The sequence below is a fragment of the Mustelus asterias genome, unplaced genomic scaffold (genome assembly GCF_964213995.1).
Source record: "Mustelus asterias unplaced genomic scaffold, sMusAst1.hap1.1 HAP1_SCAFFOLD_1935, whole genome shotgun sequence".
NCBI classification, from domain to species: Eukaryota; Metazoa; Chordata; class Chondrichthyes; order Carcharhiniformes; family Triakidae; genus Mustelus; species Mustelus asterias.
In genome coordinates this window covers 1-70,696 of record NW_027591880.1, presented here as the reverse complement: position 1 = coordinate 70,696, position 70,696 = coordinate 1, and the positions used below count along the sequence as shown (strand labels likewise).

The following is a 70,696-nucleotide window of genomic DNA, read 5'->3' as shown; positions in this document are numbered from 1 at the left end:
CGACATATCTTTGTATCATCTGCAAACTTAGCAACACTGCCTTCAGTTTACTGCCTCCAAATCATTAATGTATATTGTGGAAAAGTTGTGGTCCCAGCACTGACCCCTGAGGACACACTACTAGTCACCAGCTGCCATTCTGAAAAAGACCCCTTGATCTCCTGGATTATCTCTGGACCTGGATTGATTTATAGATTTAACTTCCAATTTCCACCCCTCTCTCACCTTCAGTGATCCATCTCTGACACTTCACTTCCCTTCCTTGACCCCTCTCTCCATTTCTGGTGATAGGCTGATCGCCAATATTCATTATAGACCCACGATTCCCGCAGCCACCTCGATGACAGCTCCTGACACCTCACTCCCTGTAAGTGTCCATCCTGTTCTCCTGTTTTTCCACCTCTGCCTCATCTGTTCTGATGATGCCACCTTCGACGGTTGTGCTTTTGACGTGCCTGTTCGTTTGGGTGAAGTGAGATGGGGAGAAGTTGGTGGGAGACGAGAGGCGGGTAGTCGGTGGAGGATAAAGTTTTGAAAGTGACGCACACTATTTTTCAAATCTGACACAGACGATAGGAGGCCATTTTGCCCTTCGATGCTGCTTCGTCATTCCTTCCAGTCATGGCTGATCATCCAACTCGATAGCCTGATCCTGCTTTTTCCCCATAACCTTTAATCCCATTCCCCCCCAAGTGCTTTATCCAGCCGCCTCTTGAATACATTCAATGTTTTAGCATCAACTACTTCCTGTGGTCATGAATTCCACAGGCTCACCACTGTTTGGGTGGAGAAATGTCTCCTCACCTCCGTCCTAAATTGTCTATCCTGAATCCTCAGACTGTGACCCCTGGTTCTGGAGTCCCCCACCATCGGGAGTGTCCTCCCTGCATCTACCCTGCTGAGTCCTGTTGGAATTTTATACGTCTCTATGAGATCGCCCCTCATTCGTCTGAACTCCAGTGAAAACAATCCGAACCTAGTCAATCTCTCCTCATACATCAATCCTGCCATCCCTGCAATCAGCCTGGTCAACCTTCGCCGCACTCCCTCGAGAGCAAGAACATCCTTCCTCAGAAAACGAGACCAAAACTGCACACAATACTCTAGGTGTGGCCTCATCAAGGTCCTGTATAACTGCGACAACACATCCCTGCACCTGTACTTGAAACCTCTCGCAATAAAGGCCAACATGCCATTTGCCTTCTTTACCGCCTGCTGCACCTGCATGCTTACCTTCAGCGACTGGTGCACAAGGACACCCAGGTCCCACTGCACACTCCCCTCTCTCAATTTACAGCCATTCAGGTAGTAAATTGCCCCCTTGTTTTTGCTTCCAAAATTAATAACTTCACATTTATCCAAATTATATTGCAGCTGCCATCGAATTGCCCACTCACCCAACCTGTCCAAATCATTCTGAAGGATCTCTGCATCCTCGTCACAGTTCACCCTCCCACCCAACTTGGTATCATCTGCAAACTTTGAGATGTTACATTTTGTTTCCTCATCCAAATCATTAATGTATATTAATATATATATTGTGAATCGCTGGGGTCCCAGCACTGATCCCTGTGGCACCCCACTAGTTACTGCCTCCCAATTTACAAAGCACCCATTAATTCCTATTCTTTGTTTCCTCTCTTCCAACCAGTTTTCTATTCATCTCAATACACTTCCCCAATCCCATGCGCTTTAATCTTGCACGATAATCTCTTGTGCGGGACTTTGTCAAACGCTTTCTGATCACACACATTGAAATCCCCTGAAATGGGTGGAGGGTCTTTTGGATGTGGGGAGTTCAAGGTCATTATGAGGAGCCAAATAAAAGGATACATAATGATGAGGTAACTGGATGTTAACTGGGCTCAGTTGTGTTCTCCTCTCTCTGGTGAAGCCCACGCAGCAGGAGGTTTATTCCCAGCTCATTGGTCTCATAACATTGAGAACCCAGCAAGGTGTGAAGCTGCAGTTCATTCTGTGCCATTTGCCATCAGTTGCAGTCAGGGGCAGGGAGGGAGGTGGATGTCTCCAAGGGGCACTGCTGGTGGATGGCAGCCAGCTTGCGACAAACCCCCCGTCTTCCTGGGCGAATGGTCATTCCTGACGAGGCTCATGTGTTCAGTGTGTCTAAAATGACAAGGCAATGGTCTCCCTGTATAGTCTCAGGCAGTGGAATCAAACAGGATAGTGTCAGAGGGAGGCTTCTCACACGAGGCTTCCATCACCCTGGTCAAAGAGCAATGTCTCCATGTACATTCATGTATGAACAGGAGGAACACCCATCTCTGATTCTCCAGGATGGTCATTCCCCTTAAAGGAGTGAGGTGGGGATGTTATGTCTGAACGGAACCCAGGCAAAGAGCTTCACACTGGCCTGCATGTTTTGAATTGGAGGGAAATTTGTAAAGGCCTCACTAAATTTATTATTTCAATCAATTCACAGATGTGCTGAGATCAAAATTGATGATTTAAGCTGCAGACAACCCTGCCATGGTCCTGGCCCCAATCGGATGAAGAGAAGGAAGGTTTGTCACAGATTGACAGTGTCAGGAGGATCAATGGCCTGAACAGTAAGAGGCAGCAGAGCCTCAAAGATCAAGATTCTGACGGACAGGGTCCACAGCAATGCTGATCACTGGTCTAAACACAGGAGCGTCTAGTTTCAGACAATCTTGGCAACTCCCAGGTGTCACCGGGTTTTAACGGACCACGGAGATTATAGGGCTGGTTCCCAGGGACAGTGTAGAAAACATGGCTGATGACACCAGTTCACTGTCCGCAGAATGCTGCTGAGGGCAACCAGCATAATGCACATCCCTCCAGCAGGTTCCAGATTGAGCAGTAACAGGGCTGCTTAAGATGAGGTTCAGATGTTTGAGCTGCTCAGGCAGGCCTTCCAATACTCACCACAGAGAATGTTCCAGATCATCATTGTCTGCTGCACCCTGCGCAACCTCGTGCCACAGAGCGGAAATGTTTTTCCTGAGGGAGACATGAGGGAGCGAGATGTCTCCAATGATGACTATGATAAAGGGGATGGATCTCCCAGGGGCCAGGATGTCACTGAGCCACACGCAGGGTCGATATCAGGGGAATGATGTGGCAGACAGACCCATGTCAATCTGATAGCTCCCAGATTCCAGGCAGAGTAAGCTGCTGATATATTTGTCTTTTTTTTCCATCCTTTCTTGGCTGGAAGGCCTTGAATTTTTTTATGGGTGTTGTTTTCCTCTCATAACTTGATTTATGAAAGCAGAATTAAATTTCACTCGTTACTGTCTTCCCTGCTGTGTGTTTGATCCTTTGCCTGTGCCAAACTATGTTACAATGCAGAGTCCTGATGCTAAATGCACACATTAGGACCTGCACAGCTCTGTTCCCCCATAAACTCATACACCTTCCAGTAGAATTGTGATTTCAACCATGCACTCACAAAGTCTGTGTGTACAGCAGCTTGGAAACAATATCAAATCTAAACTCACCAGGGATACACATGTCACCGTGACACCTGCTCCCAATGGGAACTGGCAGAGAGCTCTTTCAGGCAGAACCGGACAGATGGGCCCACAGGGAGGAACAACATTTGACCCATTGAAATTGCTGCTCCATGCAGATTGATGGATGGTCATGTTCCTGCTCCTGGTTGGACAGGAGCAGGAACATCATTCGTACATCATAAACCCATATTCATGCCAATGTATTTGGAAATAACATCGTAGTCCACTCACTGAGTGTCCCTCACCTGCACTGTGTGTTCCTGAAGGGCAACCACTCCAGACCCTCCAACCTCAGAGACCACTATAAGTCTCAGTCCGAGATGGCCTTAGCTTAAGTCAGAGCCTGGATCTGCCATTTTGTCCTGCGGTGGGTAAGGAAACTATAACTGGCTGCAATACTCCAGGTGTGGTCTCATCACGGCCCTGTACAGCTGCAGTAAGACATCATTGCTCCTGTACTCGAGCCCCCTGACAATGAAGGCAAACAACCGTTTGCCTGAACACCAGAAAATGATGGATAATCTCAGCAGGTTTGACAGCATCTGTGGAGAGAGAATGGAGGCAAATGTTGAGTCTGAATAACACTTCGTCAGAGCCCTGGTTTGATTCCCGGCTTGGTCATTGTCTGTATGGAGTTATCATTTTCTCCCCGTGCCTGCGTGAATTTCCTTCAGGTGCTCTGGTTTCTTCCCACAGACCGAAAGACATGCTGGTTAGATGCAATGGCCATGCTAAATTCTGGTCCCTTGGTGGCGACCAAGGGATTTTCACAGTAACTTCATTGCAATGCTAATGTAAGCCGACTTGTGACACTAATAAATAAACTTAAACTTAGAATTGGATCCATTATTTTATCTTGTCTCTCTGTGTTCTTCTTAACTAAATGAATCACTTCACATTTCTCCGTTTGAACTCTGCCTGTAGTCTGATCCAATTGAAAGGCGGAAGGGATTCCAGTGGCTGAATTGTCTGCTCCTGTTGCTTTCTTTCTACACCAGCTCAGTCAATCTGGTGAGATGTTCAACCAACACCACCTCTGCCTCAAGTGGGTGTTCAGATCCCCTGGTAAAGAGGAGCAGGGGAGTTCCTCTATCAAACAGCAGTAACCAAATAAAGATAAAATGTTCATCCCAATAATCTCTCTCTTTGGGATTTTGCTGTGTGCAAAATATTTGCTTCATTTTCCTACATAATATCAGCTCCTGTAATTGTGAGTAATTCAGGGCAGGTGCAGGTTAGCCCTACTGACTCACAGCGCCAGGGACCTGGATTCGATTGCCGGTTTGGGTCACTATCTGTGCAGAGTCTGCACGTTCTCCCCTTGTCTGTGTGAATTCCCTCCAGGTTGTCCGGTTTCCTCTCAGTCCGAAAGACGTGCTGGTCATTAGCAATGGTCATGCTAAATTTTCCCTCAGTGTACCCATATTGGAGTGTGGTCACTAGGAGATTTCAACAATGGCTTCATTGCAGTGTTAATGTAAACCTACTTGTGACAGTAATAAATAAACTTTAAAGTTTCTGCGATGGGTTCAGACTCTGTGTGAAGTCAAGTCTTTCATTGTTACAAAGCGCACCGCTGCCACCTGCTGACAGAATCTCGGTGCTGCAGGAAAAAAAACCCTATTAAAAACGGCCCAAGAAGTGAGGACTGTCCCTGAAGGGTCACAGGCAGGATGAGGGCGAATGGTCTCCTGTGTTCGATCATCCATTGATTCTTGTGTAACCATACACTCAGATTTAATCAAATCTACATTCTGACAATTGAGATGGTTCAATCTCATTGTTTGATACATTTCGTGGCCACCATTGAGAAAGAATAGCAACAGAATCCACAATTAGGTGCGAAATATACACACGTTCGGATTTTTCATTGATGGTTAAGGTATAATATGCGTTGCAATATTTATCTGCCTATCAATTGAGCTAAAAAAAACAACTTGATTAAAAATAAGTCATTGTTGTCTCAACAAAAGTCTTTGAGGACAGTAACGGGGGAGAGTAAATGATTGGTGAACTCAGGAAGTGAACAGGATCGCTGTCAGCCTTGGTATCAAAACCCAGACTTGGACAAATCCGCTCCAATCTGCTGCACTCGGATTGTCGGTTCTTCTGCGGAATATCGCGATGTGATTCACACTGGGGAACAAATCTCTCACCGCACCTCCTCAGACTCGGCAGAGGGTCACAGGGAAACGGAGGCTGAGAAAATCCACTGTGAAAGCATTGAATCCATCTCCAATGTGTCCTATATTATAACATTCCCCTGTCTCTCTGGATTACTTGTTCAGTGACAATAACACTGCGCCACGGCCTCCCCAGCTGGTAGCGAACCGCCTTTTGTAACCGGAGCTGTTCATCTGGTCAGAATACTGGGATTCGCCCCCTAACGGCATTGTGGGTCAACCCACAGCACATGGACTGCAGCGATTCAAGGAGGCAGCTCACCACCACCTTCTGAAAGGCAACTAGGAATGGGCAATAAATACTGGCCAGCCAGCGACAAATAAAAAAAATGTTGGGAGGGAATCGGACTCAGTGAAAGTGAAGGGACGGTAATCTCTCTGTGAATCAGGGTGGTGTGTGGCTTGGAGGGAACTTGCAGCTCATGGTGTCCCCCCTGTGTCTGATGTTCTATTTCTTCTCAGTGGTAAAGCTCACGTGTTTGGAACTTGTCGATGGAGGTTTGGTGAGTCGGTGAAACGCACCTTATATTCGTGTTGTTATTCTTCTGTTCAGATCCTTTCTGTCCAAAACACATCGGGAAAGAACCTTCACTTCATCCCCAAGTTGAGGTGCCAGGGGAGATTCAGCGGCCTCGCAATTTCTTAGTGAAATAGGGAGATTTTACCCAGTGTCGGAAAAGGATGACGGGGGGACAGGAAGATCCTCCCAGAGATTCAGGCCGGGGTAGTGGAAGGCAGAGTCAAAGCCCATCCCATTTAAACTCTGGGGAATAGAGGCCGAGTCTGTTCATTCTCTTTTCATTGGACAATTTTCAGTTGAAATAACTTTGTAAATATGGATTTGGCCCGATCCAAATACAAGATTACATAACAATCATAATATGATCTCGCAATGGAAAGTGACCCTTTGGCCCATTGTGTCTGTGATCATTCAGAGCTCGTCCCCACTTCTTAAAAAACATAGAAAACTACAGCACAAAACAGGCCCTTCGGCCCCATAAGTTGTGCCGAACATATCCCTACCTTTCAGGCCTACCTATAACCCTCCATCCTATTCAGTCCCATGTACTCATCCAGGAGTCTCTTAAAAGACCCTATTGAGTTTGCCTCCACCACCACTGACGGCAGCCGATTCCACTCGCCCACCACCCTCTGTGTGAAAAACTACCCCCTAACATTTCCCCTGTACCTACCCCCCCCCCCCCCCCCCCCCCACCCCCAGCACCTTAAACCTGTGTCCTCTCGTAGCAGCAATTTCCACCCTGGGAAAAAGCCTCTGAGAGTCCACCCGATCTATGCTTCTCAACATCTTATATACCTCTATTAGGTCTCCTCTCATCCTAAGTCTCTCCAAGGAGAAAAGACCGAGCTCTCTCAGCCTATCCTCATAAGGCATGCCACTCAATCCAGGCAACATCCTTGTAAATCTCCTCTGCACCCTTTCAATCTTTTCCACATCCTTCCTGTAATGAGGCGACCAGAACTGAGCACAGGGTCTTATATAGCTGCATCATTATCCCCGGACTCCTAAACTCAATCCCTCGATTGATAAAGGCCAGCACACCATACGCCTTCTTAACCACTTCCTCCACCTGCGGGGCCGATTTTAGAGTCCTATGGACCCGGACCCCAAGGTCCCTCTGATCCTCTACAGTACTAAGAGTCTTTCCCTTTATATTAAACTCCTTCATCCCATTCGACCTGCCAAAATGGACCACTATGCATTTATCTGGGTTGAAGTCCATCTGCCACTTGTCCGCCCAGTCTTGCATCCTATCTATGTCCTTCTGTAACTTCTGACATCCCTCCAGACTATCCACAACCCCCCCAACCTTCGTGTCATCGGCAAACTTACCAACCCATCCCTCCACTTCCTCATCCAGGCCATTTATGAAAATGACAAACAGCAAGGGTCCAGAACAGATCCCTGGGGCACACCACTTGTGACCGACCTCCAATTAGAAAAAGACCCATCGATACACACTCTCTGCCTCCTTTGGGCAAGCCAGTTCTGGATCCACAGGGCAGCAACCCCTTGGATCCCATGCCCTCTCACATTTTCGAGAAGCCTTGCATGCGGGACCTTATCAAATGCCTTGCTAAAATCCATATAAACCACATCTACCGCTTTCGCTTCGTCAATGTGTTTAGTCACATTTTCGAAGAACTCCACCAGGCTCGTAAGGCAGGATCTGTCTTTGACAAAGCCACGCTGAGTATTCTTGAGCATACTAAACCTCTCTAAATGCTCATAAATCTTGTCCCTCAGGGTCTTCTCCATCAGCTTACCAACCACTGAGGTTAGACTCACCAGTCGGTAATTTCCTGGGCTATCCCTATTCCCCTTCTTGAAAATAGGAACCACATCTGCAATCCTCCAATCCTCCAGCACCTTTCCCATCTCCATCGACGACGCAAAGATCATCGCCAGAGGCTCTGCAATCTCTTCCCTCGCCTCCCACAGTAACCTGGGGTACATCCCATCTGGACCCGGCAATTTATCTATCTTGATGCCATTCAAAGATTCCAGCACAACCTCTTTGTTAAAGTCCACATACTCAATCTTTTCAGTCCACCGCAAGCCCACAGTACATCCACCCATGTCCTTCTCCTCTGTGAAAACCGAGGCAAAATACTCATTAAGCACCTCTGCCATTTTTACTGGTTCCGCACAGATTTTCCCGCCTTCACCTTTTAGAGGCCCTATTCCTTCACGTCTCATCCTTTTACTCTTCACATATTTATAGAACGCCTTCGGGTTTTCCTTAATTCTACTTGCCAAGGCCTTCTCGTGACCCCTTCTGGCTCTCCTAATTTCCTTCTTTAGTCCCTTCCTACAAGCCGTATACTCATGTAGATCCCTATCTTCGCCAAGCTCTCTGAACCTTTTGTATGCTTTCCTTTCCTTCTCGACTAGGTCCTGCACAGCTTTCGCGCACCACGGTTCCTTTAACCTACAACTCCTCCCTGTCTGCTCGGAACATTGTCCTGTAGAACCTTAGACAGATATTCCTTGAAAAACTGCCACCTCTCTTCAGTAGATTTCCCCGAGAACACCTCCTTCCAATTTACTCCTCTAATTTGCTGCCTTATGTCTTCCTATTTCCCCTTACTCCATATAAACGCTTTCCTAGCTTGCCTGATCCTCTCTTTTTTCAATGCAAGCATAAAGGAGATAGAGTTATGATCACTATCCCCAAGATGCTCTCCCACTGAGAGATCTGACACCTGTGCAGGCTCATTGGTCAGTATCAGATCAAGTACAGCCTCTCCTCTTGTAGGCTTGTCCACATGCTGTGTCAGGAAACCCTCCTGAACACACCTAACGAACTCCTCCCCATCCAATCCCCTTACCCTAGGAATATTCCAATCTATTGGAATTGTGGATAGCGAAGAGCATTGTCGGGCAATACAGCAGGATATAGATAGGCTGGAAAATTGGGCGGAGAGGTGGCAGATGGAGTTTAATCCGGATAAATGGGAAGTGATGCATTTTGGAAGAAATAATGTAGGGAGGAGTTATACAATAAATGGCAGAGTCATCAGGAGTATAGAAACACAGAGGGACCTCGGTGTGCAAGTCCACAAATCCTTGAAGGTGGCAACACAGGTGGAGAAGGTGGTGAAGAAGGCATATGGTATGCTTGCCTTTATAGGACGGGGTATAGAGTATAAAAGCTGGAGTCTGATGATGCAGCTGTATAGAACGCTAGTTAGGCCACATTTGGAGTACTGCGTCCAGTTCTGGTCGCCGCACAACCAGAAGGACGTGGAGGCATTGGAGAGAGTGCAGAGAAGGTTTACCAGGATGTTGCTTGGTATAGAGGGTCTTAGCTATGAGGAGAGATTGGGTAGACTGGGGTTGTTCTCCTTGGAAAGACGGAGAATGAGGGGAGATCTAATAGAGGTATACAAGATTATGAAGGGTATAGATAGGGTGAACAGTGGGAAGCTTTTTCCCAGGTCGGAGGTGACGATCACGAGGGGTCACGGGCTCAAGCTGAGAGGGGCGAAGTATAACTCAGACATCAGAGGGACGTTTTTTACACAGAGGGTGGTGGGGGCCTGGAATGCGCTGCCAAGTAGGGTGGTGGAGGCAGGCACGCTGACATCGTTCAAGACTTCCCTGGATAGTCACATGAGCAGCCTGGGAATGGAGGGATACAAACGATTGGTCTAGTTGGACCAAGGAGCGGCACAGGCTTGGGGGGCCGAAGGGCCTGTTTCCTGTGCTGTACTGTTCTTTGTTCTATGTTTGGGAAATTAAAGTCTCCCATCACAACAACTCTGCTATTATTGCAACTCTCCAGGATCTGTTTCCCTATCTGCTCCTCCACCTCCCTCTCACTATTGGGCGGCCTATAGAAAACTCCCAGCAAAGTGATCGACCCCTTCCCACTCCGAACTTACACCCACAGAGACTCTGTAGACAATCCCGCCACAGCATACACCTTCTCTACAGCTGTGACACTATCCCTGATCAGCACTGCCACTCCACCCCCTCTCTTGCCTCCCTCCCTGTCCTTCCTGAAACATCTGAATCCCGGCACCTGTAGTCGCCAGTCCTGTCCCTGAGACATCCAAGTCTACGTAATGGCCACCACATCACACTTCCAGGCATCGATCCACGCTCTGAGCTCATCCCCTTTATTCACTATGCTCCGGGCATTAAAGTAAACACATCTCAATCCTTTAGTCTGAGCTCTCCCCTTCTCTATCCCCCGTCCATCCTCCCTCTTGCACCGTCTATAACCCTTCTCTGTTTGCGAGATAAGTTCCTCGCTCCCAGTCACCTCGTCTCGATCCCCTCCCCCCCGTTTGGGCCGTTTTAAATGGGGAATTCTTTCCTGCAGCACTGAGATTCTGTCAGCAGGTGGCAGCGGTGCGCTTTGTAACAATGAAAGACTTGAGTTCACACAGAGTCTGAATCCATCCCAGAAACTTACTGAACCCGCAATGAATCACTCAGAGCAGCAGCAGCACCCGTCACAGTTAAATCCCATAGAATGTTCTCTGATAACGGCACTCATCTATTATCTTCATTAATCCCACCAATAAAATGACACTATAAATTCACAATGAACAATGCAGATATTCTCTCCGGTAAATCCTGCAGCCGACGAAGTGGGTTACGTTGTCCTGCAAGGTGCCGAGTTTCGTGTGTGCTGTTGGAGCTGCACTTTACCAGGCAAATTGAGAATATCACTTCATAATCCTGACTTGTGCCTTTTAAAGGGTGGGCAGAATTTGGCAGATGTGTTGCCTACTGCAGAATTCCCAGCCTCTGATCTTGTCCAGCAGTTTTTATATGATCCGCCCAGCTAAGTTTCTGGTCAACGCCACCACACATCGTTGATGGTGAGGGACTCAGCGCCGGCGATGCTGCTGAATAACAAGAGGCGCTGGTTAGATTCTCTCTTGTTGAAGATGGAATTTGAGTGACGCGAATGTTACTGACCACTTATCATCCCAAGACAGAATGTGTTCCAGCTACAGACTGTTTCAGTATCTGAGGAGCTGTGAATGGTACTGAGCACTGTACAATCATCAGTGAAAATCCCCACTTCAAATCTAATATCGGAGAGAAGCTCAGTGAAACTCATTGCCTGGTGTCTGGAAGCCATGGGAAGTTTCCGCGCTTTCTCATTCAAATTGCTGAGGTCACATTTCTGTGGGTGAATCCCGTCCCGGCTCTCTTCAGCTCCCTGCTGTGTTACGGTATTTACACCGCAGTGAGTGGAAGTTATATATCAGACATTAACAGATTCAATCCGTAAAAAAAATATAAAATACAGAAAGCACTCAACAGGTCAGGTAGCATCAATAGAGAGAGCAACAGAATTCGGTTGACATTCTGGAAAATCCACATATGAATGAAAAAAAAAGAAAATGATGTGACACTATTGTGAATACTGATTTGACAGTCTGTCTGTATTGATCATGATGTGTGACCTGATTGGATTTGTATGACATTAACACATAATGTTTAACCAGTGGAAAAACAATTCAGTTGCTGCACTGGAATGTTAGTGGAGTCACAATTATCATTTATCTCTGGTTTGTCTGGTCTGTCTCACCACTGAACGCATCAGTGAATTGGCCCTGAAATCTGTAATGATTTATTAAGTATATTATCGAAACACTCTATCCATGAAAACCTTTGATATTGTGGCTATTATTAAGCATTATAATTTACATTGTGAGTCCAGATACATTTCTAAAGAATCAAAGGTGACAGGAGGGAAGAGTCTTTTTATAAAGGGGCAATGTTTCTGACTTGAAATGAACGGACTGAGAGAGAGGTGGAGGCAGAGACAGTCAGGGCCTTCAAAAGAGAATTGGATCTTTATCTGAAGAAGAATTTTCAGGACAATGGGGTAAAACAGGCGAGTGATATTGATCTTGCAGAGAGCTAGCACAGACTAATAGGGCCAAATGTTCTTCTTTTGTTCTTTCGCCGTTCTCTAATTCAGCGATTTTCCGAATTCTGATTCAATCATGACTGATCTGTCCCTCAGCTCCATTTAATCACCTTAGCTCCAATTCACTACAGTTTACATCAATCCAATCTAGAATCCATAAGAAATACCAACAGCTTCCTCCTGTTCCTCAAGAATAAGGGGATCTGGAATTCTATCCATCATCACACGCACTAGGAAGGTGCAAAGGAGATTCGCCAGGTTGTTGCCTGTGCTGGAGCATTTCAGCTATGAAGAGAGGTTGGGGAGACTTTTTTTCCTTACAGCACAGAAGGCTGGGAGGTGCGTGGTTGGGGTGGGGAACTGGTCGATGTGTGCACAATTATGACAGTCATATATCGGGTAGATAGGACGAAACTCCCCCCCCCCCCCCCAATTCCCGCCTCTCCCCCTCCTTTAGTAGAGGGATCAATAACTAGGGACATAGATTTAAAGTCAGGGCAGGAGATTTAGAGGGGATTTTAGGAAAAACCTTTTCACCCAGAGTGTGGTGAAAACCTGGAACTCACGACATGAAATGGTGATAGTGGCTGGAAACCGCAAAACATTTAAGAAGCATTTCGATGAGCACTCGAACGCCATCGCATACAAGGCTACGGACCAAGTGCTGAAAAATGGGATTAGAATAGATAGGTGCTTGATGGCAGGCGCAGACACAATGGCCAAAGGGCCTCTTTCTGTGCTGTAAAATTCTATGACCATATGACTCGACGATCCGCATCTGAAGTGCTGTACCTGCAGGGCAATGGACTAGGTGTTGGAAAATTGGATTAAAATGAGCGGTTAGTTTATTTTTCCTCTGTTTGTTTGGCCGGCACAGACAAGATGGGCTGAATGGCTTCTTTCTAGCCCATATCTTTTGAATGGTTCTGTGCTATAATACTCCGGAGTTGCCTGCATGAGCGCAGCTCCTTCAGTCATTTCATGATGATATGTGAAGTGAATAATATTGGCTGAAACCTGGTTTAAGTGATGTTGTGGACCTCAGGGCGAGGCCAAGTTTGACGCTTCTGACTGAGGATTGTGTCAAATGCTTCACCTTGTATTTTGCATTAATGTTCTGAGCTCTCCCATCATCGAGGACTGGGATATTTGTGGAGTCCCTTCACCCTTCTTTAATTACATTAAACTCTATATAATTCTTGTAGTGGCTCTCTATAATCCTTAGCTGCATGAAATCTTGAAGTTCCAGTTCTGCCTGTCCAGGACAGTCGATATGCATGACTACAAATTATATCAGAACCAGATTTTATGATAGTTAAAACAATATGTTTTTATTATACACACTCAAAATCTAGATATAGTTATAAAGGCTTTCCTTCTGTATAAAAATAATGTAAGTTAACAAACTTTTAATGAGCACGAATATTTAAAATGCGCATATATATCTCTGAACTTTAGGCTTATTTGGCTGCTGCGGATCAGAAGAAGTTGCAAATCAGCATCGACACAGACTTAATACGGACAGTGTGGTTTCTGAAAACAAAAAAGAACAAAACAAACCTTTTCACAGCAGCAATCGGGCCGGAGCGGCCGGAGGACGGCAGCTGGTCACATTAAGAATTCTCTTCTCTGGCATTCAACAAAAGTGGATTTAATCACGGTTTAGTTAAAATGTGGACGATTTAATCAATGCCTCAGGCGGCCCATGAAAGGACAACAAGGAAGCAACCGCGTGTTGGATCAGGACAGAGCCAGGTACACTGTCAAAGGAAAGCAACGTGAGCTGCAGGAGAGAGTAACAGTGCAATAGTCTGAACTCATCGGTACAGGTTTACAGCCCTACGAATCTTAGAGCTCAATACCGTTTCCCAATCTGTATTCAAAGAGAAAATTCTGCGAATACTCATTTGTAGAGAGAGAGAGCCAGAGTGCAGGTTTTACTGGATGGCATGCTCATTTCTAATGAAAGCTCGCACATTCTCATTGATGGATCCATTTCACAAATCCTTTTCTACACCCTACCCGATGCCTTCACATGCTCGAAACTGCGGTGCCCAGAATTTGCCACAATACTCGAGTTGAGGCCGAAACAATGTTTTAGAAGTGGTTCACTCTGAATTACAGTCACATTGAACTCGAAACGTGAACTCTGCTTCTCTCCACAGATGCTGCCGGACCCGCTGCTTTTATTCAGCATGTTCTGTTTTTTCTTTTTTCTAATGAATTGACATCTAGATCTCAACATAGGACCAAAGTAGGCCATTCAGACCCTTGAAAATGTTCAGACATTTAGTTACATTGCGGTTAATCTCTATCTTAAATCCATAGTCCATATCCTGCAAGTAATGATTTGAAATCCATGTTTTTCTGTTTCATAATGAAATTCCAGCTCTGGTTAAGACTAATGATTCTGAAAGACTATGTGAGGGGTGAGAGTGTGTGAGAGGTGAGGGTGGAGAGTGTGTGAGGGGCGAGGGTGGAGAGTGTGTGAGAGGTGGGGGTGCAGAGTGTGTGAGGGGTGAGGATGAAGAGTGTGTGAGGATGGGGTGGAGAGTGTGTGGGTGATGAGGATGAAGAGTGTGTGAGGGGTGGGGTGGAGAGTGTGTGAGAGGTGGGGGTGCAGAGTGTGTGAGGGGCGAGGATGAAGAGTGTGTGAGGGTGGGGTGGAGAGTGTGTGGGTGATGAGGATGAAGACTGTGTGAGGGGTGAGGGTGGAGAGTGTGTGAGGGGTGAAAGTGAAGAGCGTGTGAGGGGTGAGAGTGAAGGGTGTGTGAGGGGTGGGGCGAAGACTGTGTGAGGGGTGGGTGAAGAGTGTGTGGCGAGGTGGGGGTGAAGAGTGTGTGAGGGGAGGACAGTGTGTGAGGGGTGAGGGTGAAGAGTGTGTGAGGGGTGAGAGTGAAGAGTATGTGGGGGGGTGAGGGTGAAGAGTGTGTGAGGGCTGGGGGTGGAGAGTGTGTGAGGGGTGGGGGTGAAGAGTGTGTGAGAGGTGGGGGTGAAGAGTGTGTGAGGGGTGGGAGTGAAGAGTGTGTGAGGGCTGGGGGTGAAGAGTGTGTGAGGGGTGGGGGTGAAGAGTGTGTGAGGGGTGGGGATGAAGAGTGTGTGAGGGGTGGGGGTGAAGAGTGTGTGAGGGGTGGGGGTGAAGAGTGTGTGAGGGGTGGGGGTGAAGAGTGTGTGAGGGGTGGGGGCGAAGAGTGTGTGAGGGGTGGGGACTAGGGAGTGCCTCGGTGTTGGCGGGGGAGGGGGGGGATGTTTCTGGTCGGAGGAAGGGGGTGTGGCGCAAATGAAGCGGCGCACTGAGCCACTTTAACTGTTAATCCGCCACTGTCCTTGGGCCAGGCTCCGGTTAAAGTGACTGCTGTATTTTCCTTCATAGCGGATGCTCCTGAGATTGTGATTAATTGCTGTCGGGTGCAGTCAGGTTCTGGGATGGGTTGAGACTCTGTGTGAAATCAAGTCTTTCATTGTTACAAAGCGCACCGCTGCCACCTGCTGACAGAATCCCAGTGCTGCAGGAAAGAATTCCCCATTGAAAACGGCCCAAAAAGTGGGGACTGTCTTTGACTTTGAGGGTCCAGTCCCACACGATGGGCCGAATGTTCTTTCTCCGTGTTGGGTCATTCTCGGATTCTTATGTACTCTTAGCCGTTATTCTGATCAAATCCACATCGTGAAAATTGATTTCATTCAATCCGATTCTTTGATTATATGTCCCATGATCATCATTGGGAAAGAGCAGCGAAAGAATCCCACATTCATATCCACAACCATGTGGAAAATACACACGGATTAGGATTCGCTATTAAAGCGTAAGTTTTGGGAAGTACTGCAGTGTTTAGCTGACTCTGATTTTGCACCGCAAAAACCAATATGATTGTCATCATTGTTCCTACAGAAGGGTTTAAGTCCAGTAATTGTGGAGGACAAGTGATTGGTGAACTCAGGAATTCAACAGGATCACTGGCAATCTTTATATGGTAAGAAGTCTCACAATACCAGGTTAAAGTCCAACAGGTTTATTTGGTAGCACAAGCCACAAGCTTTCAGAGTGCTGCTCCTTTATCAGGTGAGTGGGAGTTCTGTTCACAAACAGGGCATATAAAGACCCAAACTCAATTTGCAAAATAATGGTTGGAATGCGAGTCTTTACAGATAATCAAGTCATAGAGGTACAGACAATGTGAGTGGAGAGAGAGTTAAGCACAGGTTAGAGAGATGTGTATTGCCTCCAGCCAGGACAGTTAGTGAGATTTTGCAAGCCCAGGCAAATCGTGGGTGTTACAGATAGTGTGACATGAACCCAAGATCCTGGTTAAGGCCGTCCTCATGTGTCCTCTTCGGTTCATGTCACACTATCTGTAACCCCCACGACTTGTCTGGGCTTGCAAAATCGCACTAACTGTCCTGGCTGGAGACAATACACATCTCTTTAACCAGTGCTTAACCCTCTCTCCACTCACATTGTCTGTACCTTTAAGACTTGATTACCTATAAAGACTGCATTCCAACCATTCTTTTGTAAATTGAGTTTGTGTCTTTATATGCCCTGTTTGTGAACAGAACTCCCACCCACCTGATGAAGGAGCAGCACGCTGAAAGCTTGCGGCTTGTGCTACCAAATAAACTTTAACCTGGTGTTGTGAGACTTCATACTGTGCTTCCCCCAATCCAACGCCGGCATCTCCACAATCTTTATACGGACATTTTGGATTGGGAAAATCAACTCCAATCTGCTAAACTCCGAGTGTCACTTCCTCTGATGAACATTCAGCTGAAATTCACTCTGCGCAGCGAATTGTTTGACGCTCATGCTCGGATACCTTCTGAGACAAGACAAAGAATGAAATGGAGACGGAAGTTTAGTCAATGCACCGTTCACCCCGGAACATATATCAAAATTATCTCCTTGTATATTTTACTCGTCATTTACTGAGTTCACTGTTAACTCATGTGATATTTGTATTTGAGAATTTTGCGAGGACAAGAATAAAAAATACTGTCAGCAACTTTATACAACCTTGCTGAGACCACACTGGAGGTTTGTGTACAGTTCTGAAGACCTTACCTAAAGGAATAGGTCATTGCCTTAGAGACAGTGCCAGCAAAGTTCTGCAGGTCGATTTCTGGGGTGTGCTCAATGAGAAGGAATGTGTCGATTCTGTCGATATTACACAGAGTTTAGAAGAATCAGACGTGATCTCATTGAAATATAACATTCTTAAAGGGCTGCAAAGGGCTGATGCTGGGAGGATGTTTCCCCTGGTTGTGGAGACTTGAACGAGAAACCTCATCGGCAATGACAGTAATGCTCCTGCAGTAGAAATCCAGAGGCCGAGGTTGATGCTCTCGGGTCCTGAGTTCAAATCCCACAGCAGCGGCTGGAGAATTTAAATCAATTCATTAAATAAATCTGGAATAAAGAGCTCGTCTCTGTAATAATGACAATCAAACAACAAGACTGTTCTCCAAGGAAGGAAATCTGCCGTCCTTACCAGGTCTGGCCAGCCTGTGACTCCAAGTCCAGAGAACTGTTGTTTACTCTTCTCTCTGAAATGGCCCAGAAAACCACTCGGTTATATCAAACAGCGGTGGAAAAGTCTAACAAGGTTAAATCAAAAACAACGACCTGGCATTCACCGAGTCTTCAGATGTGGCAAAGGCAGATTCTACCCAGACAACTCATCCGAGACCCTCGCACTGACATTTGGGGACTTGCACCAAAAGTGGGAGAGCTTCCCCACTGACTGGTCATTGAGAAATTGTGAATGGTGCTTAACACGGTGTAATTATCAGCGAACATCTTCATTTCTGACCGTATGATGGATGGAAGGTCATTGATGAAGTAACTGAAGATGGTTGAGTTTAGGACAGAAGAAGTGCAATCGCCCGATCGTGTATTCTCACTTCTTGGGCCGTTTTTAATGGGGAATTCTTTCCTGCAGCACCGGGATTGTGTCAGCAGGTGGCAGCGGTGCGCTTTGTAACAATGAAAGATTTGATTTCACACAGAATCTCAACCCATCCCAGAAACTTATTGCAGCCCCAATGAATTACTCAGAGCAGCTGCACCACCCGTCTCAGTCAATCTCACAGATTGTCCTCTGATAACGGCACTCATAACAGCGGCAAGGTGGCACAGCGGTTCCCACTGCTGCCTCAAAGCGCGAGGGACATGAGTACAATTCTGGTCTCGTGTCACTGTCAGTGTGGAGTTTGTACATTCTCCCCGTGTCTGCGTGGTTTTCAGGGGGATTAGTAAGGTAAATACGGAGGTTTAAATGACCTCCTTCTGCACCGTCGGGACTCTATGATTCTATTCTATGGTTATATTCCTCATTAATACTGAAAATAAAAATGAAACGGCACATTCACAATGCAGCTTTGTCAGTTTTGACAAAAGGTCATCTGAACTCGAAACGGCAGCTCTTTTCTCTCCTTACAGATGCTACCAGACCTACTGAGATTTTCCAGCACTTTCTCTTTTGGTTTCAGATCCCAGTATCCGCAGTAATTTCCTTTTTTACATTCACAATGAACAGTGCAGATATTCTCTCCGGTAAATAATGCAGCCAATGATACGCTGTTCCGGACGGTGCCGAATTTCGTGTGTTGTTGGAGTTGCACTTTACCAGGCAAATGGAGAATATCACTTCACAATCCTGACTTGTGCCTTTTATCGGATGAGCAGACTTTGGCAGATGAGTTACCGACTGCAGAATTCCCAGCCTCTGATCTTGTTTCACAATATTTATCTGATCCGTCCAACTGTGTTTCAGGTCAATGACACCAGAGGTTGTTGATGGTGCGGGACTCAGCGCCGGCAATAGAAAGAGAAACATAGAAGATAGGAACAGGAGGAGGCCATTCGGCCCTTCGAGCCTGCTCCGCCATTCGTCACGATCATGACTGATCGTCCAACTCAATAGCCTAACCCTGCTTTCTCCCCATAACCTTTGATCCCATTCGCCCCTCGTGCTATATGTAGCCGCTATTTGAATACATTCAATGTTTTAGCATCAACTACTTCCTGTGGTAATGAATTATCACAGGCCGACTACTCGTTGGGTGAAGAAATGTCTCCTCAACTCCATCCTAAATGGTCTACCCTGAACCCTCCGACTGAGACCCCTGGTTCTGGACTCCCCCACCATCGGGAACATCCTTCCTGCATCTACCCTGTCTAGTCCTGTTAGAATTTTATAAGTCTTTATGAGTCCCTCCCCGCCCCCGTCCCCCCTTATTCGTCTGAATTCCAGCGAAAACAATCCTAACCTCGTCAACGTCTCCTCATACATCAGTCCCGCCATCCCCGGAATCATCCTGGTAAACATCTGCTGCACTCCCTCGAGAGCCAGAACATCCTTCCTCAGAAAAGGAGGCCAAAACTGCACACAATATTCTAAGTGTGGCCTCACCAAGGCCCTGTATAATTACAACAACACATCCCTGCTCCTGTATTCGAAACCTCTCGCAATGAAGGTCAACATACCATTTGCCTTCTTTACGGCCTGCTGCACCTGTATGCTTACCTTCAGCGACTGGTGCATAAGGCCACCCAGGTCCCGCTGTACACTCCCCTCTCCCAATTTGCATCATTTAGGTCGTGATCTACCTTCTTGTTTTTGCTTCCAAAGTGAACGTGGCATCGCTGCTAAATATCAAGAGGCGTTGGTTAGATTCTTCCTTGTTGAAGATGCTGCATCTGAGGAGTTGTGAATGGAACATTCGTATTTCTGAGAGTAGCTGAGTGGAACTCTCCGCCTGGTGTCTGGAAGCCATGGCGAGTTTCAGCGCTTTCTCATTCAAATTGCTGAGGTCACATTTCTTTGGGTGAATCCCGCCTCGGTTCTCTTCAGCTCCCTGCTGTGTTACTGTATTTACTCTGCAGTGAGTGAAAGTTATATATCAGACATTAACAGACCCAATCCGTAATAAAACATAAAACACAGGAAGCACTCAACAGATCAGGCAGCATCAATAGAGAGAGCGACAGAATTCACTTTTCAAGTCGACGGCCTTTCATTGGAACTGGAATATTTTACAGAGTAAATAATTTCTCAGCAAGCACAGTGTCGGGGCAAAGGGCGGAGAGTAACAACAGGGGAAGTTCTATGAAATGGTGGAAGACAGGAGAGGTTAAATGTCTAAAGCTGTAACGGTACAAAGTATAAGAAAATGAGGAATGGGACTGGTGAAGAAGCATAAGATGGTTCGAGAGCAGTGTTAATATTTACAGCAGAATGGTAACGGTGGTTAGAATCTGAAGTTCCTGAATTCAATGCTGAGGCTGAAAGGGTGGAAAGGGCAGAATGGCAATATTCCTAATTCCTGTCAGGAACAACTAACACTGCAGTACCAGAGCTGTGCATAAGCAGCTGTTGGAAAGGCAGAAGTGTAGATGTCCTTTTAGAAACAAAGACATCAGTGAACAGTGAACTCAGTAAATGAGGAATAATAATTATATAAGAACAGAGTTTAGATGGAACATATCGAGGTCACAGTCGATTTTATTGTGTTCAGTGACTCTATGATCCTCTGGGGACTCTGAATGAGATCCGTGGAGTGTTTAATGTCCAACATTTCATCCAGCAGAACAGATTCCACTGAGATATTCATCAGATGAACAGACAAACCAGGAGTGCAGTAGATTGGAGTTCACTTGCACTCTGACAGCGATCCTGTTCAGATCCTGAGTTCTCTGATCACTTGTCCTCCACGATTCCTGTTGTTAAATCCCCCTGTTAGCCCAATTTATGTTTAAATAGTTTTAATTTCGGGTTTCTAAGCCAACTAAATATAGCAGCATATATTGAGTTATTGCAGAATTTTAATGCGTAAATCCTTCTCACAGAATGGTGAATATTAATGTGACATTCTCCTGATAATCTTTCTCACTAATAGTCAGGGACCATCTCACCAAACAATGGGATTTACTGAATGTGATTTGTTAATCTAGATTTGATCAGATCCAAGTTTAAGAATATATAACAATCCCAGTCTGATACAACACAGAAGGAGGCTACTCGGTCCATCGAATCTGTGAACCTTCCTCACTTCTTGGGCCGTTTTTAATGGGGACTTCTTTCCTGCAGCACTGTGATTCCGTCAGCAGGTGGCAGCGGTGCGCTTTGTAACAATGAAAGACTTGGGTTCACACACAGTCTCAACCCATCCCAGAAACTTACTGCACCCGCAATGAATTACTCACAAGAACAGGAGCAGCCGTCATGTAGAGAGATTGTCACAAATGACAGAAACTACTCAGATTTTCATTGGATGGAAATGAATGTCAGTAAATTCCACTGGGCTCCGCACATTGTCACCCTGGAAAGTTAGTGTTCCCAATATCTATCCCCAGAGAGAATTCACATTTTCCGACACTTTAATGTATAAAATTGCTGCATAATTTCACTCCTGAATGTCTCCGGTCAGATTTTAACGATAAAAACAGAACTCCCCCCAATGCTGATGATGGGTGAGAGAATTTCCCAAAATCGAGGAGAATTCCATCCGGCTAAATATTGTCGCCAATGACACAAACTTCCCAGATTTTCCATGTGTTGAAATGAATGTCAGTAAATTCCGCTGGGCTGTGTAAGGGGTGTCCATGTCCCCCAGGACAGATTGCCCTTTCTGTGCTCCGCACAGGAGCTGTTTAACACCCAGGCAGTAACAATAAAACCCAATCCTCAACACTGTCAGACATATGAAACATTTTACACCAGAATCACAGACAATATCTCTGCAATAAAACAAGATATTGATTTCCAATCCACATTGATCTCTCTACACCCCCCTGCCGTATTTACACGATATTTTCCCAACTTTACAAAAATGCCTGTTAATGAATCTGATCCATCGCAAAACTTCACAGCCTCTGTTTTTTCTTGCTGGAATAGCGCGAGTGTTGGGGGAAACTCTTCAAATTCAATCCCAATAGGATGTCGTTTCACTCCCCTCCCATTTCCCATTGGTCTGTCCCACAGTCCTGCCCCCACACCCTGTGATGTGTTTCCACTTTATCAGGGACTGGGAGGGCAGCACTGTCTGAGACGAAGGAGCAGCGCTCCGAAAGCTTATGGTATTTGCTACCAAAGAAACCTGTTGGACTTCAACCTGGTGTTGTGAGACTTCTTACTGTGAGACACCAATACACAGACCCCAAAATTCCCGAGACAGAGTTTGAATAATTCTGTATTTTTTTATTTCCGAAAATGAGCTCAATGTTCTCAAAAAGACACAAAACAAACCATGTCCATTCTGTGCGGTTTAAAGTCACCGTGTAATTCAAGCCTCCCTGTGAATGTATCAATTCTCTCTCCCTCAGCCACTCCATGTGACAGCGAGTTCCACATTCTCACCACTCTCTGTGTGAAGAAACTCCACCGAATATTGGAGGAGAGATTCCACTTCAAATGTTCCCTCGTCAGTTAAAAGCAAATTACTGCGGATGCTGGAATCTGACGAAGAGACATCCAGACTCGAAACGTTAGCTCTGTTCTCTCTCCACGGATGCTGTCAGACCTGTTCAGATTTTCCGGCATTTTCTGTTTTTGCTCCGTCATCAGTTGATGTTTCTCTGGGTCCGGTCCCCGGGGGGGATACGTAAATATTTATAAAACCGCAAGTTATTCTTTCTGGAAAATAAACCAAACTTCACAGATCGAACCCTCTAAATATCTTCCCTGTCGCTGTTGTGTAAATTTCTCTTTGACATTTCGAGTACTTGATGTTTGAATGTGAGCGGCTGCCGTGATGAACACAATTCAGTTTCTGGATCCGGATCTCACACCGAGTTTCACCAGAGTGGTTTTAATCGGCAGCGAGATCAGACTGGAGAAAAATTCAATGGAATCTCGATCCCGCCCATTTCAACCTCCTCCCTCCCTCCCTCCCTCCCTCTCTCTCTCCCTCCACTGTCAACATTCCCGGGAGCCCAGCCCGCCTCCACCTCTTCTCCCCATTCTATCTCTCCATCTCCCTCTTTCTATTGGCAACATTCCCAGGAGCCAAACCCGCCCCCGACAGGGTTCAATTATTCTCCTCCGTTATCCTTCAGACCGCGCCAGTTTTTATCTCCAGTGTGAAAGTGGCGAGGACATGGCCCACTCTGTAATAATAATTCCCTGAGTGTTGCAGTGAACTTTACCGGGAAATAGCTGAACTGAGGATGTGCGGCAGTAACATCGAAACTGAAAGCTGTTTGAGTCAGGAAGTGCTGAGAGTGAACATGGCTTCCAGAAAGCAGCTCCACAGTTTGATCGAGGAGGCAATTTGTCCCATTTGTCTCGATTTCTTCACTAATCCGGTAATACTGGAATGTGACCACAACTTCTGCCGCTCCTGTATCACCCAGTGTTGGGAAAAGAAGGGGATAAACTCCTGCCCGGAATGTAGAGAGGAGTTTCCGGAAAGAAACCTCAGGATAAATCGGGCCTTAGCGAATCTGGCCGAGAAAGCTCGACAAATAAAGCTAAATCCGAAAGAGAAGAAAAGGAAACTTCACTGTGAGAAACATCAGGAAGAACTGAAGCTGTTTTGTGAAACTGACAAGAAATTGATCTGTTACACTTGTGTAGTTTCGCGGGGACACAGAGATCACCGCTTCCTGCCTTTCGATGAGGCCGTGGAAATCTACAAGGTAAAAAGGAAATAATTGAAAATAATAATTTTCCTGCTCTAACACTTTCATTCTGTGATTTTCTCTCCCAATCCCAGGATCAGCTGAAATCTTCCTTAGATTCTCTCACAGAGAAGAAATCGGCGGTTCGAGGAACGGAACTGAAACAGAAACGGAAGATTTCTGAAGTTAGGGTAAGTTCTCCCTCTGCTGATTTTATGGCATTTCAGTTAGTTTTGTTCCGTTTATCACAGGACAGTAATTATGTTTCACATTTCATTGGGCAGGAACAGTCGAGCAGTCTGCAGACCCACATCACATCCGAGTTCGCTAAAATGCACCAGATTCTCACTGAGAAAGAGCAGCGTTTACTCAGAGATCTCAGGGAAGAGGAAGAGAGGATTCTCGAACCAATGGAGAAAAACCTTCGAGAGATTCAGGAGAATTTAAATTCTATTGAGGAGAAACTCTCAAAGTTGCAGAAACAGATGGAGCAAAAAGACGAGCTGATATTTCTGAAGGTGAGGGAACACATTGCGGCTCAGTTCAGGGAAACTTCACACAGTCACTAAATAACTGATGATAACTGTGGAATTAATATAGAATTTACTGAAAAATAGTAACCGAATTGAACAGAATTGTGTGTCCCTTCCTGAACGGTTTTCCTGCTGTCTCTGAACCAACGGCTCCCACACTGTCTGCAGATTCCCGGGAATACCTGTAACCTCCTGAGAATGAGTTTCTGCATCTTCAAACTTGCTTTGTGATTATTTCTGTGTTTCCCAAGTTTAATTTCCTCCTGGAACTCCCATTGTATCCAGTTCCAGTTCCATGTTGTGAGTGTGTGGGTATGTACGGTGTGTGAGAGTCACTGTGTCTGTGAGCGGGACTGATGTTCAATTCCAGTTTATTTGACTCTCCACAATCTTCCTTCCAAAATGCATCACTTTACATTTCCGTGTGAAATCTCATCTGCTCTGAGTCTGCTCATTTCACCAGCCTGTCTAACTGATCCTGAAATCTGTTACTGTCACCCTCACTGTTCCTGATTCATTTCTTTCAGGAGGAAGCTTGTCGGGAGAGAAGGTAGGACATGTTCTTTCTTGAAATCCACTGTTTGTTAAAATAAACTCAGTGAAGTGTCATTTTCATTTATTTATTGGTTGTTGACACAACATTAAACAGTCTGTCATTGGGGCATGCAAATTCGGTGTATTGTTCACAGACCAGAGTTTAAAAATAACCACTTTATTACAGTGATTTTTCATAACTGCTACAATATTGTAATAAATAACCGGGAAGTGTAATTAATACAATCTGGTTCCCAGGCCGGAAGTGATCACTTGCCCGATGTTGGCTGTTAGTGTCTGTGACCTTCCCACTGACCCTGAGAGAGCCGCATGGTCCATGTTTCCAAGGAGTGGGTCACCCATGTCCCTGCATGGAGCCTGACCAACCCGAGAAAGTCTCACGTTAAACGGGGAATGGATTCTAATTTTACACTAAATACAAACTGGCTCTGTGTCCTTAACAAACACAACAGTAAACACTTGTATTCATATAGCACCTTTATTGGAAATGAATATCCTGAGGAGTTTCACAGGAGCGTTATAAAGTAAATTGACACAGAGCCAAATAAGGAAATATTAATCCGGATGACAGAGGTGGATTTCAGAGAGCGTCTTAAAGGACGAAAGAGAAATAGATAGATAGAGAAAAAGGGAGGGATTCCAGAGCTCAGGACCTCGGCAGCTGAAGGTCCAGCTCCCAATGGGGGATTGACGAAAATCCGAGATGTTCAAGGTGCCGGAAGTAGAGGAGAGCAGGATTCTGGGAGAGTTGTGGGGCCCAGGGATTGCAGAATTGGATATTCAGCTTTGGGATGTTTTCAGCCTTTGTCTTTGTTCTACAAACTTTGTTTATAATACAGCAGGTGGACAGGCTGAATGTTAATCACTTCCTGCAGTGTGTGATGGCTGTTATCAGTTTTTGAACCTTTTTCAGGACATGGCTGTTTCCACTCTCTGCTCCTGAATTTATAAGTTATCTCTTTTTCAATTAAAAAAACAAGATTATCATTTCACTTTGGACATTTTCTTGCATCTTTTTTTTAAACATTTACAGGATTAGTGATGGTGAGCGCGCACTCTCAGTATTTGATGCCGCCCTGTCTATCGGGAAGTTCAAAGACCTTTTCCAGTGCACAGCGTGGAGAGAAATGATGAAACCCATTATTCCCGGTAAAACTCATATTAATTTTCCTGATTATCAATCCAGTTGTGAAGCAACTAAACAGGCTTTAAGATCCCAGATTAAATACTCACATTTCCACTTGTTAATCCCTGGAGTCTCCCGTACTCATATTTATCTTTCTGTAGGTTCCTCTGGGTAAGTGTCTGAATGTGGAGATGCCGGCGTTGGACTGGGGTGAACACAGTAAGAGTTTTAACAACACCAGGTTAAAGTCCAACAGGTTTATTTGGTAGCAAATACCATTGGCTTTCGGAGCGCTGCTCCTTCGTCAGATGGAGTGGAAATCTGCTCTCCAGATTTCCACTCCATCTTTCCACTCCATCTGATGAATGAGCAGCGCTCCGAAAGCTAATGGTATTTGCTACCAAAGAAACCTGTTGGACTTTAACCTGGTGTTGTTAAAACTCTTACTAAGTGTCTGAAGCCATCAGCATTGTGTGTCAAAGCAGTGAAGGGATCTGTATAACCAGAGGAATAGAGCACCAATCTCAGGATGTGAAATAGAATTGCTCTAGGATTCTGGACTGGTCTCCCTGTCATTCTGGGAAACATTTTTTTGAAAATCATCGTTTATCAGGAAGACATACAGACATTCGAGAGCAAGTAATGAGTGGTAGATAATCTGTTTGGTGGAATTGGACACATGAATCAAGAGGAGGGACTGCAGAAACTGTGAGTCTGCAGTGGATAAGGGAGGGACTGTGATGATCTTATTGAAATATTCAAGGTTCAGAACAGAAAGGAGGATATAAATATCCACACGTTTAACACAGTCACAGAGTCTGGATCAAAGTAGGTATAGCTTTAAATCTAGAATAGGGAGGGTGACAGGGCAGTTTGGGTTGAGTAAGGTTGAGTTTTGGAGTGATTCCATTGAGTTACTGAACCAGTGAACTCACTCTATGAATTTGATCAGAGGCTCAATCCATTCTGAGGGCTGACCTTCAGAACAATATCACTGTCCTGTTTCCCACTGGTTTGCAGTGTGGGAAAATGTTCTGTGGTTCCTGAAAAGGGGACAGGGGACAAGAAATCCTCATGAAAAACAGCGGGGGCGAGAGAGAGAAAGGATCAGCGAGAAACAGTAAGAAAAATAACTCACATCCTGGTCACAAAGAAATCATCAAAAGCTGCCTTCATTCTCGCAGTGTGAGCCGAAATACTTCAGAAGCAGTGCAATAATTTTGAGGAACAGTCAGTGTTTGAATGTAGAAAATGAGAAAACCAATTTCCAAACAACAAGATCACAGGAACAGCATTGTGATCATGATGGAGTTTTCTGTTTTGATTATGTCGTTTGCGGTATATAGGGCAGGAAACAGAGCAAATAAACACCTTACATCGTTTCCAATGGGGTTTCCAGTGGTCCCTTTAAGACCAGTGATTAGTCCATTCTACAGACTGTTCCTCAAGGTGGGGCATCACCATTCAATCAAAGATCAAGATTGTATGGAGTCTCCTGGTATGCCAAATGCCTCCAGTTTGTACAAACAGTGAGACTTCTCCTTATATTTAGTGTGGGAACGCTGGATACCAATTTTGAAGCTGCTATATTATTGTGGGTGTTTGATCTCTGCCATTCTTGATATTCTGATCAATCGTCTGACCTGCCATTCATCTTTGCGCAGTGATATACATTTTTCAGGAATTTGTTGCTTTCCTGAACTTCTTTCACAGATGGTGGGTTCTCCCATTGGGGATTTTCTTTACATTCAATATTCTTAAATCACCTCTTAAATATCTGCCATAGCTTGTCTATCAGTGTATCCCCAAGCCCGGGGTCCCAGTTCACTGCAACTAGCTCAGCTTTCATGGCCAGATAGTTGCTCCTATTTAAGTTTAAAATACTGATTCCCTTTCAAACTGGAATTCAAATTCAATCATATTGTAGTTACTGCTACCGAGGGCAGATGGATGACCGAGCAGTGCCGACAGCAAACTATATGTCACATCCAGCCTCATGATGAGAATGGTAAAAGACCCCAAGATGCACAATATTTTTAGCAGCTCAGTAGACAGGGTGCTGCACAGATACACCGAATCAAGGCCAGGCAGGTCCGCCTGTTCCAGGATAGAATTCCTGTTTTGTCCTGAGTGTTCACAGTCAGATTGAATGATCTGCAGCAGGTATAGAGGTGATGCTTTATTTATACAGAGCATTGGAAACACCAGAACATGAGCACTGTTTAAAGGAAACACCAATTGATTCCTACTCTCACGTTTTCTGTCCATTTATCTGTTATTATTCCATCAAATTTCTAGTGCACTAAATTGTTCACTCATCTTTTGCGTGGTCTTAATCAAAATCTTTCTGAAAATCTAAATATTCTGCATCCACCATCTTTACCTTCACTATTCTGCTAGTTGCATCTTGCACAGTGGCACAGTGGCAAGCACTGCTGACTCACAGCACCAAGAACCCGGGTTTAATTCCGGCCTTGAGTAACTGTCTGTGTGGAGTTTGTACATTCTCCCCGTGTCTGTGCGGATTTCCTCCCACAGTCTAAAGATGTGCAGGCTAGTAGATTGGCCATGTTAAAAAAAATGCCCTTTAGTGTCCCAGGATGTGTTGGTTAGATGGATTAGCAATGGGAAGTGTTTTGGGTTGCGGAGAGAGGCCTGGGGAAGATATTCTGTCAGAGTCAGTGCTTAAAGGGCCAAATGTCCAACTTCTGCAGTCGATTCCCTTTCATAACTCCATCTTGACTCTGCCCAAATTTACCATTATTTTCTACCACATTCTTTGTTAAAGATTCTTGCATTTTGTCTCCGACTGATGTCAGGCGATTGAATCTGTCATTGCCCAGATTCTCTCTCCCTCCTCTCTTAAACATTGGGTTACATTTACACCTTCCAATCTGCAGGAACAATTCCAGAGTCTGTAGAATTTTGAAAGATGACCACCAATGCATCTATTTTCTCTTCACTCACCTCTTTCAGCATCTGAAGCCTGAGAGAATTATCTACTTTAAATCCCATTATTTTCTCTACTATTAGTGTTACAAGCAAGATAAGAGTAAGAATTTTGCAGTTCCTCATTAATACCAGTCCATTTATCATCTATTATTTATGGGAGATTTTTGATGGTGATCATTGACATTTGGGTGGATTATTGAGAATGTTTGTGTGTTCTGCCTTGGTCATTTAATTTAATATGAAGTTTGTGGTGTGTGTGACCACAGATTCATGCTTTCCTCATGTTAATTATTTATTTTAGAGTATAAGTTATATAGTATTACTGTTTGACTCTTGAACAGTAAAAATATTCTTCACTTCACCGCTTATTCTAATTCAGGATCGCGGGGAATCAGACTCTATCCCACAAGGCATTGGGCATCAAATACAGTACACCCAGAACAGGACACCAGTCTATCACAGGGCATACACTCACACACAAACGAAGGGGCAATCAACCATGGCCAATCCACCTAACTTGCACATCTTTGGTCTTTGCGTAAAAACTGGAGCACCCAGTGAAATGGGGAGAGCGCACAAACTCCACACTGACGCTCAAGGCCGAATTGGAACCAGGATCCCTGGAGCTGTGAGGCAGCAGTGCTTACTACTGTGCCACCTCTAAAATGATTGTGTTTCTCTCAAATTAGGGAATCTTATGACGTTACCTATCGCAAAGGCCAGTGGCACACTGGAAGATTGGGAAACTTCTAACGATCAACAAAGGGTCACTAAAAAACAGATACAGAGAGCACAGATAAAATTATGAAAGTGCAAAATATAAAAAGGGACAGCAAAAGCCTCTATAAGGATGTAAAGCGGAAGAGAATGTTGGTATCTTGGAAAATGAGGCTGGGAAGTTAATGCTGGGAAACACAGAAATGGCTGAGATCCTAAATCAATGTTTTACCTCAGTTTTCACGATGGGGGACAGGAGCACATCCCAATAGCAACAGCAAATGCAGAGGTCATAGAAAGGGAGCAACTTGGAACTATCCTCATCACCAAGGAAAAGGAACATAGGAACATAGGAATACGAGGAGGCCATTCATCCCCTCAAACTCGCTCCGCCATTCAATAAGATCATGGCTGATCTGTGGCCGACCTCCATGTACCTGCCCTAAGCCCATATACCTTGATACCCCTGCTCAATAAATGTATCTCAGACTTCAAGTAGGATGGCACGGTAGCACAGTAGTTAGCATCGCTGCCTCACAGCCGCAGGGACCCAGGTTCAATTATGGCCTCGGGTCACTGTCTGTGAGGAATTTGCACATTCTCCCTGTGTCTATGTGGGTTTCCTCCGGGAGTTGTGGTTTCCTCCCACACTCCAAAGATGTGTGGGCGAGGTGGATTGGCCATGTTAAATTGTCTCTCAGTGTCAGGGAGATTAGCAGGGTAGATACGTAGGGTTACAGGGATAGTTGTTGGTGCAGACTTGATGGGCCAAATGGCCTCCTTCTGCACTGCAGGGATTAAACTTAACAATTGAACCAGCATCCACCACTGTTTGAGGAAGAGGGTTCCAAACCTCCACCACTCTCTACATGTGGAATTGTTTTCTCACATCTCTCCTGAACAACTTGGTCCTAATTTTTAGATTATGGCTCCTGGTTCCAGAGCTTTCAACTACCATTTTCGTCGGAAAAATACAAAGGGCAAATTATTAGTGACCTCATGCATGAATTGCAAAAAAAAACTAGGATGCAGGTATAGCAGGTAATAAGGAAAGCAAATGGAATATTCATATTGATTGTTAAAGGGATAAAACATAAAAGTAGTGAAGTGTTGCTGCTGTTGTGCAAAGCATTTGTGAGACCGCACTGAGAATATTGTGTACAGTTTTCATCCCCTTCCTTGAGGAGGGATGTAGTTGCATTGGAGGTGGTTCAGAGAAGGTTCACTAGCTGGAGATGAAGGGTTTGTCTTGTGAAGAGAGGTTTGCCAGTTTAAGCCTATACTCTCTGGAGCTGAGAAAATGTGAGGAGATCTAATTGAGGTGTACAGGATGCTAAGGGGCATTGACAAAGCAGACTTAGAGCAGATGTTTCCTTTTGTGGGGCAATTTAAAACAAAAAGTGATCATTTTAAGATATGGGGTGGCAGATTTAAAACACAGAAGAGGAGAAAATACAGAGGCGATTCTCCCATTGCAACAGACATGTTTTTTGGAGGGTCGGGTCGTGAGATGCACGTGGCGGCCATTTCGCGGGTCCCCCAACCTCCCAACCGGAGACCAGGACCGCGCTGAAAACCGGCGTGCCGCTGATTTGCATCATTACCGTACTTTAGCGTGACATTATCAGGATCGACACGACAATCTCCGCCCACGTTAACGCCTCCCACCTCTTTGGTATGATGTCACTTTGACACGAATCAGAGTAGATATATAAAAGTCTCAACCTGATGCAGCAGCCTTGAACTGGTGTGAGGAGGGAAATGCTGTGAGCAGAGTGGGGGGATGTTGTAGGCAGGCCCTGGAGATGCTTGGTGGGCTTCCTCCTGCTGTCTTCAGGTGCTGGCCTGTGGACCAGTGACATCTGGGTTGCGGGGGGCAGGGGGCTTCTACTTTCTCAGAACTCTGTGGGCGAGGATCCCTGAAGGAGTCCTGCTCAGCCTTCCCTTCCAGGGCAGGGCTGTAGCTCAGTGGGTGCGGGTCCCTGAAGGAATTCTGATCAGCCTTCCCCTCCAGGGCACTGTGCAGTGGCATTGTCTTGCCGCGGGGTGTGGTCAGGGACTACACTGAGTGCTGGGGTTCCGGGTTGGGACAGGAGTTCACCTTGTGCTGACTAAGGTCTAACCAGATGAAGCAGTTGCTGCTCCAGGCCGAGGTGCCGAGGTTCAGACATGGACTGCATGGAATCTGCTGTCACTGGGCACCCATCAGCTAATGATTTGCAGTCTGTCCCTTCCCTGTGACACAGACCAGCAACACATGCCTGTAACGGATGCTGCAGTTGCACACATGGCAATGGCACAAGGGTGCGCAGTGCCCACGGCTGCACACCGACCTGCTTAATCTGTGCCAGCAATTGTCATGATGGAAATCTCACACAACCAAATTGGGTCACGCATGGCACCATGGATTGTGTGGTGTTGCCAGCACCCACAAGTTAGTGAACTGCCCCAAATGAGGGATTGGGGTGTTGCTGGGCCTATGGAGCCAATGACATTAATCCGTCATTTTATGCTCTTTCCAAACCCCAGTGTGCAGATGGATCTCAGACTGATTGATTTGCAGCTGGCCATTAGGTGGCGGCGGAGGAGGAGGAGGTGGCTCAGGAGGTGGCCGGTGTGGAGACCACCGCAAGAGCAGCCACTACCAGTCCCATCGGAAGGAGGGCAGGGGGCTGCCACTGAGGGTTGGGAGGTGGGTGAGCAGGCTCCCAAAAGGGCGAACAGAAGGCGGAGGGTGCCGAGGACAAGGAGGTAGAGGCCCTGCAATTCATTCGAGGCCCTTTCGGAGGAGATGTGCTGTTGCCCGCTGCGGCACATTTGTGAGGTGCTTCCACACCTGGCACCTCAGGGAAGGGGCGTCCACCCACTGCCTGTGGACGTGAAGGTAACAGATGCCTTGAATTTTTCACTTCTGGCTCATTTCAGGCACGCAGTGGTGGCCTCGTTGGGATCTCCCAGGCCTCCGTACACAGATGTGTGCAACAGGTCACTGATGCCCTGTTTGCCCGGGCAGGGCAGTACATAAACTTCAATGTGGGCTGTGCACAGCAGGAGGCCCGGGTTCGAGGCTTTGCTGTCATTACTGGGATTCCCAATGTCCAGGGAGCAGTGGACGGGACACACATCCCCTTGCAGGCCCCACATGCAAGGCTGCAGCAATTTGTGAACAGGAAAGCGTTCCACTCCCTCAATCATATGTGACCATCTAATGAGGACCATGCAGGTCGATGCACGCCATCCAGGGAGTGTCCATGACAGATTTGTCCTCAGGCAGTTGGACATCCCTGGCCTCTTTGAAGACCAACCCAGGTTACCGGGATGGCTATTGGGCAACAAAGGTTCCCCGCTAAGGTCATGGCTGATGATGCCTGTGCGGAGGCCCGAGACCGAGGCGGAGACCCGCTACAGTGAGGCCCATGCAGCACCCGGTCCATCGTAGAGCGGTGCATCATCCTGCTGAAAATGTGGTGCCGCTGCTTGGACCGTTATGGGGGGGCCTCCAGTCTGACCCTGTGTGTGCCTCACACATTATAATTGTCTGCTGCCTGCTGCACAACATCGCCCAGCAGCAGGGAGACCAGCTGGAGCAGGAGGAGGAAGAGGAGGAGGAGGAGCGGCGAGGGGGGTGAGGTGGACGTCCCACCATATCAGGAGCCGGAGGAAAGAGGGCGGGCGGCGATGGCAGGTGTCCGGCAGGGAAGGGCAGCGAGAGACGCCTTGATTACAGCCCGCTTCACCGAGCTGGTGCTGTGCAGTGAGGGGGCTGCAACCACCACACATCCACCACACCCCAGGAGCAAGTGCAGCCGCTGTTTCCCCTCCAAATCGACCTGGTCCCTCAAACCACAACATCACCCTTCCCCAGACTCTCTCATCCCACCACCCTATCCCCCAGAAACATCCAAACCTGTTAATGTGCCTGGGCTGGCAATGGTTGCAAGTCTTGGTTGAAGGCTGGAGGATGATGATAACTCGCTGTTGTGCACACTGGGATGCTCTCTCTGGTGCCACTCAAGTCTGATTCCTAACCTGTACTCCGAATGCACGCTGCCACCCTGGCCCATGTAGCTGTAAGGGTTGGGGACACATGTTTGTTGGACAATTGGTGTTGGGGAGGGGGGGGTGGGGTGCTGCTCTGCTGCTCTCTGGACATTGGCAATCCCAGCAATGGCAGTGAAGCCCAGAGCCCGGGCCTCCTGCTCTGCAAGGCCCATATCGAAGTTTATGTACTGCCCTGTCCGGACAAACAGGACATCAATGACCTGCCGCACACATCTGTGCACGGAGGCCTGGGAGATCCCAACGAGGCCACCACTGGGTGCCTGAAATGAGCCAGTAGTGAAAAATTCAAGACATCCGTCATCTTCACATCCACAGGGAGCGGGTGGCCGCCCCTTCCCTGAGGTACCAGGTGTGCAAGCACCTTGCACCAAGAGTCTGGTGGATGTTGGGGAAGGTACGGCAGGCACTCTCTAACATGTGGCTGAGTCTCCAAGGCGCAACAGACAGCACCTCCATGCAAAGGAATGGGGACCACTCAGCACTTTGGGGCGGAGGGGGGGGCGGAAGTAGAGACACATTACTCACAGCTGTGAGGTGCAAATAAAAGTTTATTGTGCTTTTAACGCTCGTGACGAATAAACCCTGATTACTGGTGACCTTCACCTGGGCTCTCTTAGTGAACTACAGCTTTCTAACTTTGTGTGGTCTCCTGCTTCTTCTTGGTGCTACTCCAGGATGCACATTGGAGGTGGTGTCCAGCTGTGATGCACGTCCTGTTCCCTGTGATGCCCTTCGCAGATGTCCTCTGGGTGGCCGGGACCTGGAGGGCCCCAGCTGACTAGCAGATGACACTGTTTCAGTGTCACCCTGTTCCTCTAGCTGGCCCTGAGATGCCCCGGTGTGAGGAAGAGGGGAAATCAGATGGTCTTGGGACGTCCGGGATCTCCTGGGTGGAAGGCCCCAGCATGGCTCGAGCCTTCCTCCTCCCTTGAGGTGCCCAGAGGCCCCAGGGACATTCCATGGGATGCCAGGGTAGCTGGACTGAGCTCCAGGAACTCCGGCGTCACCTGGCTCTGCCAGTCGTGGAGGCTCAGGTGCTTCTGCTCCATGATCTGTCATCCCTCAGCCCTGGCCCTCTCAGACTGGGTCAAGCTCTGGAGCCCCTCCACTGCAATATTCTGTGAGCAAGCCAGGCTCTGGAGCCCACAGCAGTAGCCCTCTGTGACTGGGCTAAGTTGTCGAGGCTCACAGGCACGGCCTGCTGTGTCTCCAGAATGCCAGCGAGAGTCCCAGCCATGGGCAGCAGTTTCAGCCACATGCCCCTGACACTCATGGCTAAGGAAAGCTGTGCCTCCTGGATGCCGTCAACACCCTTGCTCGTGGCCTGCTGTGTCTCCAGAATAGGCTGGACCCTGTCACCCATGAGGACAGACCCCTGGGCCAGACTTTCCACTGCGGTCGCAACCCTTGCAGTGTTGGCCTGGTTCACACGCTGTGTCGGCACCACCTCCTGCAACAGCACTCTGTTGGACTCCCCTAAACAGCTTTGCAGTTGCAGCATGGTTGCTGACAGCCCTTCCAGAACCCTCCGTGTTTCCTGATGCATTTCCACCAGCCTTGGCCCCAAGGCTCGGTATCTGGCTGGGGGACAGCTGAATCCTCGCCTTCGGCAGACCTCCGTGTGCCTGAGCCCTCGGATGTGCATCAGTGTCTGTGATGTACTCACCAGATAGTGACCCAGAAGCCTCAACACTAAACATACCCACTGTGGTGATAGTCTCTGTGTTGGTGGGTTGTGTGGTAGATGCCGGTGCCGTTTCAGTGGTGCTGTCCTCAGAGGATTCTTCAAAGCCTCCCTCCGAGGTGTTGTCCAGGGGGGTCATGGGCAGTTTGGGAGGTCGCCAACACCCAAAGGGCCGGGTTCCTCTGGGTCCAAGACTGCAATAAAGAACACACATTAGGGGAAGGGAGGTAAAACATTCTATGCAGCATCACACTTACTTCAAGGAGAACCTACGTTGAGGGCGACACTTATGCTCACTTGCAAACTGGATGCCGACCTGGCTGTCCGTCACCATTCTGGATGAACCATCTCCCCCTGCCAGTTCCATGGCACGCTCTTCAACGCTGGTCAGATGCTGCAGGTCAGGCACAGCACTACCAGTCTGTGCCTCACATGGCAGTTTTGTATGCTTTTCTCCTGTAGGAGCATAAGATGTCTAGCAAACATTAATATATTGAAAGGCAGGGTGTGTAATGCATGTCTGTGTCTCGGGAGTTGTGCTGGCAGTTGCGGGGAAAAGGGTCACCACTGAAGGGTGCTCGTTGAGGGGTGGGGGGAAGGGGTTAGATTCTGTTCCTGGGGGAAGGGTGCCTTGTTGAATGCCCTTCAGGTGTCTAAGCAGGGTTTGAGATCTGTGCCAAGCATGTGTGGAGTTCCAAGTGGGAAGCTCACTCACCCTTGCTGCTCAAAGAAGGTCGTACAGTTTTTTCTGACCCTGCCGGCCAGAGCACGGTGTCAGGCTCCTGGCATTCATCACTTCTGCCACCTCCTCCCACAATGCCGTGGCGGCTGCACCCCTTGGGCGAGGTCCCTGGCTGGGGAAGAGCTGCTGACGCCTCTCCTCCATGGCATCAAGCAGGCGCTCTTGGTCAGCCTCAGCGAATCTTGGGGCTGCTTTCCTCGAATGTATCTTTGTGGTGTGACTGGCTGTGTGTCCATTCCTGCAGCTTATATACAGCTCTCGGAGGGAGGGTGCAGGTGCAGTGGCTTTGGCCAATCAAGGGCCAGTTGGTAACAAATCCTTGTGAGAAATTTTGAAGGCTGCTTTCAATTGAATGTCATGCATCCCTCGGGGTGCTGATTGGCTGCCATTGTGGGGGCGGATGGGGTCGGGGGGGTGGGGTGGGGGGTGCAATACTCAGGGCTCCTAATCGATAAGCTGCTGTGTTCAGGGCAGGTGCAATATTCAGGACTCCTATTCAAGAGAGGGAATGCTCGCAAGCTGGGTCTGTGCATGGCAGCAAAACACAAGTTCTCTGCAGGGCAGCAGTGAGGTCAGTATGTTCAAGGGATGGAGGGATGGGGTATGCGCATCATCCAGATCCGTGGGGCATGGGGTGAGGAGGCAGCAATGTCTGTACGGGGGGAGGGGCGGCAATGTCTGTCCAGAGGGGGCAGCAATGTCTGGATGGGGGGCAGCGATGTTTGTATGGGGGGGCTCAGCGATGTCTGAATGGGGGGGGGGGTCAGCGATGTCTGAATGGGGGTGGGGGGGCAGCAATGTCTGGATGGGGGGGCAGCGATGTCTGTCGCGAGGGAGGGGGGTGCCAGCGATGAGGCCAGTGATGTCTCTATGGTGGTTGTGGGGCCAGTGATGTCGGTGGGGGGGTGAGCAGGTGGCTGTGGGGGCCAACAATGATGCCAGCAATGTCTGTGGGAGGGTTTTGGGGTCCAGCGATGTCTGCGGGGGTGGTTGTGGAGGCCAACAATGAGGCCAGCAATGTCTGTGGGGGGGTTGTGGGGTTCAGCAATGTTTGTGGGGGGGCTGTTTGGGCAAGCAATGTCTGTGGGGGTTGGAGGGCAGTGATCTGAGTGCTGGAAGGACTTTTCAGTGATCTTCCAGAGATGTGCGCATGCACGGGTTCCCGCTCATCCTGCCGATTTCAGACTCTTTGGTGTGAATATGCCTCGCCCCCCAGCATTTAATGATACTCATGGTTGTGATCTCGGCAATGCACTGAGTGTGGGAGATTCGGGTCTGAAGTTGCACTGAACAAACAGTCGTGGTTTAAACCAGTTTTCTCGCCAATTCAGCATTCTTGGGAGAATCGGCCCCAACTTCTCTGAAAAGAGTCAGGAGTCTGTGGACTTCCCCACCCCAGAACGTGGTGAATATCCAGACTTTGGGTGAATTTGAGGAAGAGCTGGACAGATTTTTAATTAGTTTGGGGTTGAAGGGTTGTATTGAAGGGACAGGAAAGTGGAGTTGAGGCTGAGACGAGATTAGCCATGATTGCATTAAATGGCGGAGCAGCTCGAGAGGCTAAATTGCCGACTCCTGCTCCGAGTTCTTATGATTTATACTCTTAGTAAATAACTGGGATTTCAAATTTGCTCCAAGAACTAAAACATGATTGTTCCTATTCTAAACATTACCAAATATAAAGGTCTCATCCAAGATCGTAACAAATTTGGGGTCTGATCTGGTCTGGTATTGTACCAAAAGAAACTGCAGAACTCTCGGGTACAGGGGGAGCTGGATGTCCCGGTGCATAAATCATAAAAAGTTAGTCTCCAGGTCCAGCAAGTAATTAGGAATATAAATAGGATGTTGGTATTTATTGCAAGGATACTCAGGTATAAAAATATGCAATTGTTCCTGCAGGGGTACTGGACCTCAGTGAGACCATATCTGGAGTAATGTTTACTATTTTTATCCCCTTATAAGATCATGAGACCATAAGACATGGGAACATATGGAGGCCAGTTGGCCCATCAAGTCTGCTCTGCCATTTAATGTTCCCATAACTGATCGAACAGAGGTGTTTTCTCCTCACCTCTGTCTTAAGTGGGTGACCCCTTACTCTGAGATGATGCCCTCTTATCCTAGACTCTGCCACAAGGGGAAACAACACCTTAGCGTCTATCCTGTCAAGCCTGCTGAGAATTATGTAGGTCTGAATAAAGTCCCCTCTCAATCTTCTAAACTCCAATGAGTACAGGTCCAACTCACTTACCCTCTCCTCATAAGAAAATCTCTCCATACCTGCAATCAATCTAGTGAACCTTCTCTGGACTACCTCCAATCCCAGTATATCTTTCCTTCGATAAGGGGATCAGAATTGCTCACAGTATTCCGGCTGTGGTCGAACGAATGCCTTGTACAGATCTCCCTATTTTTCTACTCCATTCCATTTTAAGTAAAGACGAATATTCCACTTGTCTTTCCTAATACCTGCTGAACCTGCATGCTCGCTTTTTGTAATCAATGCACGAGGACCCAGAAATCCCTTTGAGCTGCAGCTTTCTGCAGTCCTTCTCCATTTAAATAATATTCAGCTTCTTAATTCTTCCTATCAATGTGCATAACTTCACATTTTCTTACATGATGTTTCATCTGCCAAGTGTTTGCCCACAAACCAAACCTGTCTGTTTGTAAACTCTTTGGGGGTGACATTACCATTGCGCCCCACCGGCTGATGGGCGGAGGGAGCTGGTAAGATCACGAGAGCTGAGAAGTCAGGTTCGCACCCGATTTCTCACCTCACGCGATCTTACAGCACCGGGTATCCGGCTCGATAAATCTTGCACCTGGAACAGATGCAAGGATAAATGTATTATTTAAATTTATTATAATACTAATTTAAATGGAATAAGCGAGCCAGGGACAGAATTGTCTGGGATCACTTGCCTGTGCGGCCACGCTCCGGCGCGATCACGTATTGTCCCCCATCAATCTCTCCTTCTTACCTCGGTATTTTCCACAATCTCTCTCTCTGCTTCACCACAATCATTCCCTCTCCCTGTCATTCACTCATCTTTCCCTCCCACTCTCTATCCCCATTCTCCACCCACTCTCCATTTCAGCCCCTTCCCACTCGCTCTTTCATGTTCACATACATTCTGCTCCTCCTCAAAGAACAGTAAGATCAATAGGTTACACTGGAAGAGCCATTTGAAGAGTGGGAGGGGGTTTTGGAAAGGAGAGAGACAGCTGGAGAGGTTAAAGAACTCTGCTTGCCCCCAGCCCAGCAACGCATACTACCCACATTCCACCCCCCGCCACCTCACAGCCCCCCAGCAACACACACTCTTCATGCCCGCCTCAGGCCCCCAACAACACACACTCCCCATATCCCTCCACAGACCCCCAGCAACACATACTCCCCACATTCCCCAACCCACAGACACCCAGCAACACACACCCTCCACATTCTTGCACCCCCACAGAGCTCAGCAACGCATAATACCCACATTCTCCCCCCCAGAGCCCAGCAATGCACAATCCCCACATTCTGCCCCCTCCCCACAGTCCCCCAGCAACATAAACTCCACATTCCCCAACCCACAGACCGCCAGCAACACACACTCCCCATACCCTCCCAGTCACCCTGCAATGCACACTCGCCACATTACCCCCCAACAGTTCCGCGGCAACACACTGCCCACCCCTCGCCCCCACGGACCACCAGCAACACAGCTGCCCTCATTCTCCCCCTGACCCCATTCACATACACAAATCCAGAATCCATGCAGTCGTGGCCCCAAACCGCTGCTTTACACGTCCTGAGGCAGCAGCACTGCCACTTCAGATAGTTTCCAGCCCATCCCCCACCAGCAATGGTCCTTGTTGCTCTCAGCTCTAGGCCCCAGAATCAGCGGTAAGACCTGAGATCAACGCTCAGGCCTGGGTCCATGTTGAGAGCCCAAAGTCGAACCCTGTGAACAACAACAGCCCCCCCCCGACACAAAACGCAAAATGGTCAAAATGAAACAATGCCCCCTCAGCAACACAGAGCTATTTGAAAGCAGAAACCTACCTCCTCGCTCACCCTCTCTGAATGCGACTGTGAAACTTGAGGTGTTTTCCTCACTGATTCCAGCTGCAGCGAACGAGGTGGTTAAGGAGGTGAGCTGGGACGATTGGGAGTGAAGCTCGCTAATTACATTGCGATGAATGCAAAATATGCAAATTTATGTTTCACTCATTTTGGGCAGAGTCCCGATCGTGCCAATTTTTAAAATGGTAAAACGAGAATGGGTGCGAAAATGGGCACCATTCCAGCCAGTTGCATCATGCCCGATTTTATGACTTTTTTCCACCACAAAATGGACGCAACGAGATTGTTAAATTCTGCCCATACACTCCACCTTGTTCTCTCACAGCCTGCCACAATATCTGCCACCCCATTGCTCTCCATACACTGCATCTCAAACCTTCATGTTCTCACTTGCCGTCTCCCTCATGCTGCTCTCACTCTCCCTCTTTATGCTCCTGCTCCCTCTGCTCCATCTCGCTGCTGCCCTGTTTTCTCTGTTCCCACTTCACCCTCCACATCCCTTCTCTTTCTACCTCTATCTCACTTTCACTCCCCACCTTCCTCACCTGGCCCTCTGCTCTCCACTTCTCTTCCTTCCCCCTTCTCTCCATGTTCCCATCCCATTCTGCTCCCACTGTCCCCTACCCCTCATTCTCCCCTCCCCCTCACAAACCTCTCTCCTCTCTTCCTCACTCCTCACACTCTCTCCCCTCCCCACCCCCTCTCTCTAAATCACTGACTGTGTTATTGTAACTTTCCCCAGCTCCAGCCTCTCTGACTCTGGATCCGAACACAGCGAATCCCTGGCTCATCCTGTCTGAGGACCGGACCAGTGTGAGACTCGGAGACAAACGGCAGTTGCGCCCGGCCACCCCGGAGAGGTTTGATTTCTGGCCCTTTGTCCTGGGATCAGAGGGATTCACATCAGGGAGACATTACTGGGAGGTGGAGGTGGGGGAGACAGAGTGGGATCTGGGAGTGGCCCGAGAGTCTGTGAACAGGAAATGGGGAATCTCCCTGAGACCTGAGTCCGGATTCTGGGTTGTGGAGCTGTTTCCCGGAAGAGGTTATTTTGCCCTCACCTCCCCCTCACGGACCCCCCTCACCCCGAGTGTGAATCCCCGGAAGATCGGGGTTTTCCTGGACTATGAGGGTGGACAGGTGTCATTTTACAATGCGGACAACATGTCCCATCTCCACACTTTCACCCACACTTTCACTGGGAGAATCTTTCCCATCTTCAGTCCGGGATCGAATATCGGGAAAAACTCGGCGCCGCTGACAATCTGCGGGGTTAAAGGTCACTAACAGATCCATCCCATAATTTCACACCGTCTCCCTGCCTCCTGCCAGCTGTAAACTGATGGAACCTGTTCATATTGTGGTTATTATATAGAATTATAATTTACATTGGGGGCTCCATGGTTACATTTGTAAAATGATTCTTCAAACAAAACAATCTGAGAATCACTGGAATAGAAACAGTTTTTCTCAAAGATTCCACAGCTCATCATTAAATCCAAGAAGCAGAAACTCTACATGTTGTTTGTGTCGTCACTGAGTGAGGGGGCGGGGCTCCGGGGAATGGAGAAGCCGATTGGCCGGAGCTCCTGTCACTCTGAGTGAGGAAGGCGGGATCTCGGGGAACGGAGAAGCCGATTGGCCGGTGCTCCTGTCACTCTGAGTGAGGGCGGCGGTATTACAGATCCCTCGATGGTGATTGGTTAGACCCCCCGTCACTCAGCGTGGAAAAGCGGTTTCTGGGGAATCTGAAAGCCGATTGGTCAAAGCGCCTGTCATTCAGGGTGAAGGGGCGGCCCTCCTGCGGATTGGGGAAGCGGATTGGCCAAAGCCTATTGGCCAAAGCGGCTTTCATTCTGATGAAGAGGCGGGTTTCCTGAAACTCGTAAACGGATTGGCCAGAACTGCTGTCACTCTGAGTGAGGGAGGCGGGATTCCGTGGAATGGGGAAGCCGACTGGTCAGAGCTCCTGTCACTCAGAGTGAGGGAGGCGGGTTTGAGAGGAACGGAGAAGCCGATTGGTCGGTGTGGTGTCATTTACATTGAGGGAGGTGGTTGCGGGGAATGTGAAAGCTCATTGGCGGTTCCGCCTGTCAATCAGAGAAGAAGAGGGTTTTCTCGGCATCCGGAAAGCGACTGGTCAAAGCTCCTGTCACTGAGATTGAGGGAGGCGGAGATCATGAAACCTGGAAGACGATTGGTTGGTCCTCCTGTCACTCTGGGTAAGGGCTACCGGTTTCCGGTGCGTCCGAAGGCGGATTGGTCAAACCGTCTATCCGTCACAATGCAGGAGGCGGGTTTCTGGAAAATGTGGAAGCGGATTGGTTGGAATCCCTGTCAATCAGGTGTGTTTCCGGGTCGGAGCCTCAGGTCTTGGGCAGTTGTGTCGGGAGTTGGAGCCGGTGGGAGCGAGTGATGGCGGCAGCCGCCTGATTTCATCCTCGGGGTGGAGATATTATTGACAAGTTTTGATTCTTGTTGTTGTCATTCACTCGCTGGAAGCGTCATGGCGACGGATTTAGTGAGTGAGCTGGAGAGTCGCTTCTTCCCCGGAAACCTGCTGAGCAACGAGGACTGGGGTAAGGAGAAGAGAGGAGGGGGAGGGAAGAGGGAGCAGAGGAGGGGGTGAGGAGAGGACTTCAGTCCCACGCTCCTGATCTACGGACACCTGGTGCGGAGAGGGGAGGGTCGGGATGGCGACTTCCTCGTAAACCTTCCCCCTTCCGGAGGAGCTCAGGCCTTTCACCTGGAGCAGGACCAACCTCCTCTACTTGGGGGCCCATCTCTGCCCAGCCGAGGAATCCTGGCCGGCGAACTGGCGGGAGCTGGATGCCAAAGTCTCCGCCCGCCTGAATCGCTGGACAGGACTGCTCCAAGTGCGAGTTCGCGTCATAAACCAGCTGGTCGCCTCCATGCTGTGGTACCGGCTGGTCCCTTTGACCCCTCCCGCTGACTTTGTCGCCGATATCCAGAGAACCCTCCTGCGGTTCTATTGGGACAACCGACTGCACTGGGTCCCTGCTGCGGTTCTGCATCTCCCGCTTGAGGAGGGCGGACAAGGTCTGGTGTGCCTTCGCACTCCGATAGCGACCTTCCGCCTCCAGGCCCTGCAGAGGTACGTTTACGTTGAGCCCCCTCCACGATGATGTGCCATGGCGACGTATTTCTTCCGCCAGTGGCACGGCCTCAATTATGACGTGCAGCTCCTGCATATCGAACTGGGGCGTGCTTCGACCGCCCTGCAGGTGTTGCCCGTCTTTTACCAGGACCTCCTCACTGTCTGGAACACTGTCGCCTCACGACGCAGCTCCCCCCCCCCCCCCCCCGCCAGGAGTAGCGGCTCTCGTGTGAGAGCCGCTGATCAGGAATCCGCTCCTCCAGCCGTATGACTTCAGGTGGCTGGCGGAGAGGAGGGCTGTGGACGCCGGGGTGACCAGAATCGGGGATGTGCTCGATGGCGGAGGGGCGGGCTGGATGAGTCCCCGCGTGCTGGCTGAGGCCGCAGGGACGATCGTCCGGCACGCGGCCAAAGTCATCCTCGACCTTGGGACGGTTGTGCTCAGCCCCGAAACTGCACGCAAACTCGAGACGGCGCAGGCGTGCGGTGGGATCCCGCCCGAGCGTTCCCCTGTTCGGACGGAATTCCACATTGGCCCAAAACCTCAACCCCCCTCCCTCGGTGAGGTGCCCCACAGCCTGAGCCACCTCGGGGAAATGTCCTCCGTGCCTTTTTCTACCGCACGGAGGCATTTCCTGTGCGGGCTGCTGCTGCACACCTTCCACTACCGCCTCCTCGCCTGTCGCCCGGATACACCTTGGCGGGCCTTGTTGCCGCCGGGCGGAGGAGGTCCCCGCTGGAGGTCCCTCTACAGAGGGATCTCCCCCAATTACATCGGGGACCTGGGGTGGAGGGTGATGCATGCAGCAGTGCCGCACAACCGTAGGATTCACTGGTTCACGGGCTCCGAAGACTGTCCTTTCTGCGGCCTTGTGGAGTCCGTGGACCATGTCTATGTTGTGTGTCTTAGGCTGCACTCCCTTTATGTTTTCCTAAAGAACCTTTTATTGATGTTTTGTTTGCACTTCAGTCCCACGCTCCTGATCTACGGACACCCAGTGCGGAGAGGGGAGGGTCGGGATGGCGACCTCCTCGTGAACCTGCTCCTGGGCCTGGCGAAACGCACCATTTACCGGTCCAGGCAGCGGGCGATCGAGGGGGCCGTCCATCCTGACTGTCTTCCCCTCTGCCGCAGCTACGTTCGCGGCCGTGTGTCCCTGGAGAGGGAGCATGCGGTGTCGATGGGCGCAGTTGACGCCTTCCTTGCCCGCTGGGCACCGCAGAGGTTGGGGTGCGTTATCGACCCTAATAATCACATTTTAATTTGATGTTTTTAAGTTTCCTTTGTACAATGATTTCTGTTTGGGCCGTTCCCCCTCCTTTTTGGGGAACTGCCCCTTTTACTTTGTCCTGACTTAATCTGAGTTTGTTTATTTGGTTTGACCTAAAAAGAGGGCAACGAGGACTGGGGTGAGGGGGAGGGAAGAGGGAGCAGAGGAGGGGGTGAGGAGAGGACTTCAGTCCCACGCTCCTGATCTACGGACACCTGGTGCGGAGAGGGGAGGGTCGGGATGGCGACCTCCTCGTGAACCTGCTCCTGGGCCTGGCGAAACGCGCCATTTACAGTTCCAGGCAGCGGGCGATCGAGGGGGCCGTCCATCCTGACTGCCTGCCCCTCTACCGTGGCTACGTTCGCGGCCAGGTGTCCCTGGAGAGGGAGCATGCGGTGTCCACGGGCGCGGTTGACGCCTTCTGTGCCCGTTGGACGCCGCAGGGGTTGGGTGCGTTATCGACCCTAATAATCACATTTTAATTTGATGTTTTCAAGTTTCCTTTGTACTTTGATTTTTGTTCGGGCTGTTCCCCCTCCTTTTGGGGAGCTGCCCCTTTTACTTTGTCCTGACTTAATTTGAGTTTATTTGGTTTGACCTTGCAGGTGTGTTTCCGGGTCGGAGCCTCGGGCAGTTGAGTCGGGAGTTGGAGCCGGTGGGAGCGAGTGATGGCGGCAGTCGCTTGATTTCATCCTCGGGGTGGAGATATTATTGAGAAGTTTTGATTCTTATTGTTATCATTCACTCGCTGGAAGCGTCATGGCGACGGATTTAGTGAGTGAGCTGGAGAGTCGCTTCTTCCCCGAAAACCTGCTGAGCAATGAGGACTGGGGTAAGGAGAAGAGAGGAGGAGAGGGCAGGGAGCAGAGGAGGGGGTGAGGAGAGGAGGAGGGGGGATGAGGAGAGGAGGAAGGGGGGTGAGGAGAGGAGGAGGAGGAGGGGCGAGGGTGAGGAGAGGAGGAGGGGCGAGGGTGAGGAGAGGAGGAGGGGTGAGGAGAGGAGGAAGAGGAGGGGGCGGCGAGGAGAGGAGAGGAGGAGGAGGAGGAGGGGGCGGCGAGGAGAGGAGGAGGGGGGGGCGGCGAGGAGAGGAGGAGGAGGGGGTGGCGAGGAGAGGAGGAGGAGGGGGTGGCGAGGAGAGGAGGAGGAGGGGGCGGCGAGGAGAGGAGGAGGAGGAGGGGGCGGCGAGGAGAGGAGGAGGAGGAGGGGGCGGCGAGGAGAGGAGGAGGAGGGGGTGGCGAGGAGGAGGAGGAGGAGGGGGCGGCGAGGAGAGGAGGGGGAGGGGGAGGAGGGGCGGCGAGGAGAGGAGGGGGCGGAGGAGGGGGAGGGGGCGGAGAGGAGGAGAAGGAGGGGGCGGAGAGGAGGAGAAGGAGGGGGCGGCGAGGAGGAGGAGGGAGCAGCGAGGAGAGGAGGTGGAGGAGGGGAGGAGGAGGAGGGGCGGCGAGGAGAGGAGGAGGAGGAGGGGGCGGCGAGGAGAGGAGAAGGAGGAGGGCGGCGAGGAGAGGAGGAGGAGGAGGAGGGGGCGGCGAGGAGAGGAGGAGGAGGAGGGGGCGGCGAGGAGGAGGAGGAGGAGGGGCCGGAGAGGAGGAGGAGGAGGGGGCGGACAGGGGGGCTTGAGGATGGGGCGGAGGGGGGTGAGGAGGGGGCGGGCGGGGTGCTTTGTTAACTATAGCTTCGGCATGGAGGGACCAGGACAAGTTGTTGATGACTGGACACCGAAAAACTTGAAACTCTCGACCATTTCCACTTCATCCCCTTTGATGGAGACAGGAGCATGTCCTCCACTACGTTTCCTGAATATCTCTTTTTGTAAACTTTGTATTTCTCCCACAATTTGCGCCTCCATCTATTTCTGTGTTGTCTGCAAATTTGGCTGTAGTGCATTCGCTTCCTTCCTCCAAGTTATTAATATGTGTTATAAACATTGGCAGTCCCAGCACTGATCCTTGTGGAACCTCACTGGCTACAGGTTGCTCACCTGAATAATAATACCTTTCCCCACTCGCTGTTTCCTGCCCATTAGCCAATTCTCTATCGATGCCAATATACTAGCTCCAACACCATTAGCTCTAATCTTATGAATTAACCTTTTGGGAGGCACCTTGTCGAACGCCTTCTCCAAGTCCAGATACAATACATTCCCTTTATCCACTCTGGTTGAGACTTAGAAACAAAGAAAAACTACAGCACAAACAGCCCTTCGGCCCACAAGTTGTGCCGAACACGTCCCTACCTTCTCGACCTACCTATAACCCTCCATCCTATTAAGCTCCATGTACTCATCCAGGAGTCACTTAAAAGACCCTATTGAGTTCTCCTCCACCACCACTGACGGCAGCCGATTCCACTCGCCCACCACCCTCTGTGTGAAAAACTTATCCCTAACATCTCCCCTGTACCTACCCCCAGCACCCTAAACCTGTGTCCTCTCGTAGCAGACATTTTCACCCTGGGATTTCTTGGATAATGCTAATAAATTTTTCAGACATGATTTCTCTTTCATGAATCCGTGCTGACTCAGCTTGATTAGATTATTATTTTTCCAAATGTCCCCCTGTTACTTCCTTTGTAATTGATTCCAACATTTTTTTCAACAATACATGTTCGATAATTACCTGCTTTTTGCCTCCTTCCCTTTTTGAATAGCGGTGTCACATTGGCAGTTTTCCAATCCTCTTGTACTTCTCCAGGATCCAAGAATGTTTTGGTACATTACAATCAATATAGCTACTTCATTTCGCATTCTGGGATGCAAGCCATTAGGGCGAGAGGACCTAGCTCCTTTTCGCCTCACTTTTTTGCCTAATACTACTACTCCAGTGATGGTACTTAATTCCTCCCCTGTATTCTTTACTATTAATGGGACGTTTGAAGTATCTTCCCGCATAAGGACAGATGCAAAATATCTGTTAACTCCTCTGCCATTTACCTGTTCCCCATAACTATCTCCCAGATTAGTTTTCAAAGGATTCAATGTTCATGTTGATCCCTCTCTCCCTTTTTATATATTTCAAGAAGCTCTCATTGTCAGTTTTTATATTCCTTGCCCTTCAGTATATCGAGCCTGCACCGACAACAATCCCACTAAGACTCTATCCCCATATCCTCACGTATATATCCCATCTGGCCCAGGGGACTTATCGACCCTCAGGTTTTTCCAAATTGCTAATACATCTTCCCTCAGAACATCTACCTTCTCCAGACTATCAGTCTGTATCACACACTCATCATCAAAAACATGGCCTCTCTCCTTGGTGAACACTGAAGAAAAGTATTCATTCATCACCTCTCCTATCTCTTCTGACTCCATGCACAAGTTCCCACTACTATCCTTGACCGGCCATAACCTCACCCTGGTCATTCTTTTATTTATCACATAAGAGTAAAACGCCTTGGGGTTTTCCTTGATCCGACCCGCCAAGGACTTCTCATGCCCTCTCCTAGCTCTCCTAAGTCCTTTTTTTTTGTTAGCTCATTCCTTGTTTCCTTGTAACCCTCAAGTGACCCAACTGAACCTTGTTTTCTCATCCTTACACACACTTCCTTTTTCCTCTTGACAAGACATTCAACCTCTTTTGTGAACCATGGTTCCCTCACTTGGCCATTTCCTCCCTGCCTGACAGGGACATACCTATCAAGGACACGCAGTATTTGTTCCTTGAACAAGCTCCACTTTTCATTGAAAAAGCGCCTTTCACCATTCTGGGACGTCCCAAAGTGCTTGAAGGATCAGAGTAGGTTTGAGGTTCTAGTTTGGTCAGTCACTAGTTTGGTTTGTGAAATACATCACCAGAGAAAATCTTCGGAGGGAATGGAACTGAGAGATTCAGTTTTATCCATTGGAAAGCAAAGAATGATATACTTGTTTCTTTCTCCACCCACTAGCGTGCCGAGCCAGTTTGAGTTCAGCAATAATCTGCCAGTCGGTGTGCTGAAGTCTATAGGTGAGACTTGATCCCACACCCTTCTCACTCAACGATAAGGGCGCTACCACTGAACCACAACTGACACCTACCACTGGAGCCCAGGCAGTTTCCCACCTGTTTCTGGAATGTTTCTTTGCCCAGCTTGTCTGGGGAGATGATGCAATGGGTTTTCTGTTGTGGCCGGTTCCTTCCAGACAACTCCATAACACAGGAACAAATGCAAAATACTGCAGGAGCTGGAAATCGGAAATAAAACTAAATATGCTGGAAATACTCAGCAGGTCAGGCAGCACCTGGAGAGAGAAATAGAATGAATGTTTCAGTCTTCAGAACACTGATGAAAATCATCTCCACCTTTGGTTTAGGAAAAATGTGGAATTCTCTCCAACCGAAGCCTCTGGATACTGTGACAATAGGAGTTTCCGAGCGTCAATGGTTTTGGGGATAAGCTGGATAAATTAAGAAGCAAAATCAACCATGATCCACTTGAAAAACAGAAACGATTCGAGAGGCTGAATGGCCCACTCCTATTTCTGTCTTCCTCCGTCCAGTTCACTCCTTCCGGTGAGATATTAAAGCAAAGCTGCATCTGTCTCATGTGGGTGTTTCAGATCCCACAGTAAAGAGGAGCAATGGAGTTCTCCCGGTGTCCTGGACAACGTTTCCTCCCTGAACCAGCACTATCAAAGAGCGGTTAAAATCCCGTTCATCTGTTTTTGCTTTCTGGAATCCCGCTGTGGTAAGATGGCTGCATTTTCCTTGTTGAAGGCGGTACTATCTTTGTGAGTGATTCATTGCGGGTGCAGTAAGTTTCGGGGATGGGTTGAGACTCTGTGTGAACTCAAGTCTTTCATTGTTACAAAGTGCGCCGCTGCCACCTGCTGACAGAATCTCAGTGCTGCAGGAAAGAATTCCCCATTAAAAACGGCCCAAGAGGTGGGATCTGTCTTTGAAAGTTCAAAGGCACGATGGGTCGGATGGTATCTTCCATTGCGAGATCATATTACGATTGTTATGAAATTTTATATTTGGATCGGATCAAATCCACATTCAAAGCTGACTTCAATTTCATCTGTTCTCCATTGTTCTCTGGCTGGGTTATCCAGATGTGGAGATGCTGGCGTTGGACTGGGGTAAACACAGTAAGAAGCCTCACAATTCCAGGTTAAAGTCCAACAGGTTTATTTGGTAGCAAAAGCCACGAGCTTTTGGAGCGCTGCTCCTTCGTCAGGTGAGTGGGAGCTCTGTTCACAAACGGGGCATATAAAGACACAAACTCAATTTACAAAATAATGGTCGGAATGCGAGTCTTTACAGGCAATCAAGTCTTAAAGGGACAGACAATGTGAGTGGAGAGAGGGTTAAGCACAAGTTAAAGAGATGTGTAGTGTCTCCAGCCAGGACAGTTAGTGAGAATTTGCAAGCCCAGGCAAGTTGTCGGGGTTACAGATAGTGTAACATGAACCCAAGTTCCCAGTTGAGGGCATCCTCATGTGTGCGGAACTTGGGACCTGACGAAGTGTCTTTTGCTTCCAAATAAACCTTTTGGACTTTAACCTGGTGTTGTGAGACTTACTGGGTTATCCAGAACCAGGGACTTTGGCAGCTTGATGGTGATGTTCCCAAAGTAATAATCCAGACTCTAACCAGTGGAAAGTTTTTCCCCTGATTGCCATTGAGTTGGATTTTGCCGGGGCTTCAGGGAAGTAGAGTTCGTGAGAGGGTTCAAAAGATTGATATTCCTTGCAACACTTCCACCCTATTTTCCAAAGTGAAAGAAGTATATGAAGATACTAAAATATTGGAATGGAGATACTACTTCTGTCGATTTGCCTCCCATCCATTGACTCCTGCTACACTTACCGCTGCCTCGGAAAAGCAGCCAGCACAATCAAGAACCCTAAGCACCCCGACATTCTCTCTTCCACCTTCTTCTGTCGGGAAAAATATACAAAAGTCTGAGGTCATGTACCAACCAACACAAGAATAACTTCTTCCCTGCTGCCACCAGACTTTTGAATAGACATACCATATATTAAGTTGATCTTTTACTACACCCTAGCTATGACTGTAACATTATATTCTGCACCCCGTCCTTTCCTTTTGTACTGTGAATGGAACGCTTTTTCTGTATAGACGGCAAGGAACAATATTTTTCACTGAATACCAATACATCTCAAAGTAAATCAAATTGATTTAATTAATAACAGGAAAGGACATGTATGGCCTTTAAATGCATGCATTTATCATCGTAGTGTCTGAAAGTTAGAATAGGAAGCTTAGATAAAAAATATTCTGACAAAAGTTACACAGTTTTGTTGATTAAAGGAATCTCGAATAATTTGTGAAATCTGATTTCTTCAACACTTCACACAGACTCAGCTGTCTGGCAGAATCAGGTCCCATCCCTTATGCACCACGATTGTATGTCGAACATGCCACTCACTTTGTCCTCTGGGCCTCTGAGCTTTCCTCCTGTTCATAGAACATAGAAAAACTACAGCACAAACAGGCCCTTCGGCCCACAAGTTGTGCCGAACACATCCCTACCTTCTAGACCTACCTATAACCCTCCATCCTATTAAGCTCCATGTACTCATCCCGGAGTCTCTTAAAAGACCCCATTGAGTTCGCCTGCACCACCCCTGACGGCAGCCGATTCCACTCGCCCACCACCCTCTGTGTGAAAAACGTACCACTAGCATCTCCCCTGTACCTACCCCCCAGCACCTTAAACCGGTATCCTCTCATAGCAGACATTTCCACCCTGGGAAAAAGCCTCTGAGAATCCACCCGATCTATGCCCCTCAACATCTTATACACCTCTATTAGGTCTCCTCTCATCCTTCGTCTCTCCCAAGGAGAAAAGACCGAGCTCCCTCAGCCTATCCTCATAAGGCATGCCACTCAATCCAGGCAACATCCTTGTAAATCTCCTCTGCACCCTTTCAATCTTTTCCACATCCTTCCTATAGTGAGGCGACCAGAACTGAGCACAGTACTCCAAGTGGGGTCTGACGAGGGTCTTATATAGCTGCATCATTATCCCCGGACTCCTAAACTCAATCCCTCGATTGATAAAGGCCAGCACACCATACGCCTTCTGAACCACCTCCTCCACCTGCGGGGCCGATTTCAGAGTCCTATGGACCCGAACCCCAAGGTCCTTCTGATTCTCTACCGTACTAAGAGTCTTTCCCTTTATATTGTACTCCTTCATCCCATTTGTCCTACCAAAATGGACCACGACGCATTTATCTGGGTTGAAGTCCATCTGCCACTTCTCCGCCCAGTCTTGCATCCTATCTATGTCCCTCTGTAACTTCTGACATCCCTCCAGACTATCCACAACCCCACCAACCTTCATGTCGTCGACAAACTTACCAACCCATCCCTCCGCTTCCTCATCCAGGTCATTTATGAAAATGACAAACAGCAAGGGTCCCAGAACAGATCCCTGGGGCACACCACTGGTAACCGACCTCCATTTAGAAAAAGACCCATCTATACCCACTCTCTGCCTCCTTTGGGCAAGCCAGTTCTGGATCCACCGAGCAGCAGCCCCTTGGATCCCATGCCATCTCACTTTTTCTAGAAGCCTTGCATGGGGGACCTTATCAAACGCCTTGCTAAAATCCATATAAACCACATCTACCGCCTTCCCTTCGTCAGTGTGTTTAGTCACATTTTCGAAGAACTCCACCAGGCTCGTAAGGCACGATCTGCCCTTGACAAAGCCATGCTGAGTATTCTTGAGCATACTAAACCTCTCTAAATGCTCATATATCCTGTCCCTCAGGATCTTCTCCATCAGTTTACCAACTACTGAGGTTAGACTCACCGGTCGGTAATTACCTGGGCTATCCCTATTCCCCTTCTTGAAAATAGGAACCACATCCGCAATCCTCCGGCACCTCTCCCATCTCCATCGACGATGCAAAGATCATCGCCAGAGGCTCTGCAATCTCCTCCCTCGCCTCCCACAGTAACCTGGGGTACATCCCATCCAGACCCGGCGACTTATCTATCTTGATGCCATTCAAAGATTCCAGCACAACCTCTTTCTTAAAGTCCACATACTCAATCCTTTCAGTCCACCGCACGCCCGCAGTACATCACCCAGGTCCTTCTCCTCTGTGAAAACCGAGGCAAAATACTCATTGAGCACCTCTGCCATTTCTACTGGTTCCGTACAGACTTTCCTGCCTTCAACTTTTATAGGCCCTATTCCGTCACGTCTCGTCCTTTTACTCTTCACATATTTATAGAACGCCTTAGGGTTCTCCTTAATCCTACCTGCTCGGGCCTTCTCGTGACCCCTTCTGGCTCTCCTAATTTCCTTCTTTAGTCCCTTCCTACAAGCCGTATACTCTTCTAAATCCCTATCTTCGCCAAGCTCTCTGAGCCTTTTGTACGCTTCCCTTTTCTTCTCGACTAGGTCCCGCACAGCTTTCATGCACCACGGTTCCTTTAACCGACCAACACCTCCCTGTCTGCTCGGAACGTTGTCCTGTAGAACTCTGGACAGACATTCCTTGAAAAACTGCCACCTCTCTTCAGTAGATTTCCCCGAGAATACCTCCTTCCAATTTACTCCTCTAATTTGCTGTCTAATGTCTTCATATTTCCCCTTACTCCATATAAATGCTTTCCTAGCTTGCCTGATCCTCTCTTTTTCCAATGCAAGCCTAAAGGAGATAGAGTTACGATCGCTATCCCCAAGATGCTCTCCCACTGAGAGATCTGACACCTGTCCAGGTTCATTGGTCAGTATCAGATCAAGTACAGCCTCTCCTCTTGTAGCCTTGTCCACATGCTGTGTCAGGAAACCCTCCTGAACACACCTAACGAACTCTTCCCCATCCAATCCCCTTACCCTAGGGATATTCCAATCTATGTTTGGGAAATTAAAGTCTCCCATCACAACAACTCTGCTATTACTGCATCTCTCCAGGATCTGTTTCCCTATCTGCTCCTCCACCTCCCTGTTACTATTGGGCGGCCTATAGAAAACTCCCAGCAAAATGACCTGCCCCTTCCCACTCCGAACTTCCACCCACAGAGACTCGGTGGACAATCCCTCCACAGCATACACCTTCTCTACAGCTGTGATACTAGCCCTGATCAGCAGTGCCACTCCACCCCCTCTCTTGCCTCCCTCCCTGTCCTTCCTGAAACATCTGAATCCCGGCACCTGGAGTATCCAGTCCTGTCCCTGAGACATCCAAGTCTCCGTAATGGCCACCACATCATACTTCCAGGCATCGATCCACGCTCTGAGCTCATCCCCAGGGCAGTCATTCCCAGGGCAGTCATTCAGCACTCGCCAACATTCGCTGCCAGATGAAATGTACAGGCTTTGTAAAACAAGAAAAAATGTGACTGTGAAACTAAATTTGGAAATACAATTCGAGAACAGCAATTAAATTTATAAATTAAATTATTTAAGATCAAATCAAAAGATGTGGCGCAACTAATACATTAATTTTATAAAAGAACAATGGACGAGAGCCGATATGCATGTTTCATACGAATATGTTTCGAATAATTTAATAACATTGATTAAGAGACGTTAATTTCCCTCCAAACTCCTCTCCATCAATGGCGTGTAAAGGTACCCAGAATGCTCAGGATGAATGAATACGATCCATCGCCATCAGAAAGGTTGAAACGATCGGGGTCGAGCGCAACAACAACGAGAGCGCCTCTCTGGGGCCGAGTCGGAGCCACAAGGCCCTGCGAGAGCCCCGGGGGGAGATCGGTCACCATAAAGCGATGGTGCAGAGCCGCCGCTTCCCGGCTTCTCCCCCACCCCTTTTCATCGAGTCGAACTCACAACAAAGGAGCCAGTCGGCATGGCTGGCCCTGGGGAGCATGCGCACAAGAGGAAATGAACCTGTTGGATAGTGCAGCTTCTTGGACGCCGAGCATTGTGGGAAGCATTGCCGCCATTACTCAGCTTGTTTGGTAAGAATCACTGTCGCCTGACGGAACGTCGACTACCGAAAAAGTTAACTCTGTTTCTCTCCACAGATATACTAGCATAGCTGCTGAGTTTTTCCAGCATTTTCTTTTTTCATTTCAGGTTTCCAGCATCAAAAGAACAAAGAACAATACAGCACAGGAACAGGCCCTTCGGCCCTCCAATCCCGCGCCGCTCCCTGGTCCAAACTAGACCATTCTTTTGTATCCCTCCATTCCCACTCCGTTCATATGGCTGTCTAGATAAGTCTTAAACGTTCCCAGTGTGTCCGCCTCCACCACCTTGCCTGGCAGCGCATTCCAGGCCCCAACCACCCTTTGTGTAAAATATGTCCTTCTGATATCTGTGTTAAACCTCCCCCCCTTCACCTTGAACCTATGACCCCTCGTGAACGTCACCACCGACCTGGGGAAAGCTTCCCACCGTTCACCCTATCTATGCCTTTCATAATTTTATACACCTCTATTAAGTCTCCCCTCATCCTCCATCTTTCCAGGGAGAACAACCCCAGTTTACCCAATCTCTCCTCATAACTAAGCCCCTCCATACCAGGCAACATCCTGGTAAACCTCCTCTGTACTCTCTCCAAAGCCTCCACGTCCTTCTGGTAGTGTGGCGACCAGAACTGGACGCAGTATTCCAAATGCGGCCGAACCAACATTCCATACATCTGCAACATCAGACCCCAACTTTTATACTCTATGCCCCGTCCTATAAAGGCAAGCATGCCATATGCCTTCTTCACCACCTTCTCCACCTGTGACGTCACTTTCAAGGATCTGTGGACTTGCACACCCAGGTCCCTCTGCGTATCTACACCCTTTATGGTTCTGCCATTTATCGGATAGCTCCTCCCTACATTATTTCTACCAAAATGCATCACTTTGCATTCATCAGGATTGAACTCCATCTGCCATTTCTTTGCCCAAATTTCCACCCTATCTATATCCTTCTGTAGCTTCTGACAATGCTCCTCACTATCTGCAAGTCCTGCCAATTTTGTGTCGTCCGCAAACTTACTGATCACCCCAGTTACACCTTCTTCCAGATCATTTATATAAATCACAAACAGCAGACATCCTCGGTGTTTGTCCTTTGTAATATTGCACATGTTGCTCACAGAAGTGAGGCGAGAAACACAAACTAAGTAGCGCCGATTTTTATCAGGCAAGGATTTTGAATGCAGAAGTCGATACCTTGTCTTTTGTGTAAGTCTTTTTGTTGCATCAGTTTGAACTGGAGTGGAGATTGTGGGAAATCTGCTGATTTTGAAGTGAGGTGATTCTGAGCTCAAGGGGGCTCAATCGTTTCCAGTGTGGGACTGTGAAGAAATGTAGATTCCCGGGGCGTTTAGGATGCTAACGTCAAGTGATGAGTGGAGTGCCACAGGATCAGTGCTGGGGCCTCAACTATTAGCAATTTATATTCATGAGTTGGATGAAGGGACCAGTTGTATGTCTGACTAGATGACCTAGAAGGATTATCAGAAACGATTGTACAGCCTGGACCTGTATCCACTGGAGTTCAGGAGAATATGAGGTGGTCAAAATTATTTGTAATGCCAAATTAGGTAGATTCTAAATTAAAATTAATAAGTGAGTAAGGATGCAGGTTCTGGAGAAACTGTTCATGAGTCTGACAAGTAGCAATAGGGGATGATTCCTTGTGGGATTTACAATCTCCATTCGTCAACTTTTCCTGAGCTGAAAAAGGTTATGAGTAGGAGAGTGAACAGGACGGGATCAAATGGTCATTTAGCTACCAGATAAGGCAGTGACCCAGTCATTGGCCTTGACCATATCATCAGCTCCCTTCAGCTTTTCTCAGTGTCATTTCTTCAGAATGATTGCAACACTTGACCATCCCACTAAATGCTCGATGGTATGGGATGTGGAAATGTTGTTCCACACTGCCATGATGAGAGACTTGTTGCATTACATCTGCTGTGAAATGTGAACCATTATATCTCTCTGTCCTTTTCAGAAAGCACCATCTCATAAAGATCTGTAACCAGAAGATTTTAGTTGTAGTGACTGCACCATTATTACAGACTGAGAAAGCTTCATTTCACTAGGTAAGCATATATATAACAAATAGGAATTATCAGACATCTCCTGTTCCTATGTGTAGCGGGCCTGTACATGAAATGTGCAATGTTTGTTGCTTAAGGACACTCAGATGGAAGGTGCCCCTTGGGATCATTCATTTGGCAGGTGTTGGATTGATTTAGGGACAGATGAACTTCAGGCAGTGCTGGAAACGTTCTTGCATCACCGGCCACCAAAATTATGTTCTATAGATCATCCACCAATTATGTGTGCGATGGAATACTCTACACTTGCCTGGATGAGTGCAGTTCCAACAACATTCGAGAAGCTTCATACCATCCAGAATATAGCAGCCTGCTTGATTGGCACTCCTTCCACAAACATTCACACCCTCCACCACCAACGCAAAGCAACAGCAATGTGCGCTATTTATAAAATGCACTGCAGGAACTCACTAAGGCAGCACCTTAACTTACGCAGCACTTTCCAACCCATGACCATCTCGAGGATGAGGGGCATGGTGGCGCAGTGGTTAGCACTACTGCCTTACAGCGCCAGAGACCCAGGTTCAATTCCGGCCTCGGGTGACCGTCTGTGTGGAGTTTGCATATTCTCCCCCTGTCTGCGTGGGTTTCCTCTGGATGCTCTGGTTTCCTCCCACAGTCCAAAGATGCACGGGTTAGGTTGATTGGCCATGATAAATTGCCCCTTAATGTCAGGGGGGTTAAGAGGGTAAATATGTGGATAAGAGGGTAAGTATGTGTACAAGGGTTGGACAGTGCCTGAGTGGAATTGTTGGCAGTGCTCGATGGGCCAAATGGCCTCCTTCTGCACTGTAGATTCTACGATTCTCTGATTCTCTGATGATAAGCAGCAGACACATGGGAGCACCGCCATTGGAAGTTGCCCTCCAAGTCACTCACCATTCTGACTTGGAAATATATCGCCCTTCCTTCAGTGCCGTTGAGCCAAAATCCTGGAACTCACTCCCTGACAGCATAGTGGGTGTACCTTCATGACATGGACGACAGCAACATAAGAAGACAGCTCATCACCAGCTTCTCGAGGGCGGTTCAGGATGAGCAATAAATACTGCCCCAGCCTAGTGATGCCAACATCCAGTCCCAGTTGTCTCCTTGCCCCTCTTCTGGCTGTATTCAGTTCTCCAATCACTGTGTAAAATGTGGGAATTAAATCTGGGACCAAATCATTTTCTGTTGTGTTCATATCCTTCCCTTCTAACCTCTGTAAAAGGAAGTTCCAAAACCCCATCATTTTCATTCCAGTCCAGGGCGGCACGGTGGAATTAACCATGGACCCCGTCCCGCTAAAAATACACGTAACCTCACTGGACAATCCGCTTCTCTCCCGGGCGTCAGAGGCAGTTGGGAACAAGGGCGCGAACCCTGCTCAAAGTGTTTATGGAACCTCTCTGTGCATCCGCCGGTTCATTGGTTCCCTCCCATCCTGAACTCCACCGCTTCACGCTGCAGCTGAGACAAACCAGCGGCTATCAATCATATGAGAAAAGCAAATTGCTGTGGATGCTGGAATATGAAACAAATCAGAAAATGATGTAAAATCTCAGCAAGTCTGACAGCATCTGTGGAGAGAGAATAGGGCCAACGTTTCGAGTTTGGATGTCTCCAGCATTCTGAATTCTCATCGTTCACCGCGCATGCGCCGAACGCAACACTGCGCCTGTAGTTCACGCTCGTGTGTTGTACATAGGGGACATTCTCCACTGCAGCGCATATTGGGTAAAATCATCACTCTGGCACAGTATAACAAATATTAGATTGCAGTCACTTTTTTCATGTGAAGGGGTGGTGACTTCAGCTGTTCAAGAATTCAGTGCAGCATCACTTTCTCAAGTGCAATTAGGGATGGGCAATAAACACTCGCCGAGCCAGTGAAACACACATCCTTAAGTGAACAATAAAGGAGTTATGAAACAAACAGTACAGAACTCCAAGTGCCTGGACCTTCCATTATCCATCAGAAATAAAGTGAACGAGATTTTGTGGAGAACCAAGCGTCTACAAAGGAGGAATAATAAGAGCAAAATCCAACCCCTACAATCACATATGAACTTATTAGTACGTCGGCAGGTGGAATGCACAAATGAATCTCTTTCCACACACTAGAATATTTAAATACCCACTCCCCAGTCAGAATGCCCTGATCGTGCACAAATGATTTGAAATGAACGAGGATGTTAACGGTTGGGAATATTCAATGAATCCCTCTGCACATGTGAAGTATCTGAGATCTCTCATTGTGACTGTACTAGTTTGTATTTAAATTAGATGACTAAATACATTTCTTTCCTCCATGTAGCTCCGCAGAATGACTGCACGTTTGTTTTCCTGCTCAGCCGAGGAATCGCACCCAGCTCCACAACCAACAACCTGTATTTACATGAAAATCTCTACCATCATAAAAAAAAGTTACACAGCCTTTTCATAGGAATATTAACGTTCCCACATTAGGTTCTGTTAACAAATCATCGAACTGAGGGATGAACACTGTTTCTCTCGCCACAGGTGCTGCCTGAACAAATTGGTACATCTGGTGTGGCCAACAGAGAGAAAATGCGAGTTCTCTGTGAGCTGGTGGAGTGGAATGTGGGAGGAAGGATGGTCTCTGGTTTAAGAGACACATCGCATCACGTTCTAAAGACGCTGGAGCTCCGATATTAAAGACAATGACAGAGGTCTCACCATGCTGATAATGGGTGAGAGCAGTTTCAAAATACAGGAGGATTTCTACAACGAGGAAGATTGCTGCCAGTGATAGAAACGTCCCAGAATTTCATTCTATGAACGGGAATGTAAGTAAATTCCGCTGGGGTGTGTAAGGAGTGTACGGATCACACGCCAGATTTTCCTTTCAGTTTTCCACACATTCGCTGCTTGACATCCGGGGAGCAACAATCAAAATATATCTGTGTTACAGATTATGAAAGAGACGGAGCATTTTACAGAATAGGTTCACAGGTAATAACAGCAGTAAAAAATTATTTATTTCTAATCAGCTTGTTTCTTCCCCCCCCCCCCCCCAACCACCACCACCCTCCCCCTCCCTCCCCCCTCACCACCTCCTCTCCCCCTTTCTCCCCTCCTCTTCTCTCCACCTCCTCCCACCCCTCCTGCTCCCTCCCCTCCTCCCTCCCTTCTTCCCTCCACTATTCCTCCCTCCCCTCCTCCGCTCTCCCCTCCTCCTCCCTTCATCCTGCTCCCTCCTTCCCCTTGCATCACTCTCCCTCCCTCCCATTCCACCCAATCCAGTCCTTCCACCCCTTTCCCTCCTCTCCCCATCGCCCCATCCACTCCCACTCCCATTCCCCCTCACTCTTCCCCTCCCTCCTCCTCATCCTCGCTTCCCTCCCCAACCCCTCCCCCTCTCACCTGCCTCCTCCCCTTTCCCCTTCCCCTCCCCCTCCCCCTGGGGTAAACACAGTAAGAAGCCTCACAATACCAGGTTAAAGTCCAACAGGTTTATTTGGTGGCAAAATCCATTACCTTTCGGAGCGCTGCCCCTTTGTCAGGTGAGTGGGAGTTCTATATGAGCGATCTTCTTGGAGTTTCTCTTCACTTGGAGCCGGCAGTTTGCAGTGTCGATGGTAGTAGAACTCCCACTCACCTGACGAAGGGGCAGCGCTCTGAAAGCGAGTGGATTTTGCTACCAAATAAACCTGTTGGACTTTAACCTGGTGTTGTGAGACTTCTTACTGTGAATTTAGTCTCAGGGTTGCTCCGATTAAGGTTTAAATCGGGTAGATTCTGAAACGTAAATCATTCCAAACCATTTTACCTGGAGGATGTCAAAGTGAATGTGTAAATGTAAACCTTCTTTAAGTTGCTGGAGTATTTTGAAGAGATTACAGTGAGGGTCGATGAGGATAATGCTGTAGATGTGGTGAACAGTAAATTGACTTCAAAAAGGCATTTGCAGAAATAGTTTTGTGAGAAGTTATTGCTAATAGAATATAAGAGGCAGTGTATACAGGAATGGAAAAGTGGCTGAGTGCCAGGAGACAGCAGTTGTCAATAGATGTTTTTCAGACTGCAGGAAGGTTTATAATGGACTTTCTCAGAGGTCAGGATTGTGTCCCTTGCTCTTCCTGAAATATATTAATGATCTACACCTCGGTCTACAGGGCACAATTTCCAAATATTGGCATGTTGTGAAACTTGGAGGTTTGTCAACTGTGAGGTTAGTCGTGGAAAACTTCAAAAGGACATAACAATGGTGGAATGGGTGTACATGTGAAAGACGAAACTAACTGCAGAGAAATGTGATGTGATTCATTTTGATAGAAAGAACACAAAGGCAATATAAAGGAAATGATACAATTATGAAGAAGCCGGAGGGACAGAGTGTTATGTGTGAACATGTGCATAGGTCGTTACAGGTGACAGGACATGTTGAGAGTGTGGCTCGTAAAGCATAAAGTATCCTAGTCTTAGTGAAAATCTCCCATGAAATACACCTCATTGTATGATTGACATATAATGAACATTGTAAATATTGACTGCAATTGTAAATGTGGTGGGTAACATTCATTATTGGAACAAACTGATTTTTTTCACTTAATGTAATGTCGATTTTCAAGAGTAATCGAATATGCTGTTATAATTTTTTCTCAAATAATTTGAGAAAAGTCGTATGATTATGTTCGGCTGCTACTTGACATCCACAGGGCAGCTTTTCCAATGTTGGCACAATTTCCTCGTGAGGAGGAGTTTGCAGAATCGACTGGACAGGTTGTTCCTCTGGTATTGCTGGTTCATGCTGGGTGATCCATCCAGTTTTATTTTAATCACATTTATTGTAGCGGTTTGACACTGAACGATTACTGGGCCATTTATGATGGCAGGTAAGAGTCAACCACATTGTTCAGGGCCTGGACTCACCGGCAGACTAGAGCAGATTTCAATAGAATGGAATATCCGGTGCATCACAGAACAAATGTTGATCAATCTGTTCTGTGACGCCGTCTATTTCCAATTTTACCCCCTCTCCCTAAATCACTGACTGTGTTATTTTAACTTTCTCCCAGCTCCAACCTCTCTGACTCTGGATCCGAACACAGCGAATCCCCGGCTCATCCTGTCTGAGGACCGGACCAGTGTGAGACTCGGAGACAAACGGCAGCCGCTCCCTGACACCCCGGAGAGGTTTGATTCCTTGGAATATATCCTGGAATCGGAAGGATTCACATCAGGGAGACATTACTGGGAGGTGGGGGTGAGGGAGAAGTCAGAGTGGGAGGTAGGAGTGGCCCGAGAGTCTGTGGACTGGAAAAGAGTAATCCTTCTGAGCCCTGAACCCGGGTTCTGGATTATGGGGCTGATACCCACAAGTGGTCATTTCGCCATCAACTCTCCGCATGGGATACCCCTTAACCCGAGTGTGAATCCCCGGAAGATCGGGGTTTTCCTGGTCTATGAGGGTGGACAGGTGTCATTTTACAATGTGGACAACATGTCCCATCTCCACACTTTCACCCACACTTTCACTGAGAGAATCTTTCCCATCTTCAGTCCAGGATCAAACATCGGTGATTATAACCCAGCACCGCTGACAATCTGTGGCATTAACGGTCTCTAACAGATCCATCCCATAATTTCACACCGTCTCGCTGACTCTGCCAGCTTTTAACTGATGAGTGTGGGTCTCAGTCACGGGTGGAGAGAGAAGCCAGATTAACATTCTGGATATAAATCCTTTGAGTACTGGGAACTGAAAGATCAGCAAGGACCCCTGTAGGGGTGGGGGAAAGAAGGAAGGGGAGGGAAGAAACAAATAGAAGCTCAATGTCGAGAGGAACTTACTGGTTTGAATGAGCTGTGAACTGCAGGAACCCGGTGACCTCCCTGCCTGTAATGTTGCACTAGTGGCGGTAGGTGGCGATAGATCACCGTGTTTGTGATGAATCAGCGCAGTGATTCTCAAACTGGGGCCTGGGGAGTCTTCACGGGAATCAAGGAAATAATTTCTTTGGAGGATGAAAGCCAAAGAGAGAAACATAAGGGGGAAGAGGAAATGAAAGTGAAAAATTGCAGACGTTCCATTTCATATGTATTCGTAAGTTTTGAGGGACAGACATAAAGAGAGTGGCGAAAAGTAACCCATGTCCCGCTTTGTATAAATTCCCAGTTGTTAGTATTGTTCTCTGAGAACACGTGTCAGGATTTCCATCCCAAACTTCCCAAATTCCCTCCATTCTTCAGGGTGATGGACATTTCGGCTGTCATGGTTTTCAGCGGTGAGTCTGACATTTACTTTGGGTAGGAGGGGAGGGGAGGGGAGGGGAGGTGGGAGAGCAGCTGCTGCTGTGATACTCGGCTGTCTTGACTTTGAACTCAGGCAGTGAACTAGTGCCGTTATCATGCTGCCTGGCCCGCTGAGTAATCCCATCATTTTCTGACTGTCAGTTTGACTGACTTAAAACATTGTGTATGTTTCAGTAATGTAACTTTCTTTCATGATTAATCAACAGTGACAAACTGGACTGTGTTTGTAATGGTCTGTAAATATTGCCCAGAATGCCATGCTCAATTGTGTACTCGATAATAAAATTCAGGGGAAGGAAACCTGGGTGTTTATGGGAGGTTTTATTTCACATTAAAATAGGAGCCTGCTTTTAGTCTCTTTAAACACTCGGGTTCGTGAGGCAACACGTTCCAAGCCCACTCCTGCTACCACCCAGAAGGACAAGGGCAGCAGATCGCTGGGAACACAACGCCACACCCAGACAGTTCCCCTCCATGTCACCCACCATCCTGACTTGGAGATATATTGTCATTTCTTCACTGTCGTTGGATCAAAATCCTGGAACACACTTCATCACAGGACTGTGGGTGTATCAACATGATGTCAATTTACAAGATAATGGTTGGAATGTGAGTCTTTACAGGTAATCAAGTCTTAAAGGTACAGACAATGTGAGTGGAGAAAGGGCCAAGCACAAGTTTAAGAAGTGTGTATTGTCTCCAGCCAGGACAGTTCGTGAGGTTTTGCAAGCTCAGGCAAGTCGTGAGAGTTAGAGATAGTGTGACATCAACCCAAGATCCTGGTTGAGGCTGTCCTTCAAGACTTGATTACCTGTAAAGACTCGCATTCCAACCGTTTCCTTGTAAATTTAGTTTGTGTCTAAATATGCCCTGTTTGTGAACACAACTCCCACTCACCTGATGAAGGGGCTGTGCTCCGAAAGCTTGTGCTGCCAAATAAACCTGTTGGACTTTAACCTGGTGTTGTGAGACTTCTTACTGTGTATCTACATCTCAGGGAACGCAGCAGTTTACGAATGCAGCTCAACACCTCCTTTCTGATGATTGGGGAAAACTGTTGGCCTGGACAGCGATGGCCACATTCCAGAAATGAACATGAAAATGAAAATGATGTGACACTGCTGTGAATACTGATTTGACAGTCTGTCTGTATTGATCATGACGTGTAACCAATTGGATTTGTATGAATTAACACATAATATTTAACAGTGGAAAAACAGTTCAGTTGCTGCACTGGAATGTTAGTGGAGTCACAATTATCATTTATCTCTGGTTTGTCTGGTCTGTCTCACCACTGACCACATCAGTGAATTGGCCCTGAAATCTGTAATGATTTATTAAATACATTATTGAAGCACTCTATCTATGAAAGCCTTTGATATTGTGGCTATTATTAAGCATTATAATTTACATTGTGAATCCAGATACATTTCTAAAGAATCAAAGGTGACAGAAGGGAAAAATCGTTTTACAAAGGAGCAATGTTTCTGACTTGAAATGAACGGACTGAGAGGGAGGTGGAGGCAGAGACAGTCAGGGCTTTCAAAAGAGAATTGGATCTTTATCTGAAGAAGAATTTTCAGGACAATGGGGTAAAGGCAGGTGAGTGACATTGATCTTGCAGAGAGCTAGCACAGACTAATGGGGCTGAATGTCCTATTTTTTGTTCTTTAGCCATTCTCTAATTCAGCGATTTTCTGAATTTTGATTCAATCGTGACTGATCTATCCCACAGCTCCATTTACTCACCTTAGCTCCAATTCACTACAGTTTACATCAATCCAATCTAGAATCCATAAGAAATACCAACAGCTTCTTCCCGTTCCTCAGGAAAAAGGGGACCTGGAATTCTATCCATCATCACACGCACTAGGAAGGGTGCAGAGGAGATTCGCCAGGATGTTGCCTGTGCTTGGGCATTTCAGCTATGAAGAGAGGTTGGAGAAACTGTTTTTTTTCCTTACTGCACAGAAGGCTGGGAGGTGCATGGTTGGGGTGGGGAACTGTTCGAAGTGTGCACAATTATTACACTCAGACATAGAGGGTAGATAGGACGAAACTACCCGCTTAGTAGAGGGATCAATAATCAGGGACATAGATTTAAGGTAAGGGCAGGAATTGGGAGGGGATTTTAGGGAAAACCTTTTCACACGGAGGGTGGTGAGGACCTGGAACTCACGACATGAAATGGTGATAGATGTTGGAACCTGCAAGACATGTAAGAAGCATTTAGATGAGCACTCGAACGCCATCGCATACAAGGCTATGACCAAGTGCTGGGAAATGGGATTAGAATAGATAGGTGCTTGATGGCAGGCGCAGACACAATGGCCAAAGGGCCTCTTTCTGTGCTGTAAAATTCTATGACCATATGACTCGACGATCTGCATCTGAAGTGCTGTACCTGCAGGGCAATGGACTAGGTGCTGGGAAATTGGATTAAAATGAGCTGCTAGTTTTCTCTGTTTGGCCGGCACAGACAAGATGGGCTGAATGGCTTCTTTCTAACCCGTATCTTTTGAATGGTTCTGTGCTATAATACTCTGTAGTTGCCTGCATGAGCGCAGCTCCTTCAGTCATTTCATGATGATATGTGAAGTGAATAATATTGGCTGAAACCTGGTTTAAGTGATGTTGTGGACCTCAGGGCGAGGCCAAGTTTGACGCTTCTGACTGAAGATTGTGTCAAATGCTTCACCTTGTCTTTTGCATTGATGTTCTGAGTTCCCCCATCATCGAGGACTGGGATATTTGTGGAGTCCCTTCACCCTTCTTTGATTACATTAAACTCTATATAATTCTTGTTGTGGCTCTCTATAATTCTTCGCGACATAAAATCTTGAAGTTCCAGTTCTGCCTGTACAGGACAGTCGATATGCATGACTACAAATTATATCAGAACCAGATTTTATGATAGTTAAAACAACATGGTTTTATTATGCACACACAAAATCTAGATATAGTTATAAAGGCTTTCCTTCTGTATAAAAATAATTTGAGGAAACAAACTTTTAATAAGCACGAATATTAAAAATGCGCATATGTATCTCTGAACTTGAGGCTTATTTGGCTGCTGCGGATCAGAAGAAGTTGCAAATTAGCATCGACACAGACTTAATACAAACAGTGTGGTTTCTGAAAACAAAAAAGAACAAAACAAACCTTTTCACAGCAGCAATCGGGCCGGAGCGGCCGGAGGACGGCAGCTGGTCACATTAAGAATTCTCTTTTTCTCTGGCATTCAACAAAAGTGGATTTAATCACTGTGACAAACAGACACAAAACAAGCTCCGTATACATTCTGTGCGGTATAAAGTCATCCTGTAACTCAAGCCTCCCTGTCAATGTATCAACTCTCTCTCCCTCAGCCACTCCATGTGACAGCGAGTTCCACATTCTCACCACTCTCTGTGTGAAGAAACTCCTCCGCATATTGGAGGAGAGATTCCACTTCAAATGTTCCCTCGTCAGTTAAAAGCAAATGCTGGAATCTGACGAAGAGACATCCAGACTCGAAACGTTAGCTCTGCTCTCTCTCCACAGATGCTGTCAGACCTGCTGAGATTTTCCAGCATTTTCTGTTTTTGCTCCGTCATCAGTTGATGTTTCTCTGGGTCGGGTCCCCGGGAGGGATTCATAAATATTTAAAAAACCACAAGTTATTCTTTCGAGAAAATAAACCAAACTTCACAGATCGAACCCTCTAAATATCTTCCCTGTAGCTGTTATGTAAATTTCTCTTTGACATTTCGAGTACTTGATGTTTGAATGTGAGCGGCTGCAGTGATGAACACAATTCAGTTTCTGGATCCGGATCTCACACCGAGTTTCAGCAGAGTGGTTTTAATCGGCAGCGAATTCAGACTGAAGAAAAATATAATGGAATCTCGATCCCGCCCATCTCCACCTCCTCCCTCCCTCTCCCTCCCTCTCCGTCTCTCTCCACTGTCAACATTCCCGGGAGCCCAACCCGCCCCCGACAGGGTTCAATTATTCCCCTCCATTATCCTTTAAACCGCGCCATTTTTTGTCCCTGGTGTGAAAGTGGCGAGGCCATGACCCATTCTGTGATAATAATTCCCTGAGTGATGCAGTGAACTTTATCGGGAAATTGCTGAACTGAGGATGCGCGGCAGTAACATCGAAACTGAAAGCGGTTTGAATCAGGAAGTGCTGAGAGTGAACATGGCTTCCAGACAACAGGTCCAGAGTTTGACCGAGGAGACAATTTGTCCCATTTGTCTCGATTTCTTCGCTGATCCGGTAATGCTGGAATGTGACCACAACTTCTGCCGCTCCTGTATCACCCAGTGTTGGGAAAAGAAGGAGATAAACTCCTGCCCGGAATGCAGAGAGGAGTTTCCGGAAATAAACCTCAGGATAAATCGGGCCTTAGCGAACCTGGCCGAGAAAGCTCGACAAATAAAGCTAAATCCGAAAGAGAAGGAAAGTAAACTTCACTGTGAGAAACATCAGGAAGAACTGAAGCTGTTTTGTGAAACTGACAAGAAATTGATCTGTCTGATTTGTAGAGATTCGCGGGAACACAGAGATCACCGCTTCCTGCCTTTCGATGAGGCCGTGGAAATCTACAAGGTAAAAGGGAAATAATTGAAAACTAACAGCTCACTTTCCTGCTCTGACACTTTCATTCTGTGATTTTCTCTCCCAATCCCAGGATCAGCTGAAATCTTCCTTCGATTCTCTCACAGAGAAGAAATCGGCGGTTCTAGAAACGGAACAGAAACAGAAACTGAAGATTTCTGAAGTTAGGGTAAGGTCCCCCTGTGCTGGTCTTGGTTAGTTTTGTTCCCTTTATCGCGGGACATTAATTATGTTTCACATTTCATTGGGTAGGAACAGTCGAGCAGTCTGCAGACCCACATCACATCCGAGTTCACTAAAATGCACCAGATTCTCACTGAGAAAGAGCAGCGTTTACTCAGAGATCTCAGGGAAGAAGAGGAGAGGATTCTGGAACCAATGGAGAAAAAACTTCGAGAGATTCAGGAGAATTTAAATTCTATTGAGGAGAAACTCTCAAAGTTGCAGAAACAGATGGAGCAAAAAGACGAGCTGATATTTCTGAAGGTGAGGGAATATATTGCAGCTCAGTTCAGGGAAACTTCACACAGTCACTAAATAACTGATGATAACTGTGGAATTAATATAGAAGTTACTGAAAAAATTGTAACCGAATTGAACAGAATTGTGTGTCGCTTCCTGAACGGTTTTCCTGTTGTCTCTGAACTAACGGCTCCCACGCTGTCTGTAGATTCCCGGGAATACCCGTAACCTCTGGAGAATGAGTTTTCTTGATCTTCAAACTTGCTTTGAAACTCCCATTGCAATCAAGTTCCCCCAGTTCTATGTTGTGTGTGGGTGTGTCTGGTACGGTGTGTGAGAGTCACTGTGTCTGTGAGCGGGACTGATGTTCAATTCCAGTTTTTGATTTGATTTATTGTCACATGTATTAACATACAGTGAAAAGTATTGTTTCTTGTGCGCTATACAGACAAAACATACCGTTCATAGAGAAGGAAATGAGAGAGTGCACAATGTAGTGTTACAGTCACAGCTGGGGTGTAGAGAAAGATCAACTTAATGCAAGTTAAGTCCATTCAAAAGCCTGACCGCAGCAGGGAAGAAGCTGTTCTTGAGTCGGTTGGTATGTGACCTCAGACTTTTGTATCGTTTTCCTGACGGAAGAAGGTGCAAGAGAGAATGTCCGGGATGCGTGGGGTCCTTAATTATGCTGGCTGCTTTGCCGATGCAGCAGGAAGTGTCGACAGAGTCAATGGATGGGAGGTTGGTTTATTTGACTCTCCACAATCTTCCTTCCAAAATGCATCACTTTACACTTCCATGTGAAATCTCAGCTGCTCTGAGTCTGCTCATTTCACCAGCCTGTCTAACTGCTCCTGAAATCTGTGACTGTCACCCTCACTGTTCCTGATTCATTTCTTTCAGGGAGGAAGCTTGTTGGGAGAGAAGGTAGGACATGTTCTTTACTGAAACTCTGCAGTTTGTTAAAATAAACTCAGTAAAAATGTTAATATTCATTGATTTATTGTCACAACATTAAATAGTCATTTATCGGGACACGAAAACCCCCCGTAGAATTCATGAACGAGAATTTGAAATAACCGCCTATATTACCATGATTTTACACAACTGTTCTACCAAGAAATTGCTGGACTTCAGACAACGCCTGAAAGGAAGAAAGAGAAATAGAGAGGATTAGGGAGGGAATTCCAGAGCTCAGGACCTCGGCAGCTGAAGGTCCAGCTCCCAATGGAGGAGTGACTAAAATCAGAGATGTTCAAGATGCTGGAAGTAGAGAAGAACAGGATTCTGGGAGAGTTGTGGGTCCAGGGATTGCAGAATTGGATATTCAGCTATAGGATGTTTTCAGCCTTTGTGTTTGTTCTACAAACTTTGTTTATAATACAGCAAGTGGACAGGCTAAATGTTTATCATTTCCTGCAGTCTGTGATGTCTGTTATCAGGTTTTGAACCTTTTTCAGGATATGGGTGTTTCCATTCTCAGTCCTTGAAATTCTAAGTTATTTCTTTCTCAGTTAGAGAAACAAGATTAACATTTCACTTTGCAAATTTTCTCGATCATCAAATATGCTGAAAATGTGACCATTTAAATCAGTTCTAAAATCTTCTAACAAAGACAAATTCATAGCATCATTTTAACCATTTACAGGATTAGTGACGAGGATCACAAACTCTCGGTATCTGCTGCCGTCCTGTCTATCGGGAAGTACAAAGACCTTTTACAGTACAGAGCGTGGAAAGAAATGTTAAACTTCATTAACCCCGGTAAATCTCTTTATATTAATTTTTCTGATTGTAAATCCAGTTGCGAAGAAACAAAACTGGCTCCAAGGGTTCCAGATTAAATACTCACATTTCCGGTTGTCAATATCTCGATTCTCCCCCTTCTCATATTTATCTTTCTGTGGGTTCCTCTGGGTAAGTGTCTGAAGCCATCAGCACTGAGTGTCAAAGCAGGGAAGGGATCTGTATAACCAGAGGAATAGAGCACGAATCTCAGGATGTGAATAGAATTGCTCCAGGAGACGACTGGACTCGTCTGTCATTCTGGGATACATTTTTATCATTGTTTATCAGGAAGATGCACAGGTGGGGGGTGGGAGGGGGTGGGGGGGGGTGCAGGGGAGGTGGGGGGGGGTTGGCGGGGGTGGGGGGGGTGGGGGGGGTTGGGGGTGGGGGGTTGTGGGGGGTGCAAGGGGTGGGGGGGGTGCGAGGGGTGGGGGGGTGCGAGGGGGGTGGGGGGTCGGGGGGGTGCGTGGGGGGTGGGGGGTCGGGGGGTGCGTGGGGGGTGGGGGGGGTGGGTGGTGGGGTGGAGGGGGGTGGGGGGGTGGGGGAGGGTGGGGGGGAATTTTGGGGGCCAGCGATGTCTGTCAGGGGGCTGTGAGGGTGACCGATGTCTGTGAGGGTGCTGTTGGGACCAGCGATGTCTGTGGGTGGGCTGTGGGGGCCATCAATGGCTGTGCGGGTCAGCGATGTCTGTGGGGGTTGGAGGGCAGTGATCTGAATGCTTGGAGGTCTTTTCAATGATGTCCCAGAGATGTGTGCATGCGTTGTTTCCCGCTCATCCCGCCCATCCCGCCATTTCTGACTCTTTGCTGTGAATAGGCACCGCCCCCCACCTACCCCCCCCACCTCCTCTCCCCCCGTCCCCCCTCCCCCCCACCCCCCCCACACCCCCCTCCCACCCCCCCACACCCCACCCCCCCACACCCCACCCCCCCACACCTCTACCCCCCACCCCCCCACACCCCACCCCCCCCCACCACCACCCCCCACCACCTCCCCCCACCCCCACCCCCGCCACCCCCCCCACC

At 47.7% G+C, this 70,696-nt stretch overlaps 3 protein-coding genes across 4 annotated transcripts; all 3 read left to right on the top strand.

Moving 5' to 3' along the window:
• Positions 1-23,310: 23,310 nt before the first annotated feature.
• On the top strand, positions 23,311-41,688 carry LOC144489025 (zinc-binding protein A33-like). Its single transcript, XM_078206977.1, has 6 exons — positions 23,311-23,740; positions 23,818-23,913; positions 24,007-24,240; positions 24,783-24,805; positions 25,844-25,959; positions 40,914-41,688. The coding sequence occupies exons 1-6, from the start codon at positions 23,330-23,332 to the stop codon at positions 41,456-41,458; spliced, it is 1,425 nt and encodes a 474-aa protein (XP_078063103.1). The 5' UTR covers positions 23,311-23,329; the 3' UTR covers positions 41,459-41,688.
• Positions 41,689-42,577: 889 nt separating this feature from the next.
• On the top strand, positions 42,578-62,195 carry LOC144489027 (E3 ubiquitin-protein ligase TRIM39-like). 2 transcript variants are annotated; one of them, XM_078206980.1, is made up of 3 exons: positions 42,578-42,750; positions 45,166-45,392; positions 61,580-62,195. In XM_078206980.1, the coding sequence occupies exons 2-3, from the start codon at positions 45,320-45,322 to the stop codon at positions 62,128-62,130; spliced, it is 624 nt and encodes a 207-aa protein (XP_078063106.1). In that variant the 5' UTR covers positions 42,578-42,750; positions 45,166-45,319; the 3' UTR covers positions 62,131-62,195. The 2 variants fall into 2 exon arrangements, 1 of the variants encoding a protein (XP_078063106.1); XR_013496819.1 differs by lacking the exons at positions 42,578-42,750; positions 61,580-62,195 and adding an exon at positions 48,443-50,813 and having other exon boundaries at positions 45,207-45,392.
• A 4,782-nt stretch (positions 62,196-66,977) lies between these two features.
• LOC144489026 (zinc-binding protein A33-like) lies at positions 66,978-69,751 on the top strand. The gene is made up of 5 exons (XM_078206979.1): positions 66,978-67,412; positions 67,495-67,590; positions 67,674-67,908; positions 68,789-68,810; positions 69,532-69,751. The coding sequence occupies exons 1-5, from the start codon at positions 67,002-67,004 to the stop codon at positions 69,725-69,727; spliced, it is 960 nt and encodes a 319-aa protein (XP_078063105.1). The 5' UTR covers positions 66,978-67,001; the 3' UTR covers positions 69,728-69,751.
• Positions 69,752-70,696: the final 945 nt, after the last annotated feature.

Bases quoted from the DNA above. Each gene is read 5' to 3' on its own strand.
- LOC144489027 (XM_078206980.1), top strand. From the start codon at position 45,320: ATGGCGACGGATTTAGTGAGTGAGCTGGAGAGTCGCTTCTTCCCCGAA. The intron at 45,393-61,579 runs GTAAGGAGAAGA...ACTTTCTCCCAG, and splicing joins GCTGAGCAATGAGGACTGGG to CTCCAACCTCTCTGACTCTG.
- LOC144489025 (XM_078206977.1), top strand. From the start codon at position 23,330: ATGGCTTCCAGAAAGCAGCTCCACAGTTTGATCGAGGAGGCAATTTGT. The intron at 24,241-24,782 runs GTGAGGGAACAC...CATTTCTTTCAG, and splicing joins ACGAGCTGATATTTCTGAAG to GAGGAAGCTTGTCGGGAGAG. The intron at 24,806-25,843 runs GTAGGACATGTT...AAACATTTACAG, and splicing joins GAAGCTTGTCGGGAGAGAAG to GATTAGTGATGGTGAGCGCG.
- LOC144489026 (XM_078206979.1), top strand. From the start codon at position 67,002: ATGGCTTCCAGACAACAGGTCCAGAGTTTGACCGAGGAGACAATTTGT. The intron at 67,591-67,673 runs GTAAGGTCCCCC...TTCATTGGGTAG, and splicing joins TGAAGATTTCTGAAGTTAGG to GAACAGTCGAGCAGTCTGCA. The intron at 67,909-68,788 runs TGAGGGAATATA...TTTCTTTCAGGG, and splicing joins CGAGCTGATATTTCTGAAGG to AGGAAGCTTGTTGGGAGAGA.